At 44.5% G+C, this 72,089-nt stretch overlaps 1 protein-coding gene across 1 annotated transcript; it reads right to left on the bottom strand.

Moving 5' to 3' along the window:
• Nucleotides 1–38,287: 38,287 nt before the first annotated feature.
• Nucleotides 38,288–68,011, bottom strand: LOC134574844 (oocyte zinc finger protein XlCOF8.4-like). The gene is made up of 11 exons (XM_063433902.1): nucleotides 67,930–68,011; nucleotides 67,277–67,427; nucleotides 65,240–65,425; nucleotides 65,035–65,158; nucleotides 63,342–64,511; nucleotides 61,114–61,204; nucleotides 45,059–45,217; nucleotides 43,122–43,317; nucleotides 41,781–41,948; nucleotides 41,577–41,697; nucleotides 38,288–40,222 (listed from the first exon to the last, which is right to left on the bottom strand). The coding sequence occupies exons 2-11, from the start codon at nucleotides 67,352–67,354 to the stop codon at nucleotides 38,727–38,729; spliced, it is 3,789 nt and encodes a 1,262-aa protein (XP_063289972.1). The 5' UTR covers nucleotides 67,355–67,427; nucleotides 67,930–68,011; the 3' UTR covers nucleotides 38,288–38,726.
• Nucleotides 68,012–72,089: the final 4,078 nt, after the last annotated feature.

Below are 72,089 nucleotides of genomic sequence, written 5' to 3'. Positions count from 1 at the left end.
ACAATATATAGGCCTACATTAGCAAATATACAATATATAGGCCTACATTAGCAAATATACAATATATAGGCCTACATTAGCAAATATACAATATATAGGCCTACATTAGCAGATATACAATATATAGGCCTACATTAGCAAATATACAATATATAGGCCTACATTAGCAAATATACAATATATAGGCCTACATTAGCAGATATAAAATATATAGGCTGATTGAAACTGCAGAGCTAATCACTCTGCAGAGATATATATGCCTACAAGAGCACCTGTCATATAGATCGAGCTGTTGTACTGACAGGAACTGTTAGTGCTGGCTGATGTTGCAAAATGAACATATATAAAGTGAAATGCAGAGGGGGGATATATTACAGAGTGAAGGGGAGATTAGTTAACAGTATCAGTGTAATGAATGACTTGATAAGGTACCAAAAATAAATGGAACACTGTCTGCTAATATGAAATAAACTGGAATTGTAGGATGTTGCAAAAAATCCCTGTCGATATATCTGTGCCTTCAAGGGCACCTATCTCCTTGATAAACCGCTAAGCTAACTAGCTGATACTAGCTAATAGATGAACAAACTCCCCTGCAAGGCAAATGAAATATAAATGGAGTCTGATATCTGCATTCACTTGCAGTATATATGCGCTATATTTATTTATTTATAAAATATTTTACCAGGAAAGATGCATTGAGATTTTGCTCGTTTTCAAGTATGTCCTATATTAGCGCCTGCTGTAATGGTATTAACGGCAAAAGATCCCCAGTCTCAGAAAAAACCTCACTTAAATGAAATAAAGTATAGCAGAATCGAATTCCCAAAATCTAAAGTTAATCAAAGGCAGGAACGGAGGACTGGGGCTGAGACTGTCTGATACAATCTCAAGCACTGACGCACGTTTCGCAGATAAGGCAGCTTTTTCTACATGTACATATAAACACTCGATACATGCATACACACACAAACACACTGTCATTAGGTAGGTGGGAACTCATACTGTCAATTGCAAATTCTACAATTTGCTAGCGCAGGCATCGTGTAGAGAAAGGTCAGTGCCTACACTATGCGAACATAACCGACACCAAAAAATACAGCGTAGTCCCTAATTATGTAAACAGTGAAATAGTTCTGTTGATTATCTCTGATCCAGCATACTTTATGGATGTAGTACTGTTTTGGAATGCAAAGCAGGCAGGTGACATGGTAAGTGCAGCAAATCGGAGACACATAGAATAAATTCACCTAAAGATTTATGGAAGTAAGGAAGCAAAACTACCAAAGTCCTTTTTTTCCCAACAGCTTACACTGGTCAAATAGCTGAAGAATCACATGAGCGCCCAATGAAGACCCTCCTTTGAGCGCTGCCTAAACTGCGGGATCGGAATGTCTGCAATCATGTTTATGCATCACGTGCTTCGTCCATTCTGAGGATCACAAGCACAGTAAATCTACCTTGTATTGTAAGGATACACAGGGATGAAGATTCAAAGTGAATGCAAAGTAATTCTCTACATTCGGCTACCCCGAGCTTACATTTGAAATTCATTTTAAATCCTTAAATTAGAAAATAACCCTGAGGAGGCAGGAAAGAGATGACAGAGAGAAATAGATGACAAAGAGAAAGAGACAGGGGGAACCTAGTTAAATATAGCACTTTGTAAACCTTGGTATTTTTTCTCCTCTGATTGATCTACTGTTTATTCTATATACACCTGGAAAAATACTTCTAGATAAACTATTGTGATCTCGGTGTATATGTATATGGTTATACCCTCCCTCAGAACCGTCACAAAGGGTGCCCCAAGAGAGAAGCCTTCCTTGCCCCAAGAGAGAAGCCTTCCTTGCCCCAAGAAAGAAGCCTTCCTTGCCCCAAGAGAGAAGCCTTCCTTGCCCCAAGAAAGAAGCCTACCCTGTTATGGGTCATTAGACCGTTTTTCTTCACCATGCATTGTAGGAGTATGAGGGACAATGCATCTGCCAATATGTCTGGGGGATACGGAGATTTGGCATTTTAATTCATATTCCCGGATAGATCTGGTCCTGTGTGAATCTATACTCTTTCAAAAGATAAATAAGATTGTCCTCATCGAAATAACATGGTCAGTGTGGCGAAACCGACTTCGCCACTGTGAACTGGAGAAGCCTGGTTGCCCGCCTGCTGCCTTTGGACTATGGACCAGACTTTATGGGAATGTGATACCCCAGATAGCTATACCATGGAGCCTATTCATATAATGAAAGACTATGGGAAAGACTTTAGCTCCATGGCAATTGTACTGTGTGAATAGGATCTGCGCGCTATTCGGTAGTTTTGTGCGCGCAGATCCCAGCTATCTGGGGATAGGTGAAATGTCTGCGTGTTATGTGTAAAAGGTGAATTTATGTATTTTAAAGTGTTTTACTGTCTTTGTGCTCCCATGTGCTCAATGGAGTCTGTCTCTGTGCTGGAGATAATTGGATTACTTCTCCAGCACAGAGAAGGCTCTGTAAAAACCCATCTGAGCTGGAAAGCTAGGGGTTTTAAAAGATACTTTACTAACTTTTGAACCCCTGGTCTGATCCATGCCATTTTTTAATATGTTGTTCCCCTGAATGGATTGATTGTGGATATGTAATTTTGTGTGAATGTGATGTATGGTTTTGAAGTTATAAATATTGTGTAAAAAGTATATTTTAAACTGTATGAATAATGGGATTATGTGTCACACTAAGGGGAGGGGATGTGTGGGAGGTAACATCTATGTCATTGGTTATTTTATGCCTCCCCCTGGGTGTGGCCTGTATGTGTACTCTTGTAATAAAAGCCAGGCTGGATGTGCCAGTCCAGAGTTCCTGTTTAACCCTCAAAATGAAGTGTCGTCTCGTTCTTGGGGGGAATTGGATTGTAAGCTGACTGCCAGGAGTGTAAGCGGATTGTATGCTTTTCTTGTTCAGCTGTTCCAGTTCGGAGTGTTATCTTGTATCCAGTTCGGGAGTTTGGTGTTCTGCAGTAGCTGTGCCTGTCTCTCAAAAAGGGGATTATCGCCTAAACTGAGTTTATTCCCTTTTATGCTGAAACGGTCCGTTACAGTCAGATCACAACGCTATCTTCTGGGACATAAAGGATCAGGTGGAGATGAGGCCCCATACATTGTGGAGGCTCAATGAGAACCTTTTGGACTCGGATGATAATTGTAATTATATGAAAGAAATAACAAAGCTTTTCTTTGATGAAAATATAATCCCAGACATCTCACCCGAAAAAATATGGTGTACATATAAATGTGTTGTAAGGGGTCATTTGATCCAAATGGGTACTAGAGCTAAACGAGAAAAGGGTTTAACTATAGCAGATCTGTATATAGGCTAGCCCTTTCAATAGAGAATGAGATAAACAGGAAAACCCCTCTGAAAAATCAGCTCTCCGTATTGGTAATCTTAGAGAAGAAATAAATCAAAGACTATTAAACAACGTAAAGGCCAGCTTAAAAAAGCTCAATCGGGGGAGCGGGGCCTGAACGCAGAGCTGAGCAGATGCACACAAGCACAGCTCCTGCTCTGCACAATCTTTCACTCGACGAGACGACACAAATAAGCCCAGAAATGCGATCAAATGAGCTACCGACGGGTAAACGAAGTTAAACTGAACAGTTTAATACTTCACAAGAAGCAATCCAAGCCGGTTTGCCAGGATCCGCATCTGAGGCCTAGCATGAACAGCAGCCTGATTGCCGGGAGAGGCGGCCGATCTCCCGAGGCAGGGTTGGTACCGCTTTGCAGCTCTTCTGTTCCCCTGCTACCCCTCCTATGGACTGGCGGGGGATATCCCGGTCCCTGCTGGAGACTCAGATTTACCTACCACAGGGGGGACTGCAGTCCGGCGGCAAATCGCATGAGGCATCTAAGATGGCCACCAAGCCATGTCCTGAACACACTACAGAAGACCCAGGGCTCCAGCAATGGAGGCAGCGCTTCGAAGCCCGGTTTGACCAACTCTGCAGGGCCTTCTGGACGCGACTACAGCGCAAACCTTCCTCCCAAACCTCGCATGAAAAGCAGGGGCACGCACCAGAGGCTGCACGTCAGATCCACTCCGAGCACAGATCCATACAGAGGTATGCCTGCTTCGCCGCCCAAACACCCGGAGGGCCTCCCGCAAGCCCCAGGGCTCCAAAACCCAAGTACACGCTGGGCAAGGCACGGCCACATGGCCACCCACAAAGCCACTCACTTAGACAGAACGCCGGCAAAACTGCCGAATTGCATCCTAACAGAATGAGAAGAGTTTCTCCATTCGTGTTAGGATGCAATTCGGGACTTTGTTCGGATCGCATTTCATTCGAATGAATGAAACTCCGATCCTATTCGTGCTGTGGCTGCATCTTGGAGCCGCTTAGTAGATAACTCCCCCGCGGTATTAGGGAGTTATCTACTAAAAGGCTGAAATACCTAAATTGTTTTTTTCAGCCAAATGTACTAATACTAAGTAAACATTACTTAGTATTAGTAAATTCTCCCCCTACTCGATATACCGTGAGTAGGGGCATGTCTAGTAAACAGTGAGCAGCCTGTGGCTGCTAACTGTAAAAAAAAACCCAAAAAAACTATTGCCCCCACCCCTAAACGACGGGTGGGGGCCCTAAAGTACAATAAGGGGGGAGACCTATTGTCCTCCCCCTCTCTGGCCCCCACCACTGGGCGGTGGGTGGGGGCCATAATGATAATGTTGGGGGGGGACCGACTGTCCTCCAACCCCCCCCGGCCCCCACTACTTTGTAAATAAAATTAAACTTACCATTCAACGTCATCTTTTTTCTGAAATCTTAATTTTTCAGCCCCAAAAAAGGCCAAATCAAAATAGATTATACCCGTCGAACTTAAAATAAAATAAAAAACCAGAGCGCAAAAAAAAAAAAACAGACGAAAAAGTAAAAACCCGAGCGCCAAAAAAATTATCCATCTTCACCCATGGAGGGCTCCGCGCAGACTGAGCTCCGCAGGGCGGGGGAAGGCTTATAAAGCCTTGCCCCGCCCTGCAATTAGGCTAAGAACACTCTGATTGGTGGGTTTAAGCCAATCAGAGTGCTCTTTGTCATTTTACACAGCATGGGAAAATTCCAAAGAACTTTCCCACGCTGTGTAAAATGACACAGAGCACTGTGATTGGATGGCTTGAAATCCATCCAATCACAGTGCTCTGTGTCATTTTACACAGCGTGGGTAAATTCCAAAGAATTTTATTCCCCCCTCACTATTTTTTAGGGTGAGGGGGGTAGGTAGGGGCTTTTTTATTTGGGTGGGGGTGGGTGACTAGGGGCTTGGGGACCCCTAGTCACCTTTGATGGAGGGGGGGTTATTTGATTTAGGGTCCCCACCCGCCGCCCAGGGGTGGGGGCCGGGGGGGAAGGACAGTAGGTGACCCCCCATTATCATTATGGCCCCCACCCGCCACCCAGGGGTGGGGGCCAGGGGGAGGACAGTAGGTCCCCCCCCTCGTTATCTTTATGGCCCCCACCCGCCGCCCAGGGGTGGGAGCTGGGGGGAGGAGGACAGTAGGTTCCCCCCCCTCATTATCATCATGGCCCCCACCCGCCGCCCAGGGGTGGGAGCTGGGGGGAGGAGGACAGTAGGTTCCCCCCCCTCATTATCATTATGGCCCCCACCCGCCGCCCAGGGGTGGGAGCCGGGGGGGGGAGGACAGTAGGTCCCCCCCCCATTATCATTATGGCCCCCACCCGCCGCCCAGGGGTGGGAGCTGGGGGGAGGAGGACAGTAGGTCCCCCCCATTATCATTATGGCCCCCACCCGCCGCCCAGGGGTGGGGGCCGGGGGGAGGACAGTAGGTCCCCCCCCTCGTTATCTTTATGGCCCCCACCTGCCGCCCAGGGGTGGGAGCTGGGGGAAGGAGGACAGTAGGTCCCCCCCCCTCATTATCATTATGGCCCCCACCCGCCGCCCAGGGGTGGGAGCTGGGGGAGGAGGACAGTAGGTTCCCCCCCCTCATTATCACTATGGTCCCCACCCGCCGCCCAGGGGTGGGAGCCGGGGGGGAGGACAGTAGGTCGTCCCCCTCATTATCATTATGGCCCCCACCCGCTGCACAGGGGTGGGGGCCTGGGGGGGAGGACAGTAGGTCCCCCCCCCTCATTATCATTATGGCCGCCGCCCAGGGGTGGGGGCCAGGGGGGGAAGACAGTAGGTCCCCCCCCTCATTATCATTATGGCCGCCGCCCAGGGGTGGGGGCCGGGGGGGAGGACAGTAGGTCCCCCCCCTCATTATCATTATGGCCCCCACCCGCCGCACAGGGGTGGGGGCCGGGGGGAAGGACAGTAGGTCCCCCCCCTCATTATCATTATGGCCGCCACCCAGGGGTGGGGGCCGGGGGGGGGAGGACAGTAGGTCCCCCCCCCTCATTATCATTATGGCCCACATCCGCTGCTCAAGGGTGGGGGCGGGGGGGAGGACAGTAGGTCCCCATCCCCCCATTGTAATTTATGGCCCCCACCCACCGCGCAGGAGTGGGGGCTGGATAGTAGGGATTTTATTTTACAGTGAGCAGCCACTGGCTGCTCACTGTTTAGTGGACATGCCCCTACTCGCGGTATAGCGAGTAGGGGCATTGGGGAGATTTTATTCTCCCTTATGTTATTTTGGGGGTCATATTGACCCCCATAGATTGAGGGGGGAGGACATGGGGGAATTAGGAAGTGGTGGGGAGCACAGCTCCATGCCGCTTCTATCTTTACATTTTACAAGGAGGGAGCTGCACGCCGGTAGCTCCCTCCTTGTAATAAACTGAAGGAACAAGCGAACACAGTGTTAGTTTGTTCGTCTGATTTTTCTATTCATTCATTCCTCAGGGATTGTCACTTGGACAAAACGCGTCGGATTACACCACTTGGAGGACTTACTTTTGATGCTGTCGATACCACCTTAGAGTGGATTTCATGCTGTTTTATTTGGACCCTTCTGTAAGTGCATTTGTAAAATAAATCCTTTGACGTTCAATTCAATCTGCACTATCATTTGGTTTCTTTTATTTTACAAGCTCTAAAGAAGATCTTTGCTCCATATACTTTTGAAGATTGCTTCTGACTGAGGATGATGGGCTTGATATTCACTGTTATCTTGTGAGTTCCATAAATCATCCTGCGTGTCTTGATATTTTTATTCTGTAATACACTATGTGCGATTTATTTATTTTTATATAGATATCGCCCACTTCGCTATTATAAGGTTGTATATATATTTTTTTATATCTGCACCTTAGAAGTGTTCATCTCTTGTTTTGCATTCCTACTTCCTATTTTATTACATTATTGTTTTGGTGTTTCTAGAGGGCACACTATTTAGTAGGTTTGCTGTTTGTTGTCTTTTAGTGGTTGGGTATTTTTATTGCCTGTATCTTCCAAACTACTGAACGGATCTGGGTGAATTTTGGATATGTGGTTCACCCAGATCCCCCGGTTCTGAGGATATACTTATACTTATACTTAATATTTTTTTTTATATGGGGTTATTGCATGTTTTGGGGACCCTGTGATGTGTTTTATAAAACTGTATTCCTCTGCCTGTGATAATGAGATTACCCATTGTGTTCAGTAATCATGTTACAGGCAGAGGGGAGGATTTTTTGTGGGATTGTCTGTGTGTTTTGTACGGATTGATTGGTTGTTTTGTAAAACCCTGTGGGCTGTACTATGTTTGTGGATTGGGAATAAAAGAGACTGTATGTGCCAGTACAGTTAGATTCTGCTTGACCCTCAAAACGAAGTGTCGTCTCGTTATTGGGGGAATTGGATTGTATGCTGACTGCCAGGAGTGTAAACCTTTCTTATGGTTTTTCCTGTTCGGCTGTTTCCAGGTTCGTGTAGTTTGCAGTTCGGGAGATTGGTGCTTACAGTAGCTGCCTGTGTATCTGGAAAGGAGGATATCGCCTAAACTGTTTTTTAGTCTCTTGTGGGCGAAACGGTCCGTTACAATTGGTGGCAAGCGGCGGGATCATTCCCACAGCCCAGAAGGACAGCTACAAGGTAACACCATTCCCTGGATTTACAAATTGAGGGTAACGCTATTATCCTTACAAAGGAACTCAGAAAATGGAGGAGAAGTTTCAAGATATAGAAAGAAAGAGGCTACTGGTCGGCAACTCGAAACACCGATTGCCCTCCAAATAGACCTTATATCCTTAAATTTACAAAAAGGCTTGTGCTGCAGGTACCCACTAGAGGGAGTCTTTGCATGCAGTTAGCCAAAACAAAAAACTCTTTAATAGTCCCTCTTGAGGAAGAAAGCAAAAACGTGATTATATGTACAAGTGTGAAGTTAAAATAGAGGACCTAGTGGGGTACGGGTCATAGCTATGCCTGGCTGTTGCTTATAGCGGACACAAGGGCTAAGGAGATATAAGTGTGGCTTCAAACATATGCCGAATACTCCATTAGAATAATTGTGTCGAAAAGACCAAGATTACAGAGTGTGCAGCAACAGTTGCTAGAGCGTCTGATTATATTTTGTATCAAAGTGGTGGAAACTGCAAAAATGTATACCCAAAAATGCAAAATATAAATACGATAGAATACCCAGAAAACACCAAAGATATATACAATAATACTTTAGTATATATTTAGGTAGATTGTTTTAGATATTACTTGTTGTATGAGACAAGGGTACAGTTGTGAAGGGTATAAAACTGTAGATGGCTTAACCCCTTAAGGACACATGACATGTGTGATATGTCATGATTCCCTTTTATTCCAGAAGTTTGGTCCTTAAGGGGTTAAAGGCTGTAGATTACAATATAGTTGTACCTTAAATTGCCATAAAACTTTTTATCCCTTGCAAAGATGTGAAAACAGGCTCTAAATATCTCGTTAGAATATACAATCGATATATATCACGATGTGAAAATATCTGGAGATAATTTAAGAGCTGTTGGGTTACAAATGCAGTTCAAACTGTTAATATACCTTTAAATGCCATAAATAAAATTCAGTGCAAAAAGCAAATCTTAATTGTTAAGGCAGAAGGTATATGCAAATCCATGTTCAATCATATAGGAAAGCATAAAAATGAATAATGTAACAATATGTACTTAGATGCCTAAACAGCTAAATGTGATTTGGGGGTAGGAGTCCCTAGCATCTTGTACATATCGCATACATATATATTCATATATATTCAAATGGTCTTGAACGTGCTCAGGATCATAGAGATGACACAGCCCCAGAATTGTCCAAACAAAGAAGTTTTAAAAGGTAAAGATGAATCCGCTCATGGTGAGCTGCTCAACGTGCGTTTCGGCGATACCAGTCGCCTTTGTCAAGAGCCGTTTACAGAGTGGATGGCGCCTCTTTTTAAATGAGTCTTAGGACTTCCCCCCAGTATGACGTTGAACTCCCTGTCTAATCGGAAAGTCCGTACGGACGGGAGGGGGCGGGGTAATCCCTTCAATTGATACATGGTCTAGATTGCAGTTAACCCTAAACGGGAAAACAAGTGCTGGAATGAATCAGACACTGATTCAAACACTAAGTACAGATAGCAATATTGGGACCCTGTTGTAAGTTTATAGAGATATAAAAGTCGTCCAACATAAACGAACGGATGGATTAAGTACTTAAAAAGGGCTGTAAAGATTTTACAATATGTAAACCAAAGTACATCCAATTAGTATACAGGACGATATTATTCTATAATAGGCATACAGTTGCCATGATTAGGGATCGAACTGGAAGTTCAAAAGAGGCATAAATAAATGTTCATTATAAATGGAAAAGAAGTAATAAGCATTCTAACATGCAGAGAAACTAGGAGAAATTGTTTGAATGGACGTGTTGTGTTGACAGTTGTTGTTAGAGGGTTAATAAAGATTAACCTTAGATGAAATAAAATAAGAAAAAGGGAATTTTAAACCAAACTAATGAACTTATAGATATATATGCAGGGTATTTACATAGTGTGAACAGTGTAGAGTTTGCAAAATAACTTGACAGGATATATGAATTAGGATATTTAGATAAAGGGGGCAAAAGAAAATCCTTCATTGAGACCTTTTGAGTGTAGTGTTATAAGTTGAAAAATCCAAAAACTTTCCCGTTGTCTCAGAAAGCGGTCATAGTTACCCCTACGTCTATCCTTCCGGACCAATTCTAATCCACAGAAACGAAGTCCCTGTGGGTTACCAGCATGGACTTCCTTTAGATGACGACCTATGGGGGTATCAACGAGCAGTTTAGGTGATCTGACATGCTCTTTGATACGCTCCTTGAAGGGTCTAAAGGTTTTTCCCACGTATTGTAAGTGGCAAGAACATGTGAGGAGATATACTAAACCCGCGGTATTGCAATTGAAAAAAGATTTGATCTTAAACGATCTTTTTCCGGTGCTATCGGAGATGGTTTTGGAGTCCCGTTTAATGAACTTACAAGCCACACAATGGCCACATTGATATGATCCCACCGTGGTATTGTGTAGCCAGGTACGTACAGGGGGGGAGTGAAAATGACTCGGAACGAGAATGTTTCTGAGGTTTTTCCCTCTACGGGCGGTCATTTCGACTCTAGGTCCCAAAACCCTTTTTAGGTGGGTATCGTCCAAAAGGCACGGCCAGAACTTCTGAAAAACAGTTCTGACGGCCTCCCAGCCTGAATCAAATGTGGCTATCAAACGTGGTGGTTGCAGTTTAGTGGAGAACTCCACCTTCTTGGGTAATAGAAGGCTATTCCTATCTGCCTCTAGAGCTCTTTTGTAAGCCTGTTTGAGGCATTTGTTCGGATAGCCCTTGTCCCTAAACTGCTGTCGTAGTGCATCAGCTTGTACTTTGAATTCTTCGATACTGCTGCAATTTCTGCGGGCTCTAATATATTGTCCGGTGGGGATCCCCCGTTTGAGTGGTTGGGGGTGAAAACTTTCCCACCGTAGGAGGCTATTGGAGGATGTAGGTTTTTTGTATAGTGTGGTGCTGATGGAGTCTCCCCTTAATGTAATTGTGAGGTCTAAAAAATTCAGTGTATCTCCCCCAAATTCCGATGTAAAAAATAAATTCAGGTTATTAGTGTTGAGAAGTGATACAAAGTTTTTGAATAGATCCTCGCTGCCTGTCCATAAGACCAATATGTCGTCAATATAGCGAGCCCAATGATGGATAAAGGGTCTAAATGGTGCAAAGGCTGAATTTGTCGCCACAACTACTTCCTCCCACCAGCCCAGATGAAGGTTGGCATACGATGGGGCACAAGCCGTCCCCATCGCAGTGCCTTGTATCTGATGATAGAATTTCTCGTTAAAGAGGAAGTAGTTGTGGCTAAGGATAAATTCAAGGAGCTCTAGAGTAAAAAGGGAATGGTCACTAAAGGCAGGGCCCCTTTTATCCAGGAAATGTTTCACATGTTGGATACCCCCCTTGTGTGGAATCGAGGAGTATAGAGCCTCCACATCGAGGCTGCAGAGTGACACAGACTCAGGGATTTCTAAACTTGAGAGGCGGACCAAAGTCTGCTTGGTATCTTGTATGTACGAGGGTAATTTTTCCACAAATGGGCGGAGAACCCTATCAAGATAGATACTGCCATTCTGGGTGAGGTTGTCAACACCGGATACTATAGGGCGTCCGGGGAGATTAGTTTGATTTTTATGGACTTTGGGCAGGCAGTAGAAGGTAGCTATCCTAGGTAGTTTGTTAAGAATAAAATCATATTCCTCCCTGGATAGCACCCCTCTACTGCGGCCCATATCCAAAATCACTCGATAGTCCTGAAGAAATGTATTCGTAGGATCTTTTTCAAGAGGTTGGTATGTGTCTCTGTTTTCAAGTATCTTAAGAGACATCTTGATATAATCAGTGGTGTTTAAAATGACAATATTCCCTCCCTTGTCGGCTGGTTTGATAGTGATTGTAGTATCCCCTTTGAGTGCTTGCAGGGCTTTGTTCTCCGATCTTGTAAGGTTCATGTTTGGCTGTATATCCAAATCCTTCTGGTGAATATTATCAATAGCAAATTTCACTGATTCTAGAAAAAATTCAATATTTTTGAAGCTACCCAGATTCGGTGTAAATCGACTCGGGGGTTTCAAATTTGTCTGGTAGGTAATGGTATCAGTGTCATTCTCGTCAAGGAGAGATATCAGAGTCATTAGACACTCATAGTCCTTGTCAAGAATGCCTAGATCTTTTAGTTTTTTATCCAGTTTGATTTGGTGATATTTGCATAAAGCAAGTTTTCTAGCAAATAGATGTAAATCTTTTACCCATATGAACTTATTAAAGGGTGGAACAGGCACAAAGGAGAGGCCCTTCGATAAAACACTTGTTTCCTGAGGGGTTAGAGGGTGCATGGAGAGGTTGATAATTTGGAGTTTATTTGTCAGTACCGTCGTCTCCTTATGGTGCTTCTCCCCCCCGGCCCCTGTTTCGTGTGTAATATGGGGGTTGGCGTGGTATGGGGTCGTCCAAGTGGCCCATCTCTAAAAAATTCACCCCTTTTTTCAAAATGCCCCTAGAGCTACCCTGGTTAGAGGTGTTAGAGTCAGAATCTGATGGACAGACTTGTGTCCGTGATCTGTTCTCCGAATCATTATCGGATGAGTCATAGTCCGAAGTTAGTGCGTTTTCGGAGTTGGTTCTTAGGCGGCGTTTGAACGTACTATAGACGTTGCCGGTCTCATAATCTTTCAGATCCCTTTTTAGACCTCACAATTACATTAAGGGGAGACTCCATCAGCACCACACTATACAAAAAACCTACATCCTCCAATAGCCTCCTACGGTGGGAAAGTTTTCACCCCCAACCACTCAAACGGGGGATCCCCACCGGACAATATATTAGAGCCCGCAGAAATTGCAGCAGTATCGAAGAATTCAAAGTACAAGCTGATGCACTACGACAGCAGTTTAGGGACAAGGGCTATCCGAACAAATGCCTCAAACAGGCTTACAAAAGAGCTCTAGAGGCAGATAGGAATAGCCTTCTATTACCCAAGAAGGTGGAGTTCTCCACTAAACTGCAACCACCACGTTTGATAGCCACATTTGATTCAGGCTGGGAGGCCGTCAGAACTGTTTTTCAGAAGTTCTGGCCGTGCCTTTTGGACGATACCCACCTAAAAAGGGTTTTGGGACCTAGAGTCGAAATGACCGCCCGTAGAGGGAAAAACCTCAGAAACATTCTCGTTCCGAGTCATTTTCACTCCCCCCCTGTACGTACCTGGCTACACAATACCACGGTGGGATCATATCAATGTGGCCATTGTGTGGCTTGTAAGTTCATTAAACGGGACTCCAAAACCATCTCCGATAGCACCGGAAAAAGATCGTTTAAGATCAAATCTTTTTTCAATTGCAATACCGCGGGTTTAGTATATCTCCTCACATGTTCTTGCCACTTACAATACGTGGGAAAAACCTTTAGACCCTTCAAGGAGCGTATCAAAGAGCATGTCAGATCACCTAAACTGCTCGTTGATACCCCCATAGGTCGTCATCTAAAGGAAGTCCATGCTGGTAACCCACAGGGACTTCGTTTCTGTGGATTAGAATTGGTCCGGAAGGATAGACGTAGGGGTAACTATGACCGCTTTCTGAGACAACGGGAAAGTTTTTGGATTTTTCAACTTAAAACACTACACCCAAAAGGTCTCAATGAAGGATTTTCTTTTGCCCCCTTTATCTAAATATCCTAATTCATATATCCTGTCAAGTTATTTTGCAAACTCTACACTGTTCACACTATGTAAATACCCTGCATATATATCTATAAGTTCATTAGTTTGGTTTAAAATTCCCTTTTTCTTATTTTATTTCATCTAAGGTTAATCTTTATTAACCCTCTAACAACAACTGTCAACACAACACGTCCATTCAAACAATTTCTCCTAGTTTCTCTGCATGTTAGAATGCTTATTACTTCTTTTCCATTTATAATGAACATTTATTTATGCCTCTTTTGAACTTCCAGTTCGATCCCTAATCATGGCAACTGTATGCCTATTATAGAATAATATCGTCCTGTATACTAATTGGATGTACTTTGGTTTACATATTGTAAAATCTTTACAGCCCTTTTTAAGTACTTAATCCATCCGTTCGTTTATGTTGGACGACTTTTATATCTCTATAAACTTACAACAGGGTCCCAATATTGCTATCTGTACTTAGTGTTTGAATCAGTGTCTGATTCATTCCAGCACTTGTTTTCCCGTTTAGGGTTAACTGCAATCTAGACCATGTATCAATTGAAGGGATTACCCCGCCCCCTCCCGTCCGTACGGACTTTCCGATTAGACAGGGAGTTCAACGTCATACTGGGGGGAAGTCCTAAGACTCATTTAAAAAGAGGCGCCATCCACTCTGTAAACGGCTCTTGACAAAGGCGACTGGTATCGCCGAAACGCGCGTTGAGCAGCTCACCATGAGCGGATTCATCTTTACCTTTTAAAACTTCTTTGTTTGGACAATTCTGGGGCTGTGTCATCTCTATGATCCTGAGCACGTTCAAGACCATTTGAATATATATGAATATATATGTATGCGATATGTACAAGATGCTAGGGACTCCTACCCCCAAATCACATTTAGCTGTTTAGGCATCTAAGTACATATTGTTACATTATTCATTTTTATGCTTTCCTATATGATTGAACATGGATTTGCATATACCTTCTGCCTTAACAATTAAGATTTGCTTTTTGCACTGAATTTTATTTATGGCATTTAAAGGTATATTAACAGTTTGAACTGCATTTGTAACCCAACAGCTCTTAAATTATCTCCAGATATTTTCACATCGTGATATATATCGATTGTATATTCTAACGAGATATTTAGAGCCTGTTTTCACATCTTTGCAAGGGATAAAAAGTTTTATGGCAATTTAAGGTACAACTATATTGTAATCTACAGCCTTTAAGCCATCTACAGTTTTATACCCTTCACAACTGTACCCTTGTCTCATACAACAAGTAATATCTAAAACAATCTACCTAAATATATACTAAAGTATTATTGTATATATCTTTGGTGTTTTCTGGGTATTCTATCGTATTTATATTTTGCATTTTTGGGTATACATTTTTGCAGTTTCCACCACTTTGATACAAAATATAATCAGACGCTCTAGCAACTGTTGCTGCACACTCTGTAATCTTGGTCTTTTCGACACAATTATTCTAATGGAGTATTCGGCATATGTTTGAAGCCACACTTATATCTCCTTAGCCCTTGTGTCCGCTATAAGCAACAGCCAGGCATAGCTATGACCCGTACCCCACTAGGTCCTCTATTTTAACTTCACACCTGTACATATAATCACGTTTTTGCTTTCTTCCTCAAGAGGGACTATTAAAGAGTTTTTTGTTTTGGCTAACTGCATGCAAAGACTCCCTCTAGTGGGTACCTGCAGCACAAGCCTTTTTGTAAATTTAAGGATATAAGGTCTATTTGGAGGGCAATCCGTGTTTCGAGTTGCCGACCAGTAGCCTCTTTCTTTCTATATATTTCAAGGGGTTAAGCCCCACTATATCCTATAACCACCACAACATTGGCGGATGGATTATATCCATTTCCTCCCAGTGGTTGTTCTTTATCTAATTTTTCAGGTTTCAATACCTAGGTTGTGTAAAAACTGTGTGTGTTTGACTATTTAATTTGGGCGTTTAACCATCATTTACAACAACTATGGCAGGTTTTCTTGCTAATAAACTAGACAGCACAATGTGGTGCAAAGATGCCGAAAAAGTTTTTTCCAACGAATTATTGGAAAATATGGAGGTTCCCTCTGATATTCATCAGAGCTTTAACAAACTTAACAAAACCTATAAACAACAAATAAGGGCTAGTTGGGAGATTTCCTCCTTGGATTTCTATCTAAAAAAGAGTATGATTCCAAGAGGGCTTAGAGTCCACACGGTTCCCTCCTCCCATGCTGAAAACCAAGAAATGGTTAAGGAATGGGAAGTAGCAGCAGGACTTTGTTCCAATACATTTATGCAAATTATCTGTAAATATGAAAAACTTAAACTGGAGGCTACCGATAAACAACTTGAATCTGAACTGAGTAATATCCATCAATTTCAGTCTGACCCCACATTTAATCAATTAGAACTTAAACTGAAGCAGAACTTAGACAAATATCAACAAGTGATTAAAGTTAGAAAACATCAAAAATTTCTAAGGGATCTGAAAGATTATGAGACCGGCAACGTCTATAGTACGTTCAAACGCCGCCTAAGAACCAACTCCGAAAACGCACTAACTTCGGACTATGACTCATCCGATAATGATTCGGAGAACAGATCACGGACACAAGTCTGTCCATCAGATTCTGACTCTAACACCTCTAACCAGGGTAGCTCTAGGGGCATTTTGAAAAAAGGGGTGAATTTTTTAGAGATGGGCCACTTGGACGACCCCATACCACGCCAACCCCCATATTACACACGAAACAGGGGCCGGGGGGGGAGAAGCACCATAAGGAGACGACGGTACTGACAAATAAACTCCAAATTATCAACCTCTCCATGCACCCTCTAACCCCTCAGGAAACAAGTGTTTTATCGAAGGGCCTCTCCTTTGTGCCTGTTCCACCCTTTAATAAGTTCATATGGGTAAAAGATTTACATCTATTTGCTAGAAAACTTGCTTTATGCAAATATCACCAAATCAAACTGGATAAAAAACTAAAAGATCTAGGCATTCTTGACAAGGACTATGAGTGTCTAATGACTCTGATATCTCTCCTTGACGAGAATGACACTGATACCATTACCTACCAGACAAATTTGAAACCCCCGAGTCGATTTACACCGAATCTGGGTAGCTTCAAAAATATTGAATTTTTTCTAGAATCAGTGAAATTTGCTATTGATAATATTCACCAGAAGGATTTGGATATACAGCCAAACATGAACCTTACAAGATCGGAGAACAAAGCCCTGCAAGCACTCAAAGGGGATACTACAATCACTATCAAACCAGCCGACAAGGGAGGGAATATTGTCATTTTAAACACCACTGATTATATCAAGATGTCTCTTAAGATACTTGAAAACAGAGACACATACCAACCTCTTGAAAAAGATCCTACGAATACATTTCTTCAGGACTATCGAGTGATTTTGGATATGGGCCGCAGTAGAGGGGTGCTATCCAGGGAGGAATATGATTTTATTCTTAACAAACTACCTAGGATAGCTACCTTCTACTGCCTGCCCAATGTCCATAAAAATCAAACTAATCCCCCCGGACGCCCTATAGTATCCGGTGTTGACAACCTCACCCAGAATGGCAGTATCTATCTTGATAGGGTTCTCCGCCCATTTGTGGAAAAATTACCCTCGTACATACAAGATACCAAGCAGACTTTGGTCCGCCTCTCAAGTTTAGAAATCCCTGAGTCTGTGTCACTCTGCAGCCTCGATGTGGAGGCTCTATACTCCTCGATTCCACACAAGGGGGGTATCCAACATGTGAAACATTTCCTGGATAAAAGGGGCCCTGCCTTTAGTGACCATTCCCTTTTTACTCTAGAGCTCCTTGAATTTATCCTTAGCCACAACTACTTCCTCTTTAACGAGAAATTCTATCATCAGATACAAGGCACTGCGATGGGGACGGCTTGTGCCCCATCGTATGCCAACCTTCATCTGGGCTGGTGGGAGGAAGTAGTTGTGGCGACAAATTCAGCCTTTGCACCATTTAGACCCTTTATCCATCATTGGGCTCGCTATATTGACGACATATTGGTCTTATGGACAGGCAGCGAGGATCTATTCAAAAACTTTGTATCACTTCTCAACACTAATAACCTGAATTTATTTTTTACATCGGAATTTGGGGGAGATACACTGAATTTTTTAGACCTCACAATTACATTAAGGGGAGACTCCATCAGCACCACACTATACAAAAAACCTACATCCTCCAATAGCCTCCTACGGTGGGAAAGTTTTCACCCCCAACCACTCAAACGGGGGATCCCCACCGGACAATATATTAGAGCCCGCAGAAATTGCAGCAGTATCGAAGAATTCAAAGTACAAGCTGATGCACTACGACAGCAGTTTAGGGACAAGGGCTATCCGAACAAATGCCTCAAACAGGCTTACAAAAGAGCTCTAGAGGCAGATAGGAATAGCCTTCTATTACCCAAGAAGGTGGAGTTCTCCACTAAACTGCAACCACCACGTTTGATAGCCACATTTGATTCAGGCTGGGAGGCCGTCAGAACTGTTTTTCAGAAGTTCTGGCCGTGCCTTTTGGACGATACCCACCTAAAAAGGGTTTTGGGACCTAGAGTCGAAATGACCGCCCGTAGAGGGAAAAACCTCAGAAACATTCTCGTTCCGAGTCATTTTCACTCCCCCCCTGTACGTACCTGGCTACACAATACCACGGTGGGATCATATCAATGTGGCCATTGTGTGGCTTGTAAGTTCATTAAACGGGACTCCAAAACCATCTCCGATAGCACCGGAAAAAGATCGTTTAAGATCAAATCTTTTTTCAATTGCAATACCGCGGGTTTAGTATATCTCCTCACATGTTCTTGCCACTTACAATACGTGGGAAAAACCTTTAGACCCTTCAAGGAGCGTATCAAAGAGCATGTCAGATCACCTAAACTGCTCGTTGATACCCCCATAGGTCGTCATCTAAAGGAAGTCCATGCTGGTAACCCACAGGGACTTCGTTTCTGTGGATTAGAATTGGTCCGGAAGGATAGACGTAGGGGTAACTATGACCGCTTTCTGAGACAACGGGAAAGTTTTTGGATTTTTCAACTTAAAACACTACACCCAAAAGGTCTCAATGAAGGATTTTCTTTTGCCCCCTTTATCTAAATATCCTAATTCATATATCCTGTCAAGTTATTTTGCAAACTCTACACTGTTCACACTATGTAAATACCCTGCATATATATCTATAAGTTCATTAGTTTGGTTTAAAATTCCCTTTTTCTTATTTTATTTCATCTAAGGTTAATCTTTATTAACCCTCTAACAACAACTGTCAACACAACACGTCCATTCAAACAATTTCTCCTAGTTTCTCTGCATGTTAGAATGCTTATTACTTCTTTTCCATTTATAATGAACATTTATTTATGCCTCTTTTGAACTTCCAGTTCGATCCCTAATCATGGCAACTGTATGCCTATTATAGAATAATATCGTCCTGTATACTAATTGGATGTACTTTGGTTTACATATTGTAAAATCTTTACAGCCCTTTTTAAGTACTTAATCCATCCGTTCGTTTATGTTGGACGACTTTTATATCTCTATAAACTTACAACAGGGTCCCAATATTGCTATCTGTACTTAGTGTTTGAATCAGTGTCTGATTCATTCCAGCACTTGTTTTCCCGTTTAGGGTTAACTGCAATCTAGACCATGTATCAATTGAAGGGATTACCCCGCCCCCTCCCGTCCGTACGGACTTTCCGATTAGACAGGGAGTTCAACGTCATACTGGGGGGAAGTCCTAAGACTCATTTAAAAAGAGGCGCCATCCACTCTGTAAACGGCTCTTGACAAAGGCGACTGGTATCGCCGAAACGCGCGTTGAGCAACTCACCATGAGCGGATTCATCTTTACCTTTTAAAACTTCTTTGTTTGGACAATTCTGGGGCTGTGTCATCTCTATGATCCTGAGCACGTTCAAGACCATTTGAATATATATGAATATATATGTATGCGATATGTACAAGATGCTAGGGACTCCTACCCCCAAATCACATTTAGCTGTTTAGGCATCTAAGTACATATTGTTACATTATTCATTTTTATGCTTTCCTATATGATTGAACATGGATTTGCATATACCTTCTGCCTTAACAATTAAGATTTGCTTTTTGCACTGAATTTTATTTATGGCATTTAAAGGTATATTAACAGTTTGAACTGCATTTGTAACCCAACAGCTCTTAAATTATCTCCAGATATTTTCACATCGTGATATATATCGATTGTATATTCTAACGAGATATTTAGAGCCTGTTTTCACATCTTTGCAAGGGATAAAAAGTTTTATGGCAATTTAAGGTACAACTATATTGTAATCTACAGCCTTTAAGCCATCTACAGTTTTATACCCTTCACAACTGTACCCTTGTCTCATACAACAAGTAATATCTAAAACAATCTACCTAAATATATACTAAAGTATTATTGTATATATCTTTGGTGTTTTCTGGGTATTCTATCGTATTTATATTTTGCATTTTTGGGTATACATTTTTGCAGTTTCCACCACTTTGATACAAAATATAATCAGACGCTCTAGCAACTGTTGCTGCACACTCTGTAATCTTGGTCTTTTCGACACAATTATTCTAATGGAGTATTCGGCATATGTTTGAAGCCACACTTATATCTCCTTAGCCCTTGTGTCCGCTATAAGCAACAGCCAGGCATAGCTATGACCCGTACCCCACTAGGTCCTCTATTTTAACTTCACACTTGTACATATAATCACGTTTTTGCTTTCTTCCTCAAGAGGGACTATTAAAGAGTTTTTTGTTTTGGCTAACTGCATGCAAATACTCCCTCTAGTGGGTACCTGCAGCACAAGCCTTTTTGTAAATTTAAGGATATAAGGTCTATTTGGAGGGCAATCCGTGTTTCGAGTTGCCGACCAGTAGCCTCTTTCTTTCTATATATTTCAAGGGGTTAAGCCCCACTATATCCTATAACCACCACAACATTGGCGGATGGATTATATCCATTTCCTCCCAGTGGTTGTTCTTTATCTGAAGTTTCAAGATAGATTGTACAGTTACGTATCCCTGGGGTCTGGAGCAGTCTCAGAGGAGGACATGTTGAGGTACAGAGAGATGGCCAGAGCCGAGTTGTGGGACGAAGAGAAAGTACAGTATTCGCGAGGGGATCGGCGCCGCAGCAGAAGGCAGCGAATCCTGGCTCGAATGGCAGAGCGGATGCCCCTCCTGAGAAAACAGACCGAAGAAGCGTGGGTGACTAGACTCGAGATTCTAGTATATGGAGAACTGGTGCTTGACGACGCATACCAGGCGATACAGTGGTACGCAGCTCAGTGTGTCCCCGAGATGGCAGAGTATGAGTTCCCAGAGGGTGGAGATTACGCTGGCCCTGGCCTATTTTGGGATAATATTGACGATGAGGACTTTGGGAAAGCTACCGACTCTCGTTTTTGGGACCTGTGTTATGACCGAGAAGACATGCTGGGTCTCCCTAGCGCTGTTGATCTCGAGGCAGACCTACGGTATTTGGTCGCCAAGGAATGTGACCTGGAGTGGGATTACCTGCGACTCATCAATGAGGCCCGGGAAGAGACAACCGGTCCTCGTTGCCAACAGCAACCAGCGGTACCCGAGGTAGCGGACCTCCTAGACTGGTCCTGCGAGGATCCCCAGCGGCAGTATATATCCCAGGGAGCTGAAGGTGCCGTCCTTCCTCCCCAGCGGCAGAGTGAGTTACAGGGAGCCAAAGGTGCCGTCCTTCCTCCCCAGCGGCAGTGTGTGTCCCAGGGAGCTGAAGGTACCGTCCTTCCTCTGCAGCGGCAGAGTAAGTCCCAGGGAGCTGAAGGTGTCGTCCTTCCTCCCCAGCGGCAGTGTGTATCCCAGGGAGCCTAAGGTGTCATCCTTCCTCCCCAGCGGCAGTGTGTATCCCAGGGAGCTGAAGGTACCATCCTTCCTCCGCAGCGGCAGAGTAAGTCCCAGGGAGCTGAAGGTGTCGCCCTTCCTCCCCAGCGGCAGTGTGTATCCCAGGGAGCCAAAGGTGTCATCCTTCCTCCCCAGCGGCAGTGTGTACCCCAGGGAGCTGAAGGTGTTGTCCTTCCTCCCCAGCGGCAGTGTGAGTCCCAGGGAGCTGAAGGTGCCGTCCTTCCTCACCAGCGGCAGTGTGAATCCCAGGGAGCTGAAGGTGCCATCCTTCCTCCCCAGCGGCAGTGTGTATCCCAGGGAGCTGAAGGTGTCGTCCTTCCTCCCCAGCGGCAGTGTGTATCCCAGGGAGCGGAAGGTGTCGTCCTTCCTCCCCAGCGGCAGTGTGTATCCCAGGGAGCTGAAGGTGTCGTCCTTCCTCCCCAGCGGCAGTGTGTGTCCCAGGGAGCTGAAGGTGTCGTCCTTCCTCCCCAGAGGCAGTGGGTATCCCAGGGAGCTGTAGGTGTCGTCCTTCCTCCCCAGCGGCAGAGTAAGTCCCAGGGAGCTGAAGGTGTCGTCCTTCCTCCCCAGCGGCAGTGTGTATCCCAGGGAGCCAAAGGTGTCATCCTTCCTCCCCAGCGGCAGTGTGAGTCCCAGGGAGCTGAAGGTGTCGTCCTTCCTCCCCAGCGGCAGTGTGTATCCCAGGGAGCCTAAGGTGTCATCCTTCCTCCCCAGCGGCAGTGTGTATCCCAGGGAGCTGAAGGTACCATCCTTCCTCCGCAGCGGCAGAGTAAGTCCCAGGGAGCTGAAGGTGTCGTCCTTCCTCCCCAGCGGCAGTGTGTATCCCAGGGAGCCAAAGGTGTCATCCTTCCTCCCCAGCGGCAGTGTGTACCCCAGGGAGCTGAAGGTGTTGTCCTTCCTCCCCAGCGGCAGTGTGAGTCCCAGGGAGCTGAAGGTGCCGTCCTTCCTCACCAGCGGCAGTGTGAATCCCAGGGAGCTGAAGGTGCCGTCCTTCCTCCCCAGCGGCAGTGTGTATCCCAGGGAGCTGAAGGTGTCGTCCTTCCTCCCCAGCGGCAGTGTGTATCCCAGGGAGCGGAAGGTGTCGTCCTTCCTCCCCAGCGGCAGTATGTATCCCAGGGAGCTGAAGGTGTCGTCCTTCCTTCCCAGCGGCAGTGTGTGTCCCAGGGAGCTGAAGGTGTCGTCCTTCCTCCCCAGAGGCAGTGTGTATCCCAGGGAGCTGAAGGTGTCGTCCTTCCTCCCCAGCGGCAGAGTAAGTCCCAGGGAGCTGAAGGTGTCGTCCTTCCTCCCCAGCAGCAGTGTGTATCCCAGGGAGCCAAAGGTGTCATCCTTCCTCCCCAGCGGCAGTGTGAGTCCCAGGGAGCTGAAGGTGCCGTCCTTCCTCCCCAGCAGCAGTGTGAGTCCCAGGGAGCTGAAGGTGCCGTCCTTCCTCCCCAGCGGCAGTGTGAATCCCAGGGAGCTGAAGGTGCCGTCCTTCCTCCCCAGCGGCAGTGTGTATCCCAGGGAGCTGAAGGTGCCGTCCTTCCTCCCCAGCGGCAGTGTGTATCCCAGGGAGCTGAAGGTGTAGTCCTTCCTCCCCAGCGGCAGTGTGTGTCCCAGGGAGCTGAAGGTGTCGTCCTTCCTCCCCAGCGGCAGTGTGTACTCCAGGGAGCTGAAGGTGTCGTCCTTCCTCCCCAGCGGCAGTGTGAGTCCCAGGGAGCTGAAGGTGTCGTCCTTCCTCCCCAGCGGCAGTGGGTGTCCCAGGGAGACAAAGGTGCCGTCCTTCCCCCACAGCAGCCGGACACTATATTGAAAGGGGAGAATGTTGGTCCCCCTCTCCACCAGCAGAGAGAGTGTCAGGGAGAGGAGCTTATTACCCCCTCTCTCCAGCGGCAGTCTACGATTCAGGGAGAGGTGCTTGTTACCCCTTCTCCCCAGTGGCAGCCTAACCCACCAAGGGGAGATGTTAAGCCCCACAACTGTGCAGATGGGACCGTAGTCTCTGCACTTACAGCACAAGGGGTAGGGACAGTCGGTCCTGTCCCCCAGCCACTGAGCTGTGTATCCAGAGGGGAGACAGTTGGTTTCCCCCTCCCACAACCAGGCTCCAACCAGGCTACTTCCATGGTAGCGCTGGTCTCTGCCCACTCAGCAACCCACCAAGGCAGCCTACCAGTCTCCCGCACAGCCGTGGTGAGGCACCTGGACATGGACAAGTTTCTCCCTTACTCAGGTGTAGTAACCAGTTATTGTGGGTGGGTTGTACTGCTGTTTCTGTTTTGTGGGTGGGCTGCTGGACTAACCAGGGCACTGACTGGCAGGAGGTCAGATACCCTGTTAGTCTGTTTGGTAAAGGGCAGAAGTGTGGCGAAACCAACCCTGCCACTGTCCACTGGAGAAGCCTGGTTGCCCGCCTCCTACCTGCTGACTATGGCCCCTGGTAAACTTGTACTTTTGGAATGCAATAGTTGGGCATGTTGTATTGCATTATGCTGCTACTGGCCCTTTAAGAACCATATGGGGACATACTGTGGAGTTACTGGGTGGCCACCATTTCATGTATCAGAGGCACATGGTGAGAACAATGGATGAAGCACATGGTGAGAACAATGGATGGCGGCCATTTTAACTCACAGACACTGTTGTGACTTTTCTACACGGTGCCATCTCGCCGGTATTTGGTGCACAAAGACATCATGCAGTAGTTTTAAACTATACAACAGGGGACACATTATACAGTAATTATTTTTCATATAGCCTGTATATGTCCTGTGGAATCTGCATTAAACTATCTTCCAAACTACTGAACGGATCTGGGTGAATTTTGGATATGTGGTTCACCCAGATCCCCCGGACTTTATATGGGGTTATTGCATGTTTTGGGGTCCCTGTGATATGTTTTATAAAATTGTATTTCTCTGTCTGTGATAATTATATTACCCATTGTGTTCAGTAATCATATCACAGGCAGAGGGGAGGATTTTGTGTGGGAGTGTCTATGTGTATTGTACGGATTAATTGGTTGTTTTGTAAAACCCTGTGGGCTGTACTATGTTTGTAGATTGGGAATAAAAGAGACTGTATGTGCCAGTACAGTTAGATTCTGCTTGACCCTCAAAATGAAGTGTCATCTCGTTATTGGGGGAATTGGATTGTATGCTGACTGCCAGGAGTGTAAACCTTTCTTATGGTTTTTCCTGTTCGGCTGTTTCCAGGTTCATGTAGTTTGCAGTTCGGGAGATTAGTGCTTACAGTAGCTGCCTGTGTATCTGGAAAGGGGGATATCGCCTAATCTGTTTTTTATCCTCTTGTGGGCGAAACGGTCCGTTACACTCATAGCTGGTGGAACTATCAGAAATTAAAAGGTTTTGGGAAATTAACATATAACATTTTAGAGAATATCACGGGTGTAACGGAATGCAGTATAATAGTACACGATATCCGTTGGTATCTTCAGGAAATCCACAGTCAGAGTAGAAAGCACGACAATATCCCCAATCCTCCCAATAACCGGACGAAACACAGTTTGGGAGTCAACTAACTGGCTTTATTCACAGCTGGCGTATTTATACAGTTCCCCATGCAAGGGGTTTCCATACAGTAAATCCAGGGGATTTCTCCCATCATGCAATGTGACTTTCCCAGCAGGCATTGCTGCACGAGAAGGATACTCCCACTAAAATGGACGATTAAGTGGATTATCCCCTCGTGCAGGAAAACTGACAATTTACTTTAAAATACATATTTCACACAATATTCGGTACTTTGGAATAACCGAACGTTCGGTAGGTAGCTGGGGTCGAAGCGCATACTTTGTGAGAATACCGCTCTGATCCCAGCTGAATTAACCGAACGCCGCACAGAATACATTTAAACATTGAAGTTAGTTTAAAAGTACCGAATAAGTATGGGGGACATAATGTACCGAACGCGGAACTCCCGAACGCTCTGGAAGTCCAGCGGTGTTCGGATCATTGAGTAGCCGTTTTCAGTTCCAGGCTCTCGACGACCGAACACCGCTGCAGAGACAAAGGATCCAAGATGGCCGACCGCCGCATGGTCGGTAGCCGAACGACGGCCACCTAGGAGAGCCCTTAATTACCGATTGCAACAATGTTGCAATCGGTTAATTGGTGCCACACGACCTGTGAATGGGTGGTCGACCTGGGGAGCCCGCATTCGTACGGCGAACGGCCAGGATAGCCGTGTTTCGTCGTACTAATGCTTTGTGTGCTGGCAGCGTACGGCTGCCAGCATGCGAACGGCCATAATACAACACATATACATTTAACGGTACACAATATGCAGTCAGCCTACGGACAACCTGTAATGAATATAGTTCAGAGGTGGCTAGGTTTGCCACAATGCTCCCCCAGAACCAAGCCGGCATACACAGTCTGATCCCAACGGATCGGCTTGGGGATGTCCGGGAGAGTACTCACAGATCACTTCTCGAGTTCAGTCTGTCTGGATAACCCGTCAGCGTTCCCGTTTTGTTTTCCTGGCCGATAATGGATGGTAAAGTCAAAGGGCTGCAGCGCCAAACTCCAGCGCAGCAGCCTGGCATTGTCTCCAGATACACGGTTTAGCCACACCAACGGGTTATGATCTGTGAGTAAGGAAAAAGGTTGTCCGTACAAATATGGCTGTAACTTTTTAAGGGCCCACACCACGGCCAGGCATTCTTTCTCAATGGCGGCGTAGCTCACTTCACGAGGCAGCAACTTGCGGCTTAAGTAAGCTACGGGGTGTTCTCCGCCATCGGCTCCCACTTGGCTCAGTACTGCCCCCAATCCAAACATTGAAGCGTCTGTGTGAACAAGAAATCTTTTAGTTGGATCAGGAGCAGTTAACACAGGAGCATTAGTTAGAGCTGTCTTGAGTTGTTGGAATGCCTGCTCACACTCTGGGGCCCAGACAACCAGTCGGGGAAGGTTCTTTTTAGTCAGGTCCGTTAGGGGTTTGGCCAGTGTGCTATAGTCGGGAACAAACTTTCTGTAATAGCCGGCCGTCCCTAAGAACGCCAGCACTTGAGTCTTAGTCCTGGGGGTAGGCCACTTTGCTACGGCCTCAATCTTGGCTGGCTCGGGTCTCTGCTGCCCACACCCTACTCGGTGTCCCAGATACTGCACCTCGGCCATACCTATGTGACACTTGCTAGGCTTTAACGTTAACCCAGCCTCCCCAATACGATCTAGGATCGCCCCTATATGGTGTAGGTGGTCTTCCCAGGTCTGGCTAAAGATGGCTATGTCATCTAGATAGGCACAGGCATATTCCTGAAAACCATCCAGTAGCCGATCTACCATCCGCTGAAAGGTAGCCGGAGCGTTTTTCATTCCGAAAGGCATGACCTTGAACTGGTACAGGCCAAACGGAGTGACAAACGCCGACTTGGGGATGGCGTCATCGGCTAGAGGAATTTGCCAGTATCCCTTACACAAGTCAATGGTAGTGAGATACTGGCCCCGTGCCATCTTATCTAACAGCTCGTCTATCCGGGGCATCGGGTAGGCATCAGACACCGTTTTGTCATTTAGCCTCCGGTAGTCGACACAGAATCGGGTGGTGCCATCCTTTTTAGGTACCAGGACTACCGGCGATGCCCAGGGGCTATCGGAGGGTTCGATAACCCCTAGCTGTAACATTTCATCTAGTTCGATTTTCATATGGGTACGGACTGATTCCGGAACCCTATATGGAGCCTGCCGCATAGGTAGCTGTCCCGGGGTTTCCACTCGGTGGGTGGCTAGCGGAGTGTACCCAGGTAAATTGGAGAAGGTAGCCCCTTTGGCTACAATCAGCGCTTGTACTTGGGCACGCTCCTGGGGGCTTAGCCGCTCCCCCAGCTGAACTCCCCGGGAGGGCTCTATCGGTTCCTCTGGTTCTAGTAGGTCAGGTAAGGGTAGGTTCTCCTGATCCTCTAAGGAGGAGGCACAGATTGCCGTCACATCCTCGATCCTCTCATGGTAGGGTTTGAGCATGTTCACATGGAGCATGCGTCTCTTCCCTACCCCTGAGCAGGGGCCAATGACATAAGTAGTGTCGCATCGCTGCTCCACTACCTGGTATGGGCCTTGCCAGACGGCCTGCAGCTTATCTGTGCGGACGGGTTTTAAAATTAAAACCTTCTGTCCCACCTGAAAGCTGCGGTCTCGGGCTCCCCTATCGTACCAGCGTCGCTGGCGTTTCTGGGCCGCCTGGAGGTTGGTGTGCACAGCCTGAGTTAGCGCCTCCAGACGGTCCCTGAACTCCAGTACGTATGATACGATAGGGGTTTCGTTAGTAGTACTCTCTCCCTCCCAGTGTTCCCTAATCAAGTTTAAGGGTCCCCGCACCCTCCTCCCAAATAGTAACTCAAACGGTGAGAATCCGGTCGACTCCTGGGGAACTTCTCTATACGCAAAGAGTAGGTGAGGTAGGAACCTCTCCCAGTCTTTGTGGGTCTCCCCGAACGTCCGAAGCATCTGCTTCAGCGTCCCGTTGAACCTCTCACATAGTCCATTGGACTGGGGGTGGTAGGCGGAATTAACTATTGGCTTAATGCCACATACCTTCCACATATGTTGGGTAACTTCGGCCGTAAATTGGGTGCCTCGGTCCGATATTATCTCTTGGGGGAACCCTACCCGGGAAAACACTTTAATTAAAGCTTCAGCTACGGTCTCCGCATGGATATTAGTGAGGGCCACAGCTTCGGGGTACCTGGTGGCGTAGTCCACTACAGTTAAAATGTACCTTTTGCCAGAGGGACTGGGTTTTGGCAGGGGCCCTACGATATCCACCGCTACCCTGCTGAAGGGTTCTGCGATAATGGGTAGGGGACATAGCTTGGCCTTGTGGCGATCCCCTCGCTTACCTACTCGCTGGCAGACGTCGCAGGAGGTGCAATACTGGCGCACATCCTGAGAGATCCCGGGCCAGAAAAAGGCATGCGTTAATCGGTATCGGGTACGGGTCATCCCTAGGTGTCCTGACAAGGGGATATCATGAGCGATTCTAAGCAGCTCCTGCCTATACTTCTGCGGTACCACTAGCTGTTTGTTAGTCAGGGTGACCGATCCCCCCACATCTTTAGCCGTGACCCGGTATAATAACTCTTTTTCCCATATGTACCGCTCCCCCGCTAGCCCTGCTTGGTCCGCTTGTGCCCGGTCCCTATATATTTGGAGGGTAGGGTCTGTCTGGACTTCGGTCGCAAAGGTAGTCGGGGTATCCCAGGACATGGGGGTCGGTTGGGGGTCATGGTCTCTTACCTGAGCCTCAGAGTGTATCGGTGTAGCCGTGGTGCGAGCCTGCTGCCGGGTGGTTACGGGGTGGGCCTCTTGGTATGGAGCCTGGGGAATAAAAGCGGAAGTCATCTGGCCCAAGTCATTCCCCAGCACAACATCTGCAGGTAAATTCTGCATAAGCCCCACTTCCACAGTGCCCTCTCCCACACCCCAATCCAAATGTACCTTGGCGGTGGGTAGCCGGTATACTGCTCCCCCGGCCACCCGTACTGCCACTGAGCCGCCAGTGTGGGTTGCGCCTGGTACCAAATGTGGTGCAACCAAAGTTAGAGTGGCTCCCGAATCCCGGAGCCCTTGTACCTCCTTCCCCTCCAGGGTTACTAGCTGCCGGTGATGTTGCCGGTTGTCGGTGGCTCGGACCGACATTACTTCGTGGAGCACCCCTAGAGGCTCCTCGATTTGAGCGCTCAGCAATTCCTGGGTGGTGGGTGCTACCTGGTAATGGTGCGCAGCAGCCCTTGGTGCTAAATTTTGTCGCACCTGATTCCACGCTTGTCGGCTCCGGTTTTGGGTGCACTCCCAAGAAATGTGTCCCCACTGCTTGCAGGTGTGGCACTGAATGTTAGCCCGGCCGTTGTATCGGGAGGGGGGTGGTGGAGTATTCAGTGCTGGCCTGTGCAGGGGTACGGTGGGGCCGGTAGGAGTAAAAGTATTGGGTGGCCCGGTAATCCGAGGGAGAGTCTTATTCTGGGGTCCGTGATGCCTCCTGGAATCAAAATGCTGATCCGCCAATCTAGCGGCTTCGGGTAGGGTGAGTGGTTTACGGTCTCTCACCCATTCTTGTGCCTCTGGGGACAAACCATTAAAGAACTGTTCCAGCAGCATTAACTGTCGCAACTCCTCCATATTCGTAGCGTTGCTGGCCTGTATCCAGCCTAGTGATGCTTGATCCAGTTTGTGCGCCCACTCTGCGTGAGAATCTTTCTCAGGTTTGCGCAAGCCCCTGAACTTGCGCCGGTACGCCTCTGGGGTAATAGCATACCTCTCCAAGATCGCCCTCTTTACTTTAGGGTAATCTTTGCTGTCCTCTCGAGGCACAGCACGGTAGGCTTCAGCTGCCCTACCCGATAATTTGCCTGCCAGCAGCGGCACCCATACTGCGGGTTCCAAATCGTGCAAATCGCACAGCCGCTCAAAATCCTGCAAATACCCATCAATCTCGTCCTTTTCTTCACAAAACGCTTTAAATGCGTGATGTGGGACTTTGGGCTTTACCTGTCCGTAGGGGGAGGCAGTAACAGACTCTGCCCTAGGCGGTGTCTCTGGGGTGCGGGTCGTCATCACATAATCATGTACATCTGATACCAGCACGGTCAATATTTCCAAAGGTACTGGTTGCGGTAGAAACGCCAACCTGGTTCGTAGCTCTTTCTGGAATGGGGTCTCTTCCATGGCTGGTGGAGGTGTAGCGCTGCGGGCTCTGTCTCCCTCCATCAGTTCAGCGATCAGCACAGCCTTAGATTTGTTGCTGGCTATCTTACCCCTGGCTTCCAGTAGCTCTTTTAAAGTCTGTCGTTTCAGTATGGTATAATCAATCTCCATACGAATTGCCCTTGCTTTCCTTGTTCGGTAGTTCCAGTTTACACGAACGCTGCTTTTCGGCTGTAAGGTTCGGATCCCGTCGCTTGCCACCAATTGTAACGGAATGCAGTATAATAGTACACGATATCCGTTGGTATCTTCAGGAAATCCACAGTCAGAGTAGAAAGCACGGCAATATCCCCAATCCTCCCAATAACCGTACGAAACACAGTTTGGGAGTCAACTAACTGGCTTTATTCACAGCTGGCGTATTTATACAGTTCCCCATGCAAGGGGTTTCCATACAGTAAATCCAGGGGATTTCTCCCATCATGCAATGTGACTTTCCCAGCAGGCATTGCTGCACGAGAAGGATACTCCCACTAAAATGGACGATTAAGTGGATTATCCCCTCGTGCAGCAAAACTGACAATTTACTTTAAAATACATATTTCACACAATATTCGGTACTTTGGAATAACCGAACGTTCGGTAGGTAGCTGGGGTCGAAGCGCATACTTCGTGAGAATACCGCTCTGATCCCAGCTGAATTAACCGAACGCCGCACAGAATACATTTAAACATTGAAGTTAGTTTAAAAGTACCGAATAAGTATGGGGGACATAATGTACCGAACGCGGAACTCCCGAACGCTCTGGAAGTCCAGCGGTGTTCGGATCATTGAGTAGCCGTTTTCAGTTCCAGGCTCTCGACGACCGAACACCGCTGCAGAGACAAAGGATCCAAGATGGCCGACCGCCGCATGGTCGGTAGCCGAACGACGGCCACCTAGGAGAGCCCTTAATTACCGATTGCAACAATGTTGCAATCGGTTAATTGGTGCCACACGACCTGTGAATGGGTGGTCGACCTGGGGAGCCCGCATTCGTACGGCGAACGGCCAGGATAGCCGTGTTTCGTCGTACTAATGCTTTGTGTGCTGGCAGCGTACGGCTGCCAGCATGCGAACGGCCATAATACAACACATATACATTTAACGGTACACAATATGCAGTCAGCCTACGGACAACCTGTAATGAATATAGTTCAGAGGTGGCTAGGTTTGCCACAACGGGTATCCCTGTGACTTTTTCTTCCCAAACAGCTTTATTACATCTTGACTGGCCCAAATTGTCGATGAAAGGAAGATATATAACAACTCATATTTTGATAGCAACAAAAAAAAAAAGCATTGTAAAACTTTGGAAGCAGAGTGAGCCTCCAACGTGGGGTATATTAAAAACCCAAATCTCCTTTCAATAGCCCTCGCCTATAATTAAATATGTAACAATACCCAAATTGCAGTCAATCAATCTAAATGAGTAAACCAAAAAGAGAAAGACATAGGGTAATAAAGTTAGGATAAAATAATTAAATATCAGGTGTTGGTCTCACTCACATATATAGAGCCACTTAATAAGCTGGCTCAAACTTCATGCCTTGGATAAATGGTTAGAAGGACTTTTAGCAGGAACTCCAAAGAAATCTGTATCTGGTACCTCCAAGTTCATTCAGGATGCAAAATGTAGGGGGTTACACCAAAATGTATTTAAACAATAATAAATCTAACATAAAAAAATTATGTATTGGAAAAGTCCCACACAATTAAAAAGTCCAGTCACTCTACGCGTTTCGGCTATCGCCTTCGTCAGAAGTGATCCGTTACTCCATGGCTTCTGTTCATTTATTTGGATAGTTGGCGCGCTTTTGCGCTACACTGCCGGTCTTCCGCTTCCGGTTTCGACGTGGGCATCGTGACGTCAACCCGCGTCCTTACGTCCCGACGTACTCACTTCCGGTTCAATCTGCATACTTCCGGAAGTAGATTGAACCGGAAGTGAGTACGTCGGGACCCCTCCCAACCCCCCCCCCCCCCCCCACCACCTTTCTCCTCTATAAGATCTTGTGTTAAAAATTTCGAAATATAAAATATGGTTTATATGTATAACATGTATTATGGAGATCTGAGTTTTGAACTTTTGTCTTGTACTTACCAATGACTAGAGATCATCGTGTTTGTTTTTCTTTTCTTTTTTTGTCAATCTTTCTTTTATTGAGGCATTAGTTATTGGTGATACAGAATAAAAAAGAGGGAGACATGCGAGGTACAGACAGGTATGAATCATCAAATTGTTTTCCTTTTTTGTCTGTGTTGAAGTTTGTCAATGTCTTAGAAACTATTGTGCTTTAAAGCAGATACACCAATGTTTGACTTGAATAATAAGAGTATTGAGATTCTTAGTGTGAAGGGGACGTCAAATATTGTATTGTTGATAATATGTAATTGTTCGTGTCTTTTATATATAAAAAGCCAATAAATATTTATAAAGGAAATAACCCTGAAGATGTTGATTACTTATGTTGAAAATACTGAAGTACAATTACAGATATATGTCCAAACCCAAGAACGCAACCATTTAAATATGTCGATAGATATGTGAAAGACATACCATTACAGTTTCAGAAGCTTATGAAGAAATAATATGACTTTGCAAATGTGATTGAACACGATAGAGCAAGACGGGGTAAATCAAACTTTGATATAGTAACAGTCTACATTTTTAAAACATAGGGATTACAAACATTAGTTAATGTAGCAGGTAAGTATACTAAGATGTACGTTTTCAGAATTATTACACCAAGGGTGACAGGTGAGACTGCTCTATGGATCATGAAAAGGATGTATGGATGCATACATATTATACCAAATGTAAAGCAGAGTTACAATGCACAAGGCCGAAATACGACAGTTGATGCAGAAGCCTGAGAATGATAGGAGTTCGAGTGCAAGGCTAATAAGTAGATTTACTTGGTTAATTATGTTTGTAAAGTAATTATTAATGAGGCTAAATAGTAAAGTCCATGCTGCTGCTAGAAAAGTAATGAGCTTTAAGTGCATGGCTCCTTATGGCCATGACCACGGAGTTTAAATCATTAAGTGTTCTTGCATAGCAAGACCACTTAATGTTATCTCACACATATATTATTATTATTATTATTATTATTATAGCCAAATTTACCACCCTAACTCCTCCCACAGTTTTTACACTACATAGACAGTAATATACCGATTGTTCCCGAACGGATTGCTATTACTTTGTGGAACGTTTCGCCGAATGGTTCACGGAATATCGTCGTTTTTTTGTGGCAGAATTGGTCCCATAGGAATGAATGGCGAAATGTTCAAAACTAGAGTGGGAGCTGGCAAAAGCTGAAAAATCAGGACATGATTTCTAAACTGCCACCACTCCCTCATTTTCAGGCCCACCTACACAAATCTTATATCAAAACGTTCAGCTATCCCTGCTGCCACTAAACATGTCCACGGCTAAGCCATAGTCCTGATAGATTTCACAATATGACTATTTGTTTGCAACTCACGCCGTCCATTGACATTCATTGAAACTCCACTCTAGCCACCTCAAATCTGAAGGGCAATATCTAAACTGCGACTGTGCCTTCATTTTTAATATTTCAGAGACATACTATGCATCAAAATGTAGGTCTGGGTCTCGTGATTCTCACAATATAAGATCTTCCCTGTAGGATTTATAGTTTTTAAAACTACGACCGTTTGAAGATGGCAACTATTATCTCACCTAATACTGGTGGAGGAAAGTACACTTCACACAATTTCCCCAGAAATTGTAGCTTTTCTAGTTATATACAAGTCTTTGAAGAAAGTGAGAAATGCCTTTACTGTCCCGGGCCTGTGATCCTTATCATGGTGCCACAAATGTAAAGCCACCCTTGCACTTCTAAATAATTTGTACATAATAAGCTGCAACAGGTGCAGAAGATATATATATTTCTTTTAAAAAAACCATTTTTTTATGAAACATCTCGCTCGTGAAATCTTTCATTAGTGAGAATTTGTGGTACCTATTACAATTTTCAAAAATAACAAAAATATATCTAAAGTAACTACATGGATTGGGCGCAAGCCCCATATTAACACTAAGGGCCGTCAACTCTCGCAAGCCCCTGGCCATCACAGCACATACGCTGGGATCGCGAGAGTTGGAGAGACGAGCTGCCTGAAACTGAAGAGCGCACTTCTTGGGCCCCTATTAACTCTACATGCTGCTGGCAAAAAAAAACAAACAAGACTTTGAACACAGTATGTAGACCCTATCCCTACCTGACACATATATACACACACACACTGCATCCACTGAACTGTACTGGCATCAGGGTCATGGGGGCCCAGGGCTCATTGGTTAATGTAGGGAGCAAAGTCTGCCCTGTCTGGTCCGATCGCACAGAATTACTGTAACTAAAATTGCTGAAAAACGTAATGCTGGCCCTGAAAGATATCAGAAGAGAGTGCATTGCAGTTTGCTGCATATTGGGTTGCGTAACCGCAGACAGGTCAGAGTATCCATGCTGACCCCTGTCCACCACTGGAAGCACCTTAAATGGGGACGTAAGCTTCAGAACTTCTGACCTCCTGTGGGGAATGTGCCTATAAAATACCTTTGTTGTTTTCAATAAAGTCAGTTCCTAGTCACCCTTCATTTAGTCTCTGCTAGTGTTTGGATGAGACAGCTATAGCCCGATACCCTGCTCTAAGGAGGGAAAAATCTAGATAGACCCCAATAAAGCTGCAGCGACTTGGGGCTGATGTGTATCCTATTTACAGATAGGAAGCGAGCTTGACGGAGGTAGCCAGCCAGGGTACCAGGCGGTCCGTCACATGCCGGAACAGCAAATCCAATCCGTGGAGGCCGCACCTCGTAACATGCAGGAGTTAAAGGATCTGCTGCTAATGTCTTGGAGCCAGATACCACAGGACACATTCAGAGGTTTTGACGACTCCATGCATTGACACATTATTATTAAACATGTTGTCGCGGATACCATCTGGCTGTCCACATTTTTATTTAGCAACAGTATTTTCTTTTGTGTGCAAGCAAATTGTGACTAAGCATTCGTCTGGTTGTTCGGTAAAAAGCCATGGAGACTAAAGTGAATCACCCCGTTCGACATACGAACAAACTACCGAAGTACCAGACCACCCCTGAGAGAAGTGTGACCCCAATTTACCTCCCCAGCCATCTTTATTGCCATCTAATTGAAAAAGATATGAACGCACTGTGTATTCCCTGGGTGGCTGCCATTCGGCATATGAACACGTGGCGGCGGCCATATTGACAAATGAACGCCCAGCAGTGTTTGGTCGTCAAGTGTCTGGAATCCAAATCGGACACTCAACCACGCGAACACCACTGAGACCTCCAGACTTCCATCTATGTGCGAGGAAACACATGAACGGCCCGACGTTCGGGAAAAGGAATCCCACGAACAAGGGGATTCATACGAATACAAGCACAGCCCATTCTATTCAGTATTTTCGCGACTTTTACTCCACGAACAGAGACCGACCGCAAGGCCAAAATGCATGGAACTGTTTTTGGCTACTGGCTCGTGTGCGGTCGGTCAAACGAACACTTCCATGTAATTCCCGTACCCCTGATCCGATCTGGGTGATTTCTTAGTATGTTGCTCACCAAGATTAGACCTATCAAGGGATGTAGGATTTAGGGTGTATCTTATGTATTTGGGGTACATCGAGAAAACGGGGAAAAGTGTGTGCTGAATAATTGGATTATCTGTCAGGCTGAGGGGAGGAGATGTGTGGGTTGTAACCTGTATATGATTGGTTACTGTGTAATTTTCTGTGGGTGTCTCCCTTGCATGGGAGAGATGCATAAAAGCAGGGTATGTGAGATTAAAGATCAGTTCTGCTCCTGATACTGTGTCGTCCAGTTATTGGGAACAGTGATGGGATATTTTGGGAATATTTTATTTACTACTGATGCGGTTTCTCCTGGGTTAACCACTTGTTCCTGAGCTACTCTTGGATTACTAGCAGAGATAGTCTTTGTGGAATAAGCGCTCCGCTACACTATTCCTCAGAATCAGATCTTTCTTCTAGTTCTTCAGCCCACAAAAGGCAAAAAAAAAAAGAATCCATGCTAATCGATGCCACTAATCAAAATGTAAAAAAAGCCTGACCTGCAAACTGAACGGACGCATGCTAAAAGGGCTCCCGAGTATCAAGTTAATTTCCCGGGAATAAGCACAGATATCGAGTTGAGACTAATGATGAAGTGTACTACCCACATTGGGGGTACCCCTTCAAGCATCTTGACACCTTCCCCGGGCATTTTCACTACTGGGAGCCCGTGGTCCATGGCAGCCTGTGGGTGTTGAGGAACGGCGGTGCTGGTGCACTTACCGTACAAACTAACCACCCACCCTCTCGAACTGGTTGGGGTGATCCCGGTCCACTCCTGGAAAGCAACACAGCTGCAACAGGCACAAAGTCTGGTGCTGGGAGTGCAGACTGCTCAAATGTTTTTTTTTTTATTAATCATGAGAACAAGGAATGTCACATTTAAAGGACCACTATGGGCACCCAGACCACTTCAGCTCAATCAGTGTGAAAATCGCATTGAACCCACGCCGGACATCCATAGGAAAGCATTGAGTAATGCTTTCCTTTTGGGCGGTTTGAATGCACCGCTCGTTCGGCTCCACTCAGGAGCTGAGGTCAGCATGGGGAAGGATAGGTGACCAACGCTGAGGGAGCCCAGTGTTAGATTAAGGTAAGTAGCTGAAGGGTGAGGGCTCCGAGGGAGGGGGGACCTAATAACCCTATAGTGCCAGGAAAACAGGTTTGTTTTCCTGGCACTAAAGTGCTCCTTTAAAATATGTTGCATATTGTTAGTATGGTTAATCTGATTCTGTTACATGCCTTGCTCCTCGTCTTAAATACTGGCCATCTTGTAAACTGTACAATCCACTGATTAGCCCGACTTTGATGTAACGCAAAAATGTGCAGTATTTTCGCAATGTAGTCCAATGTTATGCTCTATCTATTTTAATACGTGCATGTGCTGTTGGGGCATTGCAAGCTACGCTGTTATGTTTCTTTAACCCCTTAAGGACCAAACTTCTGGAATAAAAGGGAATCATGACATGTCACACATGTCATGTGTCCTTAAGGGGTTAAGGTAAAAAAAAAATATATATATATATATTTCGTCACATCAAAAGTATAAGTAACCTTTATGTTTTTAAAACGCCTGATTGCAAAAAAACACCTATCAGAAAAAATAAAAACATGCCGCAACAAAAAATAACCCATCTTCACCAATTGGGGGCTCGGCCCAGATTGACAGCTTTGAAATATGACAAAGAGTGCTCTGATTGGTTGGCTATTTATCCAACCAATCAGCGCACTGTGATAGCCAAAGATTGAGAGAAGTAAAAATTGACTGTGAAAATGCTTTGATTCTCTGGGTCTAGATTTAACTTCCTTCGTCCGGATTTCAAATGTCTGGCACTTTTCAGTGTTTAATTCCATCAACATTGTCCTGAATTTGCAGTCCAAATGGCTACATCTGCAACTGGGTGTTTTTCTTCCAATTCAGTTCAGGGCCATTCGGACTTTAGTGAATTACTCAGAACATGATTAGGTGTACATAATTTACTTAAATATTTAAATAAATGAAAGAATAACAATTTTGCAGTTTTCCTATTATCATCTGCAAACACTATAGCTTAAAAAAACTACTACAAAATAAATTTTTAGTTGCCATCAGTACTCCTTAGATGAATTTGTTCCACACTTTTTGTAATTAAAAGACAAATATGAAAATAGAATGTTTCAATAACGTATGCTTTTTGTAATTTGGTGTGTGAGGACTACAACTGTAAAAGTAATTGAAAATCCATTCTCACCTCACACAAAAGTGTACATGTCTGAAAAACAGACAGCGCAGGAACTTTATAGGCGCCTTAGCTCCATTTTTTTTTTAAACAAAATAAGGATGTATTTAAAAAGTTTACGTTTCTATGACACATACACATTTCCTTGCATTTTTTTTTTTTTTAAACAGGATAAAAGATAATGCACTCCAATCTGAATTTCTCTACCTGTACAGATCTGTAAAGGGTTGTAATTGTGGACAAGTTTTAAACAGGTAGTTTGATAAAATGCAAACATGCACGTTTTTAGACAATTTAATACTTTCACTTTTTTTTTTTGCTAGGCTAGGATTTCATATACAGAATCGATGACACCAGACAAATATCCAATATGCATTCATCTACATATCCACATTCTGTAAATATCCAATAATTTAAAGGGATAACAGGTTTCTCAATTTATTTAGGTACATAAACGTGCAAAATGGAAGCATGCACATTCAATAACTTGTCTAGAAACATTTGTCTTTTTTTCAATTTGTTTATTTTTTTTTTGCAAGTGGGTGAAATGGAATCTGTAAAATTCTAATCTCTTCCTCAAGTAGTTTTTTCACTGTGAGGAAGATAATTATCATTTGCATGGATCCTCTGATGTCTATAAAGAGCTGACTTCTGGCTGAAACTTCTCCCACATGTTGTACAACAAAACGGTTTTTCTCTCATGTGGATCTTCTCATGTATAATAAGGTAGGCCTTGCTTATAAAAGATTTCCCACATTCAGCACAAGAAAATGGTTTCTCTCCTGTGTGAAGCCTTTTGTGTGCAATGAGATTTGAGGTTTTCGAAAAACATTTTCCACATTCAGCACAAGAAAATGGTTTCTCTCCTGTATGACTTCTGCGATGTGTAATAAGGCCTGAGTTGGTTGTAAAGCATTTACCACATACAGAACAAGAAAATGGTTTCTCTCCTGTGTGTGTCCTTTGATGTGTAAAAAGACTTGAATTAGTTGTAAAACATCTCCCACATATAGAACAAGCATAGGGTTTCTCTCCTGTGTGAATCCTCTTATGTGCAATAAGACATGAGCTAGCTGTAAAACGTTTCCCACACACGGAACAACAGAACCTTTTCTCTCCTGTGTGAATCCTTTCATGGGCACGAAGACTTGACTTGGCAGTAAAATATTTTCCACATTCAGAACAAGAAAATCTTTTCTCTCCTGTGTGAATCCTTTGATGTGCTATCAGACTTGAGTTGGTTGTAAAACACTTTAAACATTCAGGACAAGAAAATTGTTTCTCCCCTGTGTGACATTTTTGTTGTGATGCTCTACTTGAGGTAGCCGTACAATATTTTCCGGAATTAAGCAAAGTCTTATCTGAATCAGTTGAATTCCAAGGAGTATTACAATCTAAGTTCTCAGAAATCTGAGTGTATGTATCTTCATCCTGTGTGTGTTTGGAGGGTGAATAAATGTCAGGGTCTGTCAGATTTATTTCTTCATAGGAGTCAGATTCCTCCTTAATAAGAACAGTTTTATATTCTATCTCTGACTGATCGGAGTCCATAAGATTTCCTTCATCACTTGAGAATGATTCCTCCTTAATATGAATAGATAAATATTGGGTCTGTGTATGTTCTGTGCGTGTATTAATGTCAGTGTCTAAGAGCTTTTCCTTTTCCTGTGAAATGGTTTCTGCCTTCACATGAGAAGAATACGTATCTATATTGGGGTCATTGAGATTTCCTTCTTCAGGTGTGGTTGATTCTACCTTTCGATGGCTAGATGTCTTTCCTGTATTGATTTGTTTTGTTGTTGTGTCAATGTTTGTGAGAGTTCTTTCTTCACATGAAGCAGATTCTTCCTTAACATCAGCAGACAAATGTTCAGTCTGCGTATTAATATCACTGTCTGAGGAACTTTCAGCTGTGAAGGCAAATTCACCTTCTCTATGTTTAACAGATTTCATATCCTTGAAGGGCTCACATTTCCTTTTGGTTTTCATTTTAACCTTTCCCTCGGTGAGACAGTTTTCTACAGAAAATGCATTGTGATACCCATTATCTGTATATTTGTCCACAGAGTCACCTATAAAAATTAAATGAAAATCGATAGTTAATACATTGCTAAACACAAATACACACACCAGTCAAGGCATAAGACTTTGTTTTCCCCACAGAAGTCTCACTTTAACAGTGTTCTCACTACTGCAAGAGATTCTGGGTAGGAATAGGCAAATTAGCTCAACAAAGAACCACATTTTTGCTTCCTTCCACTTTATACACGGATTCCTTGGAGTATGTGTCTGCTGTATACAACAGCTTTGAAACACAACTCAGGAAGACATGTTATTGTAACCCCTTCACGCCATGACATCTGAAAATACTAGGCTTTAAAAGCATTTAGGATGGCATGGAACATCCCACTAATAAAATAAACACCAGTTGAGGGTTGCGCACCACTAGACTCAGTTACAGCACTTTCTCTCCCATTTCAACGTGAATATATTTATTATGCAGAAAAAATAATAATGCTAGACAAAGATAAGCATAAAAATAAGAAATTACCCTCGTATGTGTCTCTAAAAACATATTATAATGACAATGATGTTCACAAAGTATGAAAAAAAATGAACACACCAAAACAAATAGAACACTCCAAGTATCAGAATTTATAGATCACACCGCAGTACCTAGTATCCTAGAAGTGTCAGTTTGACTTCTTACCTGTGGTCACTCGAGTGCCGTTCCTTGCTTTCTCACAGCCAGAAACTCTCTTTATTGAAAGACTTCTCAGCCAATGAGATGGCCCTGCAGAGCAAGGTTTTGCTGGGGAGAGCCAATACCAAGCTGTGAGGAGGCAGGGAGAGGAGCCCAGCAGATATCAGGTACAAAGTCAAACCTTTTCTTAAAAACAAACCGTTGACTGCATACATTGGGGAGCCAGAGAATTTTTGGCACCAAAACTACTACAGCGAACTGTACTGGTTATGGTGCTTGAAGTTTGTCTTTAATTCCAATCCTTTTTTTCTTCGTCTATCAGTAAAATAGTTGACTCAGCCGAGTCTTCATTTAGACTCATTGGCACAGCCAATTTCAGCATACTACAACTTAACAGTACCATTCGCTCTTTTGCCCATCCAATACTTGACCTCATTGTCCCCAGTCGCAAAGAACTTTTATCATAGTGACCTAGTGAAATTATATGAGACTTGTTTGAACTATAGCCAGCTCTCCTTCAGAAAAGTAATTGCTATTCTATAATAAAGTCGAATCACACAAAGAGATTGCAATTAACCTCCTCAAACATAGCTCCAATGTATTACCCTTTCAGAGTCATGCTGAGTATCCTAGAGTTTCAATGTAAAAAGTACACAATCCAGCAAAAGCTTCTCTGACCAATCATGGAAGTCAAACACAGAAACAATTGAACTTTTCCTTACCCAGTGACTGGAGAGGCTGGTAATTATCCATCGACACATCCTTGTTTTGAATCTGGTGTCCATCTAAACACCCCCACTCCTTCTTGGAGAAACAGACAGTGGCATCTTCATACCTAGGAACCTGAGACACACAATAATAAAGTCACCATCCAGAAACATGCCTTCATTTTTAACTGTATAATGTCCCATTCCCAGCAGCCTCACCTCTCCGGTCAGCAGGTGGATGATCTTATTGGTCAGTTCCAGGATCTTCTCATTGTTTTTCTCGTGTTTCAGTGAGTGAGGACTCTGGCTCCTCCAAGATCCTTCTAACACAAGTGGTCTAATGCTTTGTAGTAAAGGCTCACCAGGCCTCTTCACGACAATGTAATCCTACGTTTGTAAACAAACACAGGCTGTTATCACAGTATACCTTTTACTGTATTGTCCCCCGGCTACTTATTACCATTTTAGGTCTTCCCTCCAAAATATGAATCTGATCTACTGCTGGTTTTCTCTGATATCTCCCCATCTATCTTGCTCTACTAGACTGAATAAATAACTTTGTATAGACATGTGTACTACAGCAGTTTTTTTTTTAAATGTATTTTCTCTTTTCAAAATCCCTCACCTCTCCAGCCAGCAGGTAGATGATCTCCATAATGACATTACCCAGAATCCCTCACCTCTCCAGCTAGCAGGTAGATGATCTCCATGGTAACATTACCCAGAATCCCTCACCTCTCCAGTCAGCAGGTAGATGATCTCCATAATGACATTACCCAGAATCCCTCACCTCTCCAGCCAGCAGGTAGATGATCTCCATAATGACATTACCCAGAATCCCTCACCTCTCCAGCCAGCAGGTAGATGATCTCCATACTGACATTACCCAGAATCCCTCACCTCTCCAGCCAGCAGGTAGATGATCTCCATAATGACATTACCCAGAATCCCTCACCTCTCCAGCCAGCAGGTAGATGATCTCCATACTGACATTACCCAGAATCCCTCACCTCTCCAGCCAGCAGGTAGATGATCTCCATAATGACATTACCCAGAATCCCTCACCTCTCCAGCCAGCAGGTAGATGATCTCCATACTGACATTACCCAGAATCCCTCACCTCTCCAGCCAGCAGGTAGATGATCTCCATAATGACATTACCCAGAATCCCTCACCTCTCCAGCCAGCAGGTAGATGATCTCCATAATGACATTACCCAGAATCCCTCACCTCTCCAGCCAGCAGGTAGATGATCTCCATAATGACATTACCCAGAATCTCTCACCTCTCCAGCCAGCAGCTAGATGATCTCCATAATGACATTACCCAGAATCCCTCACCTCTCCAGCCAGCAGGTAGATGATCTCCATAATGACATTACCCAGAATCCCTCACCTCTCCAGCCAGCAGGTAGATGATCTCCATAATGACATTACCCAGAATCCCTCACCTCTCCAGTCAGCAGGTAGATGATCTCCATAATGACATTACCCAGAATCCCTCACCTCTCCAGTCAGCAGGTAGATGATCTCCATAATGACATTACCCAGAATCCCTCACCTCTCCAGTCAGCAGGTAGATGATCTCCAGGGTGATATCCAAGATGTCCCCAGTTACCTCATTCCGGTTTTGATTAACCTTTTCCATATCATTGAAATGTACAAAAAAACAGCTGTGGTCTTTATTTTCTGTACCGATTTTGAAAAAATTGTTGCAGCCCTTTAGGGATTGAAATAACATTTTCATTAGTTTGAGTTACATCAAAGTGAGCACAAAAAAGTGGAAACATATTCAAGTATGTTTCTTTTAAACAATCTCTCTCTCTCTCTATATATATATATCTTTCCTTACACAAGTTGTCGTTTCTAATGCAACATGTTTTAGGTTATATGTATACATGGGGCTGTGTACTGACCTCGCACAAATTATACACACAGTATATACCCAGCGGGCTGTATATATATCCCTCATACATTATATACATAGTATATACAGAGAGCTGTATTTTATCCCCAATACATTATTTCCTGGATATGTCCATGGCAGCACTACAGATGGGTATAGCTCCTCCCACTCCTTAATTGGACAGGAAACACCTACTCATAAAAGAGACTCCCTCCCCTGGCCCTACCAGACTTTTTTCCTGTCCACTTCTCAAGGACATAGGATGTTTCACCTCCTGCTTTTTTGTGGCTTACTCAGGTCTAATTGTACCCCTATCCCATATTCAGCCTCTCTCCCCTTGGAAGCCTCAGGACACGGCGCCTCACCAAGGGCGACCCCCTGGAGGATTCTCTCCTTAGCGACCGGGGAAAAATGCTGCAGTGACCCTATAGGTAGAAGCTGGATGTGCCAGACCCATTGGGGTGATAATTCCCGCAAAAGGGTACACCTACCTGCAGTATAAGTCTGGGGTTTCCTTTGCTTTCCCATTACCTGTGGTCTGTGATGAAATACTAGCCAGTTACCTGGACGAATGTATCAAAAGAGCAGTGGAAGGGTGTAAAGCTTTTCTTCCTCAAGACAGATGACCAAAGAGATCTTTTCCACAGGACAGACGTTCCTTTCGGGATAAGTAACATAGACGCTACAAGCTTGGTAGAGAGTTCTCCAGATTCCAATCATGGAAAAGAGGGCATTCTTCCTCCAAAAAACCCTCGGATCTAGGTGGCAATGACAGACAACCAAAGCAGTTCTGATGGGATGCTAGTCCAGTCCTTGGGAGTGGGAGCAAGACTTTTAAACTTCTTAGAGGTCTGTGCTCCGACAGTTCATGACAAATGGGTTCTAAAGATCATAAAGAACAGTTACTTTTTGGAATTCTCCACCATTCCTCACCCTCGATTTGTGGCTACAAAGATACCCAAAGAAACGGAAAAGGCATCAGCCATTCATTCCATTATAACTTCCCAGTCAACAGAAGGAGTAATTTGTCCAGTTCCCGTAAAAGAAAGAGGATTGGGAGTTTACTCAAGACTTTTTCTTACTCCAAAGGAATCAGGGGAATGGAGACCGATATTAGATCTTCACGAGCTGAACGTAGAGCTGTGTGTAAAAAAAATTAAAATGGAATCATTAAGTTCCATTATCAGAACCATCTCTTCAGGAGACTGGTTGATTTCCATAGAACTTTGGGATGCTTATTTTCATATTCTAATTGCTCCGCCACATCAGAGATAATGGGGTACTTGGGTACGAGATTCGACTCGATAAAGGCACATTACCCTCTCCTCAGACAGAGGTCACCGTATTCAGTCGAAAATTCATCATCTTCTCACAACTCTATTCCGGCAAGAGAGTTTATGAGCCTTCTGGGAAGTGTTTCCTCTACAATAGGCCTTACAAGGTGGGTTCAATGGATTCCTATCCCAATTTACAAACAAAGACCTGAATCAAATGATTTTACTGACTTCAAGGATCAAAAAGGAGCTATCATGGTGGCTGATTGATCAGAAGTTGTAGCAAGGGTTTCCTCTAAGCAATATTTCTTGGGTCACCTTGACCACAGATGCTTGTCAATCAGGTTGGGGAGCACATCAGAATCTCCATCATGTCCAAGGTTTATGGAAGAATCAACTTTTTCATCAATCTTCAAATGTCTTGGAGCTACAAGCAGTATTCCAAGCCCTACTCCATTTCCTTTATCTAAAGCCAAACTGGGTGAAAGTAAGGATAGACAATATTTCAGCGATGGCTTACATCAACAATCAGGGAGGTATGAAGAGCAAGACTTTAAGGAAGGTTTTGACTCTATTGATGTCCTTGGCAGAAAAGAATTTGAAAGGAATCACAGCAGTTTCATAGGTTTATCTGTTTTTTGTATAGGGATAATGTTTGCATATAAGATTTCTGTAGGTATGTCTTTTCCCTTAACTATATTGTTAAAAAAAATATTTAAGATGTAATACCAAGACTTCCTTAAAGCAGTTTTAGTGTATAGATCATTCCCCTGCAATTTCACTGCTCAATTCACTGTCATTTAGGAGTTAAATCACTTTGTTTCTGTTTATGCAGCCCTAGCCACACCTCCCCTGGCTATGATTGACAGAGCCTGCATGAAAAAAAACAACTGGTTTCACTTTCAAACAGATGTAATTTGCCTTAAATAATTGTATCTCAATCTCTAAATTGAACTTTAATCACATACAGGAGGCTCTTGCAGGGTCTAGCAAGCTATTAACATAGCAGGGGATAAGAAAATATTAATTAAACAGAACTTGCAATAAAGAAAGCCTAAATAGGGCTCTCTTTACAGGAAGTGTTTATGGAAGGCTGTGCAAGTCACATGCAGGGAGGTGTGACTAGGGTTCATACACAAAGGGATTTAACTCCTAAATGGCAGAGGACTGAGCAGTGAGGCTGCAGGGTCATGTTCTATACACCAAAACTGCTTCATTAAGCTAAAGTTGTTCAGGTGACTATAGTGTCCCTTTAAAGGAGCTTTCCATACATTCTTTCTCCGTGAGAGAGTGAGAGTGAGAAAATAAATAAATAATAAAAAAAAACACCACACACAAGGTTTCCCCTTTCCTTTTCCTCTTAATTTTGATATTCAACAACTCTGTCCTAATAGTCACTATCCGCAGATAACTCTCTGAGGCAGTTTAATGAAATGTCCCGTTTCCAAGTGAATTTTTTTAAATAGCATCATGAGTCCCAACTTTTTTTGAAAAAGGTCAAGCCCTTAACCACTTAAGCTTGATAGATAAACTATTAATTCCACCTTCAGGGCATTTAGCCTCTGGAAAAATAGGATGTAAGGCTTATAAAGCCAATCAGCATGTGAAAATTGAAAAAGATGATAGCAGCATATAAGAAATCCAGATAGCAGCAAGATATATGGCAGTAGCATTTATTTTCCCCTTTAAATGGGATTATACATTCCAATTGCAGTGATCCAACAAGGATTTAATTCACAGCAGCATAAGAAGCTTTCACACTTTCAAGTACAAGCAGCACATGAAGATTATAAATAATTCATTATTTCCTTTATATCATTAGTACTTGCATTCCATTGCCATGCTGTTTTTTCAATATATTCCCACAGAGCAGTTTTTCCGCTTTATAGACAGCAAAATAAGTAAAAATTGTTTCTTAATTCACTATTGCACATGTATATCGTTTGTACTTGCGTTCCACTGCAATGTGTTTTATAGATTTAGTCTTCCTTCCCCTTTACACAGTCCTTCTTCACTTTTGCCATCTATTTCATGCTTCAGTTAATTCAATAGCCACTATCCACAGGTAGCTCTCTGGATCAGTATTAGTGAAACATCCAGTTTCCAAATAAAAAAAAATATATATTTTACTTTCTTTCCCCTTTCTTTTTTAAAAATAGTATCAAAGATCACAGCTTTTCTGGCACTGGTCACGCCCTTAATCACTTAAAGGGACACTCCAGGCACCCAGACCACTTCTGCCCATCGGAGTGGTCTGGGTGCCAACTCCCACTACCCTTAACCCTGGAAGTGTAATTATTGCAGGTTTCATAAACTGCAATAATTACCATGCAGGGTTAACTCCTCCTCTAGTGGCTGTCTACTAGACAGCCACTAGAGGGCACTTCCGGGACCTCCAGCGTCGCTAAAATCCGTATAGGAAAGCATTTTCAATGCTTTCCTATGGGGAGGTCTGGCGCGCATGCGCATTAGGTCTCCCCCGCCGGCGGCCACGCACGCGCAATTGGTCTCCCCCGCCGGATGACGTCGCTGGGACCCTGAACCAGCACCGAGGGACACCGGCGCTGGATGCAGGCATGTCACTATAGGGTTTTTAACCCCTTCAGCAACCTGGGATGGGGGGTGTTTTCCTAGCACTGGAGTGTCCCTTTAACCTTAGTATACTATTAATTCCACCTTCAGGGCAATTTTCCTCAGGAAAAGCAGAATGTAAGGATTATTAACCCAATCAGTCATGTGAAAATTAGAAAAACAGAATTGGTAGAAGCATGTAGAAACTCCAGACAGCAACTAAATTTATGGCATTAGCATTTATTCCTTTAAATAAGTTAAATTTCCTCTCTTTTTCTTGCCCTTTCCTCTCTTTTTCTTGAGATATATATATATATAAAATAGAAAGGTGCACTCCTGGATTTGAAAACGTATTAGGTTTATTGTGCAGAAAATTCAAAGTTCAGTGGATCGACGTTTCGACCAAAACAAGGTCTTTTTAAAGATCAGAACGATAATAATTATAATAATAAATTTTTCAAATCCAGGAGTGCACCTTACTATTTTTTATATATACAATTCGCTGGTTTGCATTTTTGCATAGATTGTATATAGGTAGTGTGCCAAACCCATATATAAATCAGTATATTTAGTTATATATATAATATAATCAGTGTGTGTATATATATATATATAAAAATAAATAAAATAGGTAAACAAGGCACTCCTCCTATATTAACTCTGATAAATCAAGTGCCTAGGTGCAGTCCCGCGTCAAAATATGTAGCAATCAATCAAAAAAGGGAGCACTCCAGGTCTTCAATTAAGTGGAAAAAATATTTACTGTATCAAAACATGGTACAAATTCTGTGTAGACGAAATCAACGTTTCGACCCTGCTGGGGTCTTTATCAAGATCATTCTCGTGATCTTGATAAAGACCCCAGCAGGGTCGAAACGTTGATTTCGTCTACACAGAATTTGTACCATGTTTTGATACAGTCAATATTTTTTCCACTTAATTGAAGACCTGGAGTGCTCCCTTCTTTGATTGATTGCTATATATATATATATTTAGTTATATTATTTATTATCAGTCACTGTGTATATATTATATATTTAGTAATATTATATAATATATTATGTATTTGTGTGTGTGTGGGTATATACCGTGTTGCTGGGCTCCCGGTATATATTTATCAGTCACTATGTGTATATTATATTATTATTATATTATCACTATGGGTATATACCGTGTTGCTGGGACCAGGCAGCTCTCAGGATCCGATATTGGCAGCCATGGGGGAGGGTGGAGTGACAGCGCACGCGCAGCTCCAGCTACTTCCGGTTCCGGTCCCAGTGACCTCACGGCCTGTCCGCGCCGCCATATTGGAGGCACTCGGCGCTCTGTCTAGGAGCCTGGCTGCTCGGGTTGGTGTTCAGGAGCATTGCGGCAGGAAGGGCGTGAGAGTCCACGTGACCCCGGTATGAGAAGTGTCGCCGGGTAAGGAGGCAGAGTCCGCCATGTTTGTGGTGGCAAGGTGCCCATTCAGTGAGTGACTGGATTCTGATATCGATAGAGTAATCGATACAAGGCTGGGCAGTATGCTCAACAGATTAATTAAAGATCCTGGTGTATAATGAGATCCTATTGCGTTAATATTATTATTAATCCATTGAAGGGAGGGTCCAGCTTTGTAATAGATTTTAATAAATTGTATTAGATTTTAATAGATTTTATTAGATTTGCCCCACTAAGTGCATTGCAGGTTTCTGGTGGAGGCTGCAAGGACTCTCCTTCTCTTGGCACAGCACAAACATCCATAATATTATCCTCATTTATTGTAATACTAAAATAAAAACTATATACACCACGCACAAGGGGGGAGGGCGACGACAAATGGCAGCTGAGCGCTTTTTATCCCCAAACAACAGGGGCCCGCAAGCCCTCAGTGTTGGCATGAAACGCGTCCAGCCATTACCTGTAATGGCCGGCCAGTTCTGCGGCATTGACAGTGGCGGCAGCGAGCTGCTCCTGAAGGAACCCAGCTAAGACGTCAGTCTGTTTAAAAAAATCCTTGACTCCTTATAATGGAGAGGAACCAGGGCACTGCTGGTACCATAACCACTACAGCCAACTGGGAGTGTTCCTTTAATTTGCGTTAAGTAAATGTGTCTACTGATGGTATCCAACAGATGTGTCAAAGGCTAAATATATTGTTGGTAATACCCCTAGAAAAAATGCTTAAAAATAAGGAGAAAGGGGCGGAGCCTGACAGCACACGAGAGCGGTCGCCATTCTCCCGAGCTCCAACAAACTAGAGCAAAAACCCGCAAAAATCAAAGACACCGAACCCCATCTGACCACACAAGTACCGGAAAACAACAGGGTACGACCCGCTGAACAGGTCGATGCCGTTCTTCCAACCCGCGGCAAGGAAAACTCGCAGCCGCGGCACCAAGGCCTACCGCGCGGGAGACCTCCAGCTCGAGGCGGACTGGGCTTCCCGCATGTGGAGCGACCTTGGCCTACCAGACCCGAGCACACACGCACCAGCGGAGATGGGTCGGAAGACACAGAAACAACCCACAAACACACCCCAGTCCCACCGTGACATCGGCATGATGCTTCGAACGCCAGGGCCAAACACAGCCCAGAATCACCCGGTGGATGGAGGGGAGTCTTCCCGCGAACACACCCCAGCAAGAACCGGGGAACCTACCCCACCCAGGGCAGAAGACACAGCCCCTGCAACCAAGGGGGACATACAGGACATGCTAACAAACCTGCAAAGGAACCTCCGGCAAATGTGGGAAGCTGACCTGGCAGTGCTGAAAACAGAGGTACACACACTAACTGCTCGCACAGACACGAATGAGACAGATATACTAACCCTCAAACAAGGCCTCAAAGCAATAAACGACCAGATGCATCAAATACAAGCCCAACAAGTCAACCTCACTAACCAAGTCAGCATAATAGACGACAGGGGCAGGAGGAAAAATATCAAACTCAGAGGAGTCTCAGAAACAGTACCCTTAGAGGAACTACCACACTTCATTAGAAGGCTGGTGTCTTCCCTCATCCCAACACGACAGGCTAAACACTTTGCCTTTGATGGGGTATACCGGATAACTAAATCCCCACAAGCACCCACCGCAGCACCACGGGACATCATCCTCCGTTGTCACTCGCTAACAGACAAAATGGGCCTACTAGCCGCCCTTAAAGGGAACACCCCGTACCAATTTGAAACCAGCACCATATCAGTCTTTCGGGACTTGAGCAGATCTACATTGTTATGGAGAAAGGGAATGCAGCCCATCACGAAACCCCTACAGATAGCAGGACTCACATACCGATGGTCAACGCCCAGAACGCTCCTGGTCACAAAAGATGGGAACACATATAAGGCGTCAGATCCATCAGACAGCACTGCCTTACTGACAGCACTAGGACTCACTCCACAAGGACTACCCGCTCCAAAGACATCCAGTACTCGCCCACGCAGCACAGAAAACTCCCCTAACCGCACGGGCGGAGAAGAAGAAAGAGGCCACACGACCTGAACCCACAGACTGCTCATGTTGTTTATGCTAATGTTTTACATATGTTCACCTATGTTTTAAAGTTCACTTACACACCACTACAACCACACACTTTATGTCGGGCTCACACCACGTAGAAACAGCTCTGTGACTCAACTACACAACTCCCTCCCCCCCCCCCAGTGCCCCAGGGTCAAGGGACACAACCATCCGTGGAGCGATACACCCCACACCGGGAACCAGACATACAGGGGACACATAAACAACGCACATATTCATAACAGACGAACCCCGAGAACAAAATAGACAACCACGCTCCGAAACACAACCCACTCCCATATAGACGAAGGCCTGTTCGCTAGGCAGAAATACATTTTGACTCAACTATACACGCGGGGGTCATGGTGGACCCAACTGGCACAAAAGATAAGGGTACGTTAGACCCCCACTTCAATAGGCTCTCTGAGACTCAGAGTCCAGGGACACCAGACTTAACAAGGGGACTATACACCCACCAGCGTACGAGGTGACCCAACACATAGAATGCCGGGTAGCGGGACAACTACCCTGAAAGCCTCAAGGCCAATACATTCACCGCACCCCCACAACGTTCATAACGGTGATGACTCACCATCTCACAATTTCTCGCCCAGCAACGCCCAGTACTCTCGTAGGTACCTCGTTATAACCCATCAGACCACTATACAAAAATGTGCATTTACTGTTATAACCGAACTACTGTATGGACTTGTTTGATATGCCAACTTAGCAGTATATAATCGATGCATAAACAGAACTGTCTGTACCACTGATGATGCACGGAAAAATAAAGAATTTAAAAAAATAAAAAAAAATAAGGAGAAAACATTCTGATAAAAAAAAAAAATTGTTAACTTATAGGATAAGGTTTGTGATAGTGTTAAATCTTGACTACCTATTCTTACTACCATGGGAGGGCTGGCAGCCTTAGGCCTGGGGGGCAAATCCAGTCAAGTGGCCCATTGCACCAAGAGGATAGTAAAAACACATTTCCTGTGTGATTGAAAGGGGGGGAGGGGGGCAGTCACCTAAGCAGACACACTCACTGACAGGCACACACATTTGCTGATTTGGCACACACTAAAAAACACATGCTCACTGACAGGCACACACACACACTGTTACAGGCATACTGACTCACACAGACATACTGACACACACACAGACATACTGGCACACACACATATAAAGACATACTGACACACACACACACAGACATACTGGCACACACATATAAAGACATACTTACACACACACAGACATATACACACAAACTTTACACCCTCAAAGCCAGTAGACAGGGGCTGAGTAAGGGGACAGGGGTGGTAGTGGGGGAGGGGGGACAGGGCTGTGGTGGAGGGTATGAGCTGTAATTGGGGGGTTAGGAAATGTAGTGGGGGGATAGGGGCTGAAGTAGGTTAATGGCTACAATTTGGGAAAGGGTCTGTGGTGTGGTGATATGGGCTGCAATTGGGGGAGATGAGCTGTGGTGGAGGGGCATGGGGCTGAGAAAGGGGGGCAGGGGTGAGCAAAGAAAGCAGGTGCTGAGGAGGGGGATTAAAAAAAAACTAAAGTGTATTCTCCCCTCCCCGAGTCTTACCTTAGGCCAGCGAGGGGTGGGCAAGAGCACCAGCCAGTGAAGTCGGCCTCTCCTGATGATGTCAGGAGGAGGGTGCTCTTCTCCCAGACTCCCCAGCGGTCCTGTGAGAAGAGCAGTGAAAGTCACACTTTCCTGAAATCATCAGGAGAGGCCGGCCCACTCCACTGGCTGCAGGGAGAGAGGTAAGTTAAAAAATCAGAGTCCCCAGCCAGAGGCAGGGGGAGAGCCAGAGGCAGTGGATTCGGAGTGTCTTTTTTTTTCTGGATGCAGGCGGCCTGGGGGGGGGGGGGAGGCATTTGCCTCATTGCCCCCCTTCCCAGCCCGCCCCTGCTTACTACTGATCCTCAATTGGAAATGGTATCCAAGAAGGGCTGTGCATTTACAGCAAAGAGCGCAAAATGATTGGGAAATGCATCTCCTAGGTATTTTTGTTCCCAAGACAAAACCAATACTTTTGCTCTGTCACTAACAAAGCCCTGGGAATAGTGCAACTTACCTTTTCCAACTTTGCGCCAGTCCTGTTGGGTTGGCCTTCTTGACAGCGCTATCTTGCTTCGGCTTGACCTTCAAATAACGCACACCCAGGTTTCCAAAGGACCCTTGCAGTCAAGAGCTGACCAGGCCAATAACCAAGTTTAAAAAAGTAATGGAGCTATATTAAGCTCCACCCTTTGTCAACCAGCTGGATATACGTAAAGAAAGTAGATGGGAAATTTGAACGTACCAGTGTTAAAAAAAAAAAAAAAAAAAAGTGACAGAGACAGATGTATTTGCTATAAACATATTTTAGTCTCAACTTCCATTTCTTAAGTCACTAATGAAAAGTTATGCAAAATCTCAGTTGTTACATTTCACCAGCCAAATTGTTTAAATTTGGGAAATTTCATTAGATTTATACTAGAGAAATTGTGGACACAATGGGTGGTGTATCTGTTCTCTTATGTAGACACGGGGGGCTCAAATCATATGATTAATAAGCTTGGTCCTTCCTGCTGTCTCGTGGATAGCCTTCTTCCTTACTGTGATGAATGGCCCATTTCCCTAACTCCATTCACTGCAACATGTTGCTACCATCACTAGCGATGGACTGTGCGCAGGTGAAGAACTAGAGTCCATGTAGTTCATAATGGCACTACCCTGGCTCGTAGAAGTAGGGCAGACGTATGATAACCTCAGGACAGTGTTACATTGTAGATGCATGTTTTACCTTAATTTAAAATGTAGTATTATAAGAGGGGAATGGAACAGCTATGCTAGTGCATGTGTAATGCGTTCAGTTACTTTGTCTCAGGTAGCTGCCAGGCTGTCTGATGGGATTAGGAAATGTGCCTAGCAAGCCATTGTTAGATGTTTAACCAGCACCATGGAAGGTGAGACTGAGTCAACATTGCCACACACTACCTATTCAATACTCAAAGTAAGTTGGTCAAGGAGACCTATTGTGTTGTATGAGCAGGCTCTATTTCTCCACTGTAATTAATGTACCTGCATACTCCTCCCTATATTATGCAAACAAGTGTGTCGTGCCTAACTGTAGAAAAGGCTGTGTGCTCATAATAAACCAGTTCATTGGAGTTCGTTTTTGCATCAAGAAGAAGCTTGCTTGTCTCTTTCTTTGTTGTAACTATCTATGGTCTGCTATTGTGCAATCGCTAAGAGGACATATACGTTTGGTTAGATATTGTAACGGAGCTCTAGTCCTAGCAGGGACTCTTCTCTGCTGGATCCACAAGAGTACAATCAGGAACAAGAAAAACGCCAAACAAATATCCCACCTCATCCCCAGCAACTGGACGACACACAGTTCTGGGAGTAAAACTGGTTTTATTCCTGCCACACACGGCTTTAATACATTGCCCCTAGCATGGGGTTTCTCAGTCACAGTTACAGGGCTTTTCCTACCAGGATCTTCTGTGCCTGAGAGATGATTCCGTGAGAACAAATACATAACTTAATTATCTCTCAGGTACAGAAAAACCTGGCTATTTTATAAATTCTTTATTTTGAAAAGATTTTGTTATTTTTTGGGGAAGGGGGTACAGAAAAGAGGTGTGGGATACGGGTTAGTTTCTTGTTGAACATGTTTCATAACATAAATACATAGTGGTCATTGCATTCACATACATTGTAGGTACATTCTTGTTTGTTTTCGTTCTCATTTTTTTCTTTCTCTTGGTGGGGGGGTTAGGAGGGGGGGGTACAGAAAAGAATTGGGGTCGGGAGAGGGTTACAATACATCACATTACATCAACGTTGTGGAACAGAGTTGGTTATATCACTATCGCATAACAATAATTACATTAGTCTTAACATAAAAAGGAGGTCATGACCCCTTGTGGAGCATGGGGGGGAAGGTTACTGGGTGGTAGTCTGCGTGCAAGGTCATACCTGTTGTGAGCGGGTGTGGTACTTGGGTGGTTCCCGTGTGCCCCTTGGGGTTGGGGCTAATCTGTGTCTTGGCGTTATCTTTACATTGTATGTCTGGTCCTGGTATGTCGTTCTCGTGCGTCCTAGTCTCCATCCGGTTATTTTGGAGTTGAGGGCCATAAGAGTCCAATTTAGGGAGGAGAGATGATGGCTTTGGAGAATGTTTGGTGGGCATTGAACGTCCTATAGGTTGGGTGGGTGTCATCTCAAAGGGTTGTCAGCTGTATCTGAGATTCGTTTGTGGGTGAGGGGGGTGTGTTAGGTTGTGTGGGGGGGTGGGGGAGAGGCCGGGTGGAGGGGAGGTGGAAGGAGGGTCTACGGGTGTGAAGTTATTGGGGGGTTAGTATCGTTCTGGTTAGCCATGGGTCCCATATTTTGTGGTATGAGGTTGTGGTGTCGTGGACCAGGGCTGACAGTTTGTCCATCTCCATGGTTTCTGTTATTTTGTGTAGTACTTCAGACGTAGTCGGGACAGCGTTGCTTCCCCAGTGTCTGGCTATGGTTCTCCGGGTGGCCAGCGCGATCCGGGCCGTCATTTTGTTTTGGGCCCTGGTAAGGGTCTCGTGGGGTTTAGACAAGAGCCAGAGCCAGGGGTCCAGTGGGAGATTGCTGTGTAATGCCCCGTTTACCATGTGTGTTATGTCCTGCCATAGTTGGGCGATATATGGACAGTTCCACCATAGGTGTATGTAGGTGCCTTGGTCGTTGCATCCCTTCCAGCAGCGGTCTGAGGGTGTTATGCGCATTTGTTTCAGTCTTAGTGGTGTGATGTACCAGCGGAGCATGGTTTTGTACGCTTGTTCTTTGTGTGTTACGCAAATGGTGATTGCTGCTGTGGCTTCCCATATGTCTTGCCAGTCTGACGGGTCAGTGATGGGGCCTATATCTCGTTCCCATGCCTTCGTGTAAGATAATGCTTCAGTGGATTGGGTGTGGTGTAGGATGCCATATATGGTAGATATTTGGCCTTTTTGCATTGGGGTGTTCATGCACATTTTCTCAAAGGTGGTGAGCGTGGTAGTCGCTGTTTGTTGGTTATGTGGTTGGGTGAGAAAGCTCCGTATTTGCAGGAATCTAAAGTGGTCGAAGGTTGTGTATGGGGTGTTGTTAGGTAGTTGTGTGAAGGGTAAAAGTTGTTGACCCCGGAAAAATTGATGGAACCGTACCAGGTTATTGTCTTCGTATCTCGCGAAGTGTTGGGGTGTCATCCCGGGTTGGAATTGTTTGTTTCTGAGGATTGGCATTAGGGGGGATGGTGTGTTGATGATGTTGTATTTGCGGGTTACTTTGTCCCATAGTTGGATTGAGTGGATAAGTGCTGGTGTTGTGGGGGGTATCTGTGGTCTGTCTTGTCTTGGTAACCAGATGTACAGGGAGGGGAAGTCCCGTCCAGACAGGTTGTGTTCGATGTCAACCCATAATTTGAGCCCTGGTGGTGCGTGCAGGTTTTGGATCTGTGCTAATTGGGCCGCTTGATGGTAGTCCCATAGATTTGGTAGTCCCAGGCCCCCTCTCTTATGTGGTATGTAGAGTGTCGAGCGTTTAATTCTGGCTTTTTTTCCTGCCCAAATGAATTTGTCTATTCTGGATTGTAGTGTTTTGAAGTCTGTTTTGGATATCGGGATTGGCAGGGCTTGAAATAGGTAGAGGAACCGCGGTAGGAGGTTCATCTTAACCGAGGCTAGGCGCCCCAGCCACGATATGGTTAAGTTTTGCCATTTATCTAGGTCTTGGCTCGCCCTTTCTAGTAATGGGGGGTAGTTCAGTTGGTACGTGAGTTGTAGGTCTCCCGGTATGTGTGTCCCCAGGTATTTTATGCTCTGTGTCTCGTAGCGGAAAGGGTAGTTTGTTTTGAGTGCTTTTATGTCGTCTTCAGGGATGTGGAGTGGTAGTGCTTCGGTCTTGTTTATATTTAATTTGTATCCCGATATTTTAGCATAATCTTCTAGAAGGGTTATGAGTGGGGGCAGGGAGGTCATAGGGTTCGTTAGCGTCAGTAATAGGTCGTCTGCATATGCCGAGATTTTATATTCCTCTCCGCGGATCCGGATGCCGGAGATGATGTCGGTTTGGCGTATTTTCTGTAGAAGGGGTTCTAAAGATAGGGCGAAAAGAAGGGGGGAGAGGGGGCATCCCTGTCGTGTGCCATTATAAATTGTAAAGGGAGGTGGGTGGGTGTTCGGGATGAGGAGGCTCGCTGTGGGGTGGGAGTATAGATTTTGTATGGTTTCTACAAAGAGTTCGGGAAAGCCCATTTTTTCAAGGGTTGTGAATAGGTATGGCCATAGTATTCGGTCGAATGCCTTTTCAGCGTCTAGGGAGAGGAGGAGGGTCGGTTGTCGTCGGTGGTTCACTGTCCAGATTAGGTCGTATGTTCTCCTGGTGTTATCGCATGCTTGTCGGTGTGGGATGAATCCGACCTGGTCTGGGTGGATTAGTTTGGGGAGGATAAGGTGGAGGCGGTTGGCTAAGATTTTGGTGAATAGCTTAATGTCGGTGTTGAGCAGCGATATCGGTCTATAGTGGCCTGGATCTGTGTGTGATGTATGGGGTTTGGGGAGCAGGCATATGTTGGCTTTAATCATGTCTGTAGGCGGGACCTCCCCATCCATGAGTGCCGTGAATAAGTGTAGGAGGTGTGGTAGGAGCAGCGGTGAGAAGGTTTTGTAGTATAATCCAGAGAAACCGTCTGGTCCTGGGCATTTGTTGGGCTTTAGTGTTTTCATGGCTTGGGCTATCTCCTCGAGTGTGATAGGTGAGCGCAGTGTTTGTTTCCCAGCTTCCGTGAGGTTGGGCATAGGGATGTCGTCTAGGAAGGCCTGTATGTTATTTCGTGTTTGGGAGGGGTTGTTTCGTGATTCGGGGTCGTGATCGTATAGTGAGGCGTAGTAATCATGGAAGACCTTAGCGATTTGGTTTGGAAGGGTGTGTTTCTGTCCGTCCGGCGTTGATATGTGCGGGATGTGTTTGTTGCATGTCCGCTTACGGAGTCTGTGGGCTAGGAGTGTGTCTGCCTTGTTCGACTTTTCGTAGAACATCTGTCTAGTCCATTGGAGGGCTTTTTTGGAGTCCTGTGCCATGAATGTCTGTATTTCCCGTCTCTGCTCCTGGATTTGGGGCATGAGGTCAGGTGTAGGGTTTGTTTTATGTTGGTGTTCCAGTGTTCTTAGGGCTGATAGGTGCGTTTCTAGTGTTTGTAGCTGCTGTTTTTTGTGTGCCGAGGCTGCCGCTATCAGTTTGCCCCGTATGACCGCTTTATGGGCTGCCCACAGGGTGCATGCTGAGGTAACGGAGCCTCTGTTGATGTCAAAGTAGTCCGCTATGTCGGTTTGGATTTTATTTTTGATAGAAGTGTTGTGTAGGTGGGTTGGGTTAAGTCTCCAGGACCAATTCCTGGTCGTGTGTGGTAGGGTGAAGGAGAGGAGTATATCTGCGTGGTCTGACCATGTGATTGATCCTATGTTTGCTTTTGTGATGTGTGGGAGTAAGGAGGGGGAAGTGAGGAACATGTCTATACGGGAGTAAGAAGAGTGTGGGTTTGAGTAGAATGTGTAGTCTGCTTCAGTGGGGTGGAGTATCCTCCAGGTGTCTACTAGATGTGTGCGGGAGACAAAGGCTTGGAGTGATTTGTCATTTCGTGTGGGAGGCAGGGGTTTTGCTTGTCGCGTCTTTGTTCGTCGTCTGTCCAGTTCAGGTGCCATTGTGGCGTTGTAGTCTCCCCCTATTATGAGGTGGTGGGAGGAGAAAAGACGGAGGTGTGTCTGGAATGTGTGCCAGAAGTGTGTGTCGGGGTGGGTGGGGGCATAGATTGAGGAGAAAGCGTATTTGTGGGGCCCTATTTGTCCCGCCACTGTTATATATCTCCCTTGGGGGTCCGTTACTGTGCGTGTGAAGGTGATGGGGCAGGTCTTGCGTGCTAAAATGGCTACTCCGTCTCTTTTCCCCTGTGGTGAGCTAGCTAAGTAGCACTCCCTGTAGTGTCTACTCAGGAGAGGGAAGGCTCTTGTCTGTTCATAGTGGGTTTCTTGGAGTAGAATTAGGTCGGCTTTGGTGCGGTTGGCCCACCGGAGAAGTCGGTGCCGTTTAGCTGGGTTATTCAGGCCTTTACAGTTGATGGATATACATGTGAATTGAGAGGGATTAATGTTGCCCTTATCCCCTGGTCCTGAAGTGGGGTGTGTGTGCGGTAGTGAAGGCATCTCCAGTTCCTCTCTAGGGGGTCGTGTGGCAAGATGGGGGTCAAGGGTGTAGTATGGGAATCGAGGGGGCAGGGGGTTAGGGGGGGGGGCTAGGAGGGTGGGGGGGGAATATGAGTGTGGGTGTTGGGTGCTAACCTGGTCTTATGGTCGTGTTGCCAGGTCGTCCTGGGGGATCAGAGTATCCGTATGAGTCTGGTGGGGTCAATCCGTCGGTGGGTCGAGGAGGTGAGTAGGTGGTCGTACGTCTGTGTTGGCAGCGTCTACTCGTCCCTCCCGGCTTTACTTAGTACTGGGGTGTGGTTCTGAGTCGGCGTCTGTGGGTAGAGAACAGTTAGGTCTCGGTGCAGGTGACGTCATAGTCTCTTGTGGTGTGTGGTGGGTTGTCGCCATTGCCTATTGGCTTGTAGTATGAGAGGATTTAGGGCCTCTGTGTGTCTGTGAGGCGGGGTCAGAGTACGTGGTCACCTCGTTAGGTTTCAACATGCAATATGGAAGATGAGAAAAAGGAAAAGGAAGAACCTGTGAACTATATACAATAAAGTTAAACATTTCTTGCTATGCATGTTACATTTTGCATTTTACATGTTGCGTTGTACATTTTACACTTTGCATTTTACATTTCGCAGATTACGTTTTACATTTTACATTTTACAATTCACATTTTACAATTCTCGCCCTGGTTGTCCTGGACTGTGTATGTATGGTTCTTGTGTGGCGTAATGCCTCTGCGTGTAGTTATGTGGGTAGAGTGTAGCTCGTGCCACGGTGGAAAGGGTCTGGTTGGTGCGGTGTTTTGGCTGTGCGTGGAGTGTCTTTGCATCTAGTATGATAGGTGTGTGTTGTCCCAGGTGCCGTGTGGGTTGCGGCTGCCATTGTTGGCTGAGGTGTGGTGCCTGACTCATGTGTTCAACACCTCCACCTGTCTTCCTATTCTCGTGTGCTCGCTACGGTTTGTGGTTGCAGTGGCTGGGCTGTGGGTTCGCCCCTGTGAGTGTGTTAATGGTTGGGTGGTTTGGCATGCTGTTATACGTGTGCTTGCTCACAAGGTCAAAACCTGGCTATTTTAAACCTCTCAAAAATACATTTTAATAATTTCAGAACCCCACGAAAGTCATATCACCGAATAGTTTTGATCCGAGTGCACACTTTGCCAAAATATCACTCAGATCCCTTCATTGGTTCGGGAACGCCATTCAAATGAAGTTTTGCCCAGTCGGCTACAAGGTGATGCAACAAAACAGCTCCAGAGAAAACAAGGCAACAATCGGTCATGTTTCGGGGGTTCTCACACGAACACTGATGAATCCATTCCTTGGCTGTTAGGGTACAAATGCTTCCCTGTTCGGTAGTTATTGCCTCCCGAATGCCATTCTCCTTATTGTTCACGCAGGCGATACAAGGTCTGAACGATTACACCATCGGTAACAGACGTCAGGACCGCATCGCTTCCAACTGAATCGCCGGCAAGGAGAGATGATGCATTCGCTATCTAAGTACAGGAATAAGTGATGTTTAAGTCAGTTAATGAACAAACTTACAGCCACGATCTACAAAGTCTTATTCTCATCGAAGGAAAACATGAGCTTCCTGTGAGGATTTTTGAAGTTAAACCAATATTAGGTGGATGCTTTCCATGTGTTGGTTACCCCTCCTGACCCAACATGGTAGCTCAACATCAATGTACATCATTTATGAAAAATGTATGCTGTTTTACTACTTTTTGAAAAAAAAACCACGAAGATTTGATGACCGTTGTCCTTTAAAAGTGTGTGAACTTTTTTCAGCTCCTGTTCCTTATTGGATCCTGTTTTTAAGTTACTGGTTGTATACAAGAATGATTGGTGTGACACAGTGCTTTACAAATTCCCATACAATATAGAAGCCAGGAACAAAATATACTTCTGGAAGAGCAGGAGAACCACCTGTGGGAGTGTTTTATTGACAAGCGGGTGAGGCTCGTTTTTTTTTTTTACAGTGCTTTAAATTGTGGTCTATAAATTTGAAAGCACAAAGCTAATTTTGTGCTCTTTAATTAGAATTTAACTTGTAATTTTTTAAAAGTGACTCTACTAGGAATTCTTAAGTTCTGTCATTGTCTTCTTCATGTCCATCTTAAGCTCCTGGTACTTCGTCTTCCACAAGCTTGAGTTATTGTTGTACCCTTGCACAAACAGAGGTATATGGAAGTTCACACAAAATTCTCAAGAGAACTTCTTACAAAAAATCCTTTTCCCACAGCCATTACTAGGGAAGGCTACTAGGAAATTAAAAAGAGACAGCTAAAACCGCTCCTTTTTTTTTTATCAGCCTCAACACTGTGCATTAGACAAATAAGTCCCAACTTAGGCATCGATTAAATATTGTTGGATAGGCTTTCCAAATCATTTACTATTTTTGGAGAAACTTTTAAAATGAAATATAATTACATTTTTTTTAAAAAGTTTAACATTTTAATAGTTTTTTAATATATATTGCTGATTTTTTTTATATATATATATATATGATGAAGGTTTGTACATTTCAATATTTTGGGAAAAAAAAGCATTTTAATACTTTATCAAAAAATATTAAATCAATGTTTTAGTAATCTGAGATTTTTTTTAAATTTTATTTGAATTCATTGAAATTCCAAAACGGTCAATGTGATTTGTGTCAAAAAGATTATCTTGCCGAATGGTTTCACACTAATTAGAGCATAACATGTTAATTTTTGGCAGTTACCTCCAACCCTTGATATTCCCATCTTCAAAGCAGACCTGTCACTTTGTATGTTTTGCTTTTAAATTAAGCCTTTGTGCTCCTCTACTTTCCTTTGTTCTTATTTTTATTTTTTTAAATGCACGTTAGCTTTTTTTGGTTATACATACAATAAAGAAAGAAATACTTTTTTGGTATGTGTGATCTTTGGCAATAGGCAGCGCATAATACTCACCTCAAAACTTTTTTAATATAATAATCCTTTTATCAAGTTTTGAAAGGAAAATTGATTTTTTTAAAAAGTATTATATGTAAAACAGAGATATAAAATCATCGCTATCTTTAGTATATGATAGGATCATTCGGCCATATGCATACACCTCGGGTCGAGCATTGTTTGAAGCAGAGAAGACCACAAACACTAACTGCTGGTTTTTTAACACTGTCTGCCCCAAGGTGCATGTATATGGCTAAATGATCCTATCATATGCTAAAGGTAAAGGTCGGATTTCCTTTTGCATATGCTAATCTGCTCACAATCCATCAGCCAAAAGAATCCCACAATAGGGCAAATTGCAGACATTGTTGACAGAAGAGAACAAAATGGCAGCACCCAGGTATTGAGATCCGGCACATGGAATAAAATTCAATGAATATAATTAAAGGCAAAGAAAACATGACAGTGTCACTTTTACAATCATTGGAAAGTAGGAGGGAGGAGATACAAAGAGAACACAGCTAATCTATAAAGTCATCTCTCGTTATAGGGTAGGCCAACTGCCCACATACAACGCACTTTTCACAGGACAAAAAAAAATTAAGAATGTAATAGTAGGCATACATTTGGTTTCTGAGCTCAAGAGCTGTACTTACACCCCTATTTTCTTTTTATTTTCTTGTCATTTGTATATTAAATGGATACTCTAAGTTCCAAAACAACTTTAGCTTAATAGTTTTTTTGTGTAGATCACGACCCATCCTGTCCCACTGCTCAATCTTCTGCTCACCTCTCCTCTGCCAGCATTTATATCAGAGGAAGTGAGCGCTTACCTTCGGCGCATTCCCACATGGCTGGTCAGGATCCAGGGTGTGCCACAGCAGTGCTCACATCCAGTGTGTTAACTGCCGCTGTGCATTCAAGACACTTAAAGGATCTACCTGTGAGAAGTTCCAAAGTCATGCAATCACTAATAGAAAATCACAGCTCTGTTATGGCTATATATACACATTATAAATGGCTGGGATGTTTACTTGATAGCGCCCCCCCCCCCCCCCATGTGAGTGGGTGTAACAATTATGTTATTAAAAGTGGAGAGTCTACAGTGTCTATGGTCAAAAATGCTGGCAGGAACTGTGTATGAACTGACGCAGGAGCGTCAACTAAGGTAAGTTTTCTTACACAAACCCAAAGTCCCAATTTATGTTTTTTTAATCAATTGTCCCTGTATGAAGAGTAAAAAAAATATCCCTAAAACATCACTGAATATTGCAGGTCCGATATACATACCAACATGTATATATGAAGATAGGGGGGGGGGGGGGGGGGGGGGGGAAGACAAATACACATATTTAATACAATGAATGTTAACATTCAGCTCAAGAATACAGGTTTTTTCCTATATGTATCCTTTGGTGTTTAATAAGACATGAATGAGTTCGAAATCGTTTTTCACATTCAGAACAAGAAAATGGCTTCTCTCCTGTGTGGGTCATTCTATGTGTCACAAGACACGAAGGACGATTGAAACCTTTACCACATTCTGTGCAGGAATACAGTTTCTCTCCCGCATGAAGTCTCTGATGTCTAGTAAGATTTGACTTAAAGGTAAAGCACTTCCCACATTCAGAACAAGAAAACGCATTTTCTTTTTTATGAATCCTCTGATGTTCGGTGAGGTTGGACTTAAAAATAAAACTTTTTCCACATTCGGAGCAGGAAAATGGCTTTACTCCCGAATGAATCTTCAGGTGTGTATGCAGCTTTGAGTGTACTGAAAAACATTTTCCACATTCAGGACAAGCAAATGGTTTGTCCCCTGTGTGTATCTTTCGATGTGCAAGAAGATTTGATCTACGTGTGAACACGTTTCCACAAACACGACAAGAATATGGTTTGTCACCCGTGTTATTCATTTGATCCTTATTAAGATCTGCTGAAGTCATAAAATATTTCTCCTGTGCAGAACAAGCTGATGATGAAGGAAAAAAATCACAGTTTGACTCAGGCAACTGCCAATTTGCAAAAGACAATAGAGGAGATGCTTGTTCTCCCTGTCTATTTTCAGGGGGCATATAACTGTTCATGTCAGTGAAATTTCCTTCTTCGCATTCGGACAGTTTCTCTGCAACACGAGTAGCTGTATAGTCTGACTGTGCATATCTGGTGAGTGTATAACTATCTGTGTCTGAGAAATCACCTTCATCAGATACATATTCCTCTTTGATATATGTAACTGTATATTCTGCCTGTGTGTGGTCTGTGGTGGCACAGATATTAGCTTCTGGGAAATCTTCTTCTTCAGACAGGGCAGATTCTTCTGTAATTTGTGTAGGTGACTGTTCTACAGGTATACACAGGTCAGAGAGATTAACTTTAGCGAAGGTTGATTCATCCGTTCCACATTTAGCAGATTTCCATTGTACCTCCCATGGATCATCTGTTCTGGGATATGTTCTGGTGAGGCTACTTTTCATGTTCTCTTCTTGTAGACAATTTGCGACAGTAAGGGGGCTTTGATATCCAGCATCTGTAGATCTGTCCACAGATCCACCTTTCAAAAAAGAAAAAAAAAATACATCCTGTTAAAACATTTGTGATTTTAATAATAATAAAAAAAAAAAAAGCTTTAGCACCTTCTAAGGTGGCTCTGTCACCATATGGGGTCATTGCAAGATGAGTGCTTTGATGAGTGTCCAGTATCCTTGAGGTGCAGGTGAAGGCGAGTTTTACTTACCTGAACATGTTGCTTGTGGCAGTCGCCATGTTCTTCCTGCTGGTCCTATTCAGCTCCTGTTGTTTCATCTGCCAGGAGCCAATCTAAGTGTTGTGCTCTTGCACATGAGGTCAGTGTTAAACGATAAACAATGTCTTACTAGTGATTAGTAAGTCAAGTTCTGTAAAGTGTAGGAAACATACTTAAACAAAGAAGTCCCTCTTTTGTCAACATGTATCTTTGTAGTGTGCTGGAATTTCAGTGGAATCCAAACTCAGTCAATGTGAGTATTTCTTGAAGATGGAAATACTCATTTTGAATAAAGGTGACAGAGCCGTGTTATGATTAAACCTCCTCTTACCTAGTGAACTGATCAGCTGGTGAGTTTCATTCATCACGTCCTTGTAGAGGTCCTTGTGTCCTTCTAGATACTCCCACTCCTCCATGGAGAAATAGACAGTGACATCCTCACACCTTATAGGAACCTGACACACACAATGATACAGTCACCATCCAGACACATCCCTTGGTTTTACTGTATAATGCCCCATTCCCAGCAGCCTCACCTCTCCAGTCAGCAGCTGGATGATCTGATTGGTCAGTTCCAGGATCTTCTGGTCATTGTTTCTCTCATTTATCAGTGAGTGAGGTGGAGGCACCGTGCTGGAGCTTGGAGTTTTGCGGACACTTTCTGAAGTATGAAGACCGTTCTGCAGTACAGGCTCACCAGATCTTTTTGCAACAATGTAATCCTACAAATAGAAGTAAATATCACTTATTAAAACCCACAAAATCAATAACGAAGAGACATTTCAATATGATTGCTCTAAGTTCTCAAAAAAAGTCTACACTTGACCATGACGGCACCATTTGCTGGTACTAACAACAAAAATCTACCAAGAATCTACCCTTGGCTAAAGTTTCACTAAACCCTGTTTATACGTGTAATAGAGACTACAGACTAAAGACAATATAGCTGTCACTGTGACATTACCCAGAATCCCTCACCTCTCCAGTCAGCAGGTAGATGATCTCCATAATGACATTACCCAGAATCCCTCACCTCTCCAGTCAGCAGGTAGATGATCTCCATAATGACATTACCCAGAATCCCTCACCTCTCCAGCCAGCAGGTAGATGATCTCCATGGTGACATTACCCAGAATCCCTCACCTCTCCAATCAGCAGGTAGATGATCTCCATAATGACATTACCCAGAATCCCTCACCTCTCCAGTCAGCAGGTAGATGATCTCCATGGTGACATTACCCAGAATCCCTCACCTCTCCAGCCAGCAGGTAGATGATCTCCATGGTGACATTACCCAGAATCCCTCACCTCTCCAGTCAGCAGGTAGATGATCTCCATAATGACATTACCCAGAATCCCTCACCTCTCCAGTCAGCAGGTAGATGATCTCCATAATGACATTACCCAGAATCCCTCACCTCTCCAGCCAGCAGGTAGATGATCTCCATGGTGACATTACCCAGAATCCCTCACCTCTCCAGCCAGCAGGTAGATGATCTCCATAATGACATTACCCAGAATCCCTCACCTCTCCAGCCAGCAGGTAGATGATCTCCATAATGACATTACCCAGAATCCCTCACCTCCCCAGTCAGCAGGTAGATGATCTCCATAATGACATTACCCAGAATCCCTCACCTCTCCAGCCAGCAGGTATGTGATCTCCATAATGACATTACCCAGAATCCCTCACCTCTCCAGCCAGCAGGTATGTGATCTCCATACTGACATTACCCAGAATCCCTCACCTCTCCAGCCAGCAGGTAGATGATCTCCATGGTGACATTACCCAGAATCCCTCACCTCTCCAGCCAGCAGGTAGATGATCTCCAGACTGACATTACCCAGAATCCCTCACCTCTCCAGCCAGCAGGTAGATGATCTCCATAATGACATTACCCAGAATCCCTCACCTCTCCAGTCAGCAGGTAGATGATCTCCATGGTGACATTACCCAGAATCCCTCACCTCTCCAGCCAGCAAGTAGATGATCTCCAGACTGACATTACCCAGAATCCCTCACCTCTCCAGCCAGCAGGTAGATGATCTCCATAATGACATTACCCAGAATCCCTCACCTCTCCAGTCAGCAGGTAGATGATCTCCATGGTGACATTACCCAGAATCCCTCACCTCTCCAGTCAGCAGGTAGATGATCTCCATACTGACATTACCCAGAATCCCTCACCTCTCCAGTCAGCAGGTAGATGATCTCCATAATGACATTACCCAGAATCCCTCACCTCTCCAGTCAGCAGGTAGATGATCTCCATGGTGACATTACCCAGAATCCCTCACCTCTCCAGCCAGCAGGTAGATGATCTCCATACTGACATTACCCAGAATCCCTCACCTCTCCAGTCAGCAGGTAGATGATCTCCATAATGACATTACCCAGAATCCCTCACCTCTCCAGTCAGCAGGTAGATGATCTCCATGGTGACATTACCCAGAATCCCTCACCTCTCCAGCCAGCAGGTAGATGATCTCCATGGTGACATTACCCAGAATCCCTCACCTCTCCAGTCAGCAGGTAGATGATCTCCATAATGACATTACCCAGAATCCCTCACCTCTCCAGTCAGCAGGTAGATGATCTTCAGCGTTAGATCCAGGATCCTCTCAGTCATCTTATTCCCGTCCAAGTTCATCTTCAATGGTTCTGTAAGATGACTTACTAACAGGCTCTAATCTCCGTCCAACTTCGAAAAAGTCATACAACAGCTGCAAAAGTATTCAAAAGCAAATAATTAAAAACACAAAACATAATCTGGTTAGCGTCACCATTCCAAAACAAACAAATGTGCTAGAATGTGTACCTTTCCAGGGCGCCATGCTCATGGTATGCAAAGTATTAGCAAATTACTTATATTTTACATAAATGATATATACAGCGCATGTCCAGTAGCTGTTTATTTAATTTGAGCATGTTTTATACGGAGTGTATTTGCTGGGATACTCTATAAATTGCTGACCAGTTTAGACAGCGATGAATCCCTATACCGCTATTAAGGTTGGCTCTCTGTCTCCCATGGTATCCTCAGCACTGCACTCACTACCTCTTTGCATACAATACTTGGACTCACTTCTTAGGAAGAAGTTTATCTTGTAACAGTATTCTAGTTACATAAAACGCAATCAATAAAAAACACTAAACTGACCATCTGCTTTCCAGCAGCTTTGATGGGATAGCTATGCCATGTAACAGAGAAGGTGACTCCATTACCCTGGATGTCCAGCTCCCTGGTGGCACAGAGGGGTCTGTGCTCATGTCTGTCTGCAGACCCTCTCCCTGCTCCCCTGCTGATTACCCCACACACAGACATCACGTCTAATGCACCCGCCGGAGACTGTTACCATGGGGAAATGGAATCCTAAGCCGCCATGTTTGTTTTGGGCACAGTGCCCATTAATGTCAGGGTATGGGCTCAGCGAAGTAAACATCTCAAAACAACACAGGGGTTTGAAAGGACAGCATCTCGGCTCGCTTTAGTACCGCTGTATTTGTCCATCCTTTGTTATGTCTGCGAGAGGATTTACGTAAACTAACTGGTTCCCACAAGAATCATGGCGGCCGCACCCTCAACGAGCAGCGATACTTCCGGTTCCGGTAAAACAGGAAGTTATGTTTTAGCCAGTTAGACTACAAATACAAGCATCGGTTTCAGTTTCACTGAGTCTCGTTTAGATATATGTATGTAACGGGCTGAGACGGGAACCCCACGAACACCCTAAAACTCCGAACGCTACCGTAGCCTCAACAAAAATGGCGGCTCCGACTACTGCGCGTCATCAAAGAGCGCCTGCTGATAGTTTCCGGTTTCCAGGAGTTATTGTTAGAATTGGGGTGCATTTGTCTTCATTGGATTATTGTAACCTGTATCTTGACCTGTTCTATACTTTACTGTTTGATTTAGTCACAAAGAGGGTGATATTGACCATGTAACACTGGGGAGGGGGGAGGAGGAGTATTGAATTAAATTGAAATATATAATTCAAGTTACAATGACAGCCAAGCATCACTACCCAGGATAGGAATCATTGATAATAGGGAGGTTTGGGATTTTACGTTCCCCTGTTTATGTCAGGTCTTTACTTCACTGCGAGAACGGGTTTGGAAAATGTAGGTAACATAACCACTAGAGAAAACTGGAGAAGTTATGTTGCTTAAAGTGAACCTTTAAGGACAGAGGTCTGTGATTTTAAGGGACACTGTAGTCACCCAAACAACTTTAGCTTAATGAAGTAGTTTTGGTGTATATATCATACCCCTGCAGTCTAACTGCTCAATTCACTGCCATTTAGGAGTTAAATCAAATATTGTTCACAAATCTGTCTAAATCTGTGTTAGTGAGCACTTCTCCTTATAGGCTGGCCACAATAAAAGGCCACTCTAAAATGTGCAGTTTTATCACACAGCACAATGCCACAGATGTCGCAAGTTTTGAGAGAGCGTGCAATTGGCATGCTGCCTGCAGGAATGTCCACCAGAGCTGTTGCCTGTGAATTCAATGTTCATTTCTCTACCATAAGCCGTCTCCAAAGGCGTTTCAGAGAATTTGGCAGTACATCCAACAGCCCTAACAACCGCAGATCACGTGCAACCACACCAGCCCAGGACCTCCACATCCAGGATCTTCACCTCCAAGATCGTCTGAGACCAGCCACCCAGACAGCTACTGCAACAATCGGTTTGCATAACCAAACAATTTCTGCACAAACTGTCAGATACTGTCTTAGGGAAGCTCATCTGCATGCTTGTCTTCCTCATCGGGTTCTCGACCTGACTGCAGTTTGTCGTCGTAACCAACCTGAGGGGGCAATTGCTCACATTCGATGGCGTCTGGCACTTTGGGGAGGTGTTCTCTTCACGGATGAATCCCGGTTTTCACTGTACTGAGCAGATGGCAGACATTGTGTATGGCATCATGTGGGTGAGCGGTTTGCTGATGTCAATGTTGTAGCCCATAGTGGCGGTGGGGTTATGGTATGGGCAGGCATATACACCATATACTGACTGGTTTTCAGACCCCCTCAGAAGCCCCCAATACAGTAAAATAGAGTGGCCTTTTATTGTGGCCAGCCTAAGGCACACCTTTGCAATAATCATGATGTTTAATCAGCATCTTGATCTGCCACACCTGTGAGGTGGATGGATTATCTCAGCAAAGGAGAAGTGCTCACTAACACAGATATAGACAGATTTGTGAACAATATTTGAGAGAAATAGGCCTTTTGTGTACATAGAAAAAGTCTTAGATCTTTGAGTTCAGCTCATGAAAAATTGGGGCAAAAACAAAAGAGTTGCGTTTATAATTTTGTTCAGTGTACACACACAAAAAAAAAAAAAAGGAAAAAAATATTGCACTCCACCAAAAATCCCTTTAGAGCCCGGGGTACTCCAAGGACTTGTAAAATATAACTTTTATTTACCTTCCAGTTTAAAAAATGGTCAACGTTTCAGCTTGATTCCCTCAAGCTTTCATCAGGACATAATGTGCACATACACTAACCCAACATATAAAGCATAAAAATCATATTTACTCACCCCCACCTGTGCTGCATCCGACTCCTAGAACACCCGGACCGGGACTGCCACGGGCGACCCGACGTGGGTCTGCAACCACATGGCGTCATACTACTCAATGATGCGGCCTGGGGTCGTTTCCATGGAGACCTATACACAAATATAAAAACCACACAGACTTAAAATATAAACACAGTGATTGAAACTGGATCAAGGCAGGAGGACTAACTATATACATCAATATCCACTAAACACAATGATTAAACTGGGATCAATAATGCTTAATCTCCATTTATGCTTACAATGTTTATGAAAATCAGAAAAAAAAATGTCCCCCCCCCCCAGGTGACTAGGGGTCCCCAAACCCCTAGTCACCCCCTACCCCCCCAAATAAAAATTATCCCCCTACCTACCCCCCTCACCCTAAAAATAATGAGGGGGACCTTTAACTAAGTACGTGTAAAAAATAAAACTTACCATTCGATGTTTTCTTTCTTCTAAAATCTTCTTTTTTCAGCCCCAAAAAAGGGCAAATAAAAAAACCATAATAACCGCCGCAATTATAAAAAAAAAAAAAACACGAGCGCAAAAAAATAAATAAAAAATTCCATCTTCACCCGGCAAGGGCTCCGCGCACACTGAGCTCTGCAGGGCGGGGGAAGGCTTATAAAGCCTTGCCCCGCAATTAGGCTCAGAGCACTCTGATTGGTGGGTTTAAGCCATCCAATCAGAGTGCTCGGACAGGTAAATGAAGAGACTGACCGGTAAGTCTCTATATTTACCTGTCACAGCACTCTGATTGGATGGCTTAACCCCTTAAGGACACATGACATGTGTGACATGTCATGATTCCCTTTTATTCCAGAAGTTTGGTCCTTATGGGGTTAAACCCAATCAGAGTGCTCTGAGCCTAATTGCAGGGCGGGGGGCAGAGCTCAGTCTGCGCGGAGCCCTCCAGATGGATTATTTTTGAAGATGAAGATGGATTATTTTTTTGGCGCTCGTTTTATTTTATTAATAATTGCGTCGGTTATTATGTTTTTTTATTTGGCTTTTTTGGGGGTTGAAAAAAGAAGATTTTAGAAAACATCGAATTGTAAGTTTTTTTTTTTTGTTTTTTTTTTTTACAGGTACTTAGTTAAAGGTAGGGGGATAACTTTTATTGGGGGGGTCCCCCCCTTATTAGTATTTAGGGCCCCCACCCCCTGTTGAGGGGTGGGGGCCAGGGGGGAGGACACTAGGTCCCCCCTTTTTCTTGTTTAGGGTCCCCACAAGGTCCCCCCCCTTATTCTAGTTTAGGGCCCCCACCCACCGCTCAGGGGTGGGGGCCAGGGGGGAGGACAATAGGTCCCCCCCTATCATTTTACTTTAGGGCCCCCACCCACCGCTCAGGGGCAGGGGCACTATTTTTTTTTTTTTTTTTTTAAACAGTGAGCAGTCACAGGCTGCTCACTGTTTACTAGACATGCCCCTACTCGCGGTATAGCGAGTAGGGGCAAAATTTACTAATACCAAGTAATTTTTGCTTAGTATTAGTAAATATGGCTGAAAGACCAATTTAGGTCTTTCAGCCTTTTGGTAGATAACTCCCTAATACCGTGGGAATTAGGGAGTTATCTACCAAGTGGCTGCAAGAGAAGTCCCGAGGTGCCGAAGTCCCGAAATGCCGAAGTTCCGAAATTCCATAGTGTCGAAGTGCCGAAGTTCCGAAGTCCCGAATTGCGAAAATCCCGAATTTCGGAATGCCGAACCGAACTGAAAATTTTCCCCATGCACAGGCCTAATTGCTATATTCTAATTCAAAAAAGGATTCACAATATTATCTTCCTTTTATCAATAAGTGATGGATTGTGTAGAGA

This window comes from Pelobates fuscus, chromosome 10 (genome assembly GCF_036172605.1).
Source record: "Pelobates fuscus isolate aPelFus1 chromosome 10, aPelFus1.pri, whole genome shotgun sequence".
Lineage (NCBI taxonomy): Eukaryota > Metazoa > Chordata > Amphibia > Anura > Pelobatidae > Pelobates > Pelobates fuscus.
This window is presented reverse-complemented; position numbering and strand designations above follow the sequence as displayed.

Coding starts and splice junctions, on each gene's coding strand:
- LOC134574844 (XM_063433902.1), bottom strand. CDS start 67,354: ATGAACTTGGACGGGAATAAGATGACTGAGAGGATCCTGGATCTAACG. Junction 43,318..45,058: donor GACAAGCATCTGTGGTCAAG/GTGACCCAAGAA, acceptor CACTTTGATGTA/ACTCAAACTAATGAAAATGT. Junction 40,223..41,576: donor CCAGCCTCTCCAGTCACTGG/GTAAGGAAAAGT, acceptor TAATTTTTATAG/GTGACTCTGTGGACAAATAT.